Genomic DNA, 72089 nt, shown 5'->3' with positions numbered 1-72089 from the left:
CACAGAAATTGAATCCGAATTTAATACAAAAATCACAATGGCGCCATAAGTACAAGAGGACTGACACTCTCACTCTTTATGATTCAAACCTCACCTGTGAGGTCAGATTTAGATTCTGATGCTTCACTTCAGGTTTACTGTATACCTTGCACCTTGTTATTGACGATGAAACACAGAAATTGCATCCGAATTTAATACAAAAAACACAATGGCGACTTAAGAACAAGAGGACTGACGCTCTCACTGTCTATGATTTGAACATCTCCTGTGAGTCCAGTTTTAGATTCCGACGCTTCACTTCTGGTTTACTGTATCCCTTGATATTTCTTATTGACGATGAAACACAGAAATTGCATCGGAATCAAATTCAAAACGGATCATAAGATATTGCATCGGAATTAAATTTAAAACGCACAATGCCGACATAAGTAAAAGAGGACTGACATTCTCACTTTCTATGATTTGAACCTCTCCTGTGAGTCCAGTTTTAGACTCCGATGCTTCACTTCAGGTTTACTGTATCCCTTGGACCTTCTTATCGACGATGAAACACAGAAATTGCATCGGAATTAAATTCAAAAGGCACAATGCCGACTTAAGTACAAGAGGACTGACACTCTAACTTTCTATGATTTGAACCTCTCCTGTGAGTCCAGTTTTCGATTCCGATGCTTCACTTCAGGTTTACTGTTTCCCTTGGACCTTCGTATTGACGATGAAACACAGAGTTTGCATCCGAATTTAATACAAAAGGCACAATGCCGACATAAGTACAAGAGGACTGACACTTTAACTTTCTATGATTTGAACCTCTCCTGTGAGTCCAGTTTTGGATTCCGATGCTTCACTTCAGGTTTACTGTATCCCTTGGACCTTCGTATTGACGATGAAACACAGAAATTGCATCCGACTTTAATACACAAGGCACAATGGCGACTTAAATACAAGAGGACTGAAACTTTCACTTTCATTGAATTGAACCTCTCCTGTGAGTCCAGTTTTAGATTCCGATGCTTCACCTCAGGTTTACTGTATCCCTTGGACATTCTTATTGACGATGAAACACAGAAATTGCATCCGAATTTAATACAAATGGCACAATGCCGACTTAAGTACAAGAGGACTGACACTCTAACTTTCTATGATTTGAACCTCTCCTGTGAGTCCAGTTTTGGATTCCGATGCTTCACCTAAGGTTTACTGTATCCCTTGGACCTTCTTATTGACGATAAAACACGGAAATCGCATCCGAATTTATTACAAATGGCACAATGCCGACTTAAGTACAAGAGGACTGACACTCGCACTTTCTATGATTTGAACCTCTCCTGTGAGACCGGTTTTAAATTCCGATGCTTCACTTCAGGTTTACTGTATCCCTTGGACCTTCTTATTGACGATGAAACACAGAAATTGAATCCGAATTTAATACAAAAATCACAATGGCTGCTGAAGTACAAGAGGACTGACACTCTCACTTTCTATAATTTGAACATCTCCTGTGAGTCCAGTTCTAGATTCCGATGCTTCACTTCAGGTTTACTGTTTCCCTTGGACGTTCTTATTGACGATGAAACACAGAAATTGCATTGGAATTAAATTCAAAAGGCACAGTACCGACCTAAGTAGAAGAGGACTAATACTCTCACTTTCTGTGATTTGAACCTCTCCTGTGAGTCCAGTTTTAGATTCCGATGCTTCACTTAAGGTTTACTGTATACCTTGCAGCTTCTTATTGACGATGAAACACAGAAATTGCATCGGAATTAAATTCAAAAGGCACAATGCCGACTTAAGTACAAGAGGTCTGACACTCTAACTTTCTATGATTTGAACCTGTCCTGTGAGTCCAGGTTTAGATTCCGATGCTTCACTTCAGTTTTACAGTATCCCTTGGACCTTCTTATTGACGATGAAACACAGAGTTTGCATCCGAATTTAATACAAAAGGCACAATGCCGACTTAAGTACAAGAGGACTGACACTCTAACTTTCTATGATTTGAACCACTCCTGTGAGTCTAGTTTTGGATTCCGATGCTTCACTTCAGGTTTACTGTACCCCTTGGACCTTCTAATTGACGATGATACAAGGAAATTGCATCCGAATTAAATTAAAACGCACAATGCCGACTTAAGCAAAAGAGGACTGACCCTCTCACTTTCTATGATTTGAACCTCTCCTGTGGGTCCAGTTTTAGATTCCGATGCTTCACTTCAGGTTTACTGTATCCCTTGGACCTTCTTATTGAAGATGAAACACAGAATTTGCATCGGAATTAAATTCAAAAGGCATAATACCGACTTAAGTACAAGAGCACTGACGCTCTAACTTTCTATGATTTGAACCTCTCCTGTGAGTCCAGTTTTAGATTCCGATGCTTCACTTCATTTTACTGTATCCCTTGGACCTTCTTAGTGACGATGAAACACAGAGTTTGCATCCGAATTTAATACAAAAGGCACAATACCGACTTAAGTACAAGAGGACTGACACTCTAACTTTCTATGATTTGAACCTCTCCTGTGAGTCCAGTTTTGGATTCCGATGCTTCACTTCAGGTTTACTGTATCCCTTGGACCTTCTAATTGACGATGAAACACAGAAATTGCATCCGAATTTAATACAAAAGGCACAATGGCGACTTATGTACAAGAGGACTGACACTCTCACTTTCTATGATTTGAACCTCTCCTGTGAGTCCAGTTTTAGTTTCCGATGCTTCACTTCAGGTTTACTGTATCCCTTGGACCTTCTTACTGACAATGAAACACAGAAATTGCATCGGAATTAAATTCAAAAGGCACAATGCCGACCTAAATACAAGAGGACTGACACTCTAACTTTCTATGATTTGAACCTCTCCTGTGAGTCCAGTTTTAGATTCCGATGCTTCACTTCAGGTTTACTGTATCCCTAGGACCTTCTTATTGACGATGAAACACAGAAATTGCATCCGAATTTAGTACAAAAGGCACAATGGCGACTTAAGTACAAGAGGACTGACACTCTCGCTTTCCATGATTTGAACCTCTCCTGTGAGTCCAGTTTTAGATTCCGATGCTTCACTTAAGTTTTACTGTATCTCTTGGACCTTCTTATTGACGATGAAACACAGAAATTGCATCTGAAATTAATACAAATGGCACAATGCCGACTTAAGTAAAGGAGGACTGACACTCTAACTTTCTATGATTTGAACCTCTCCTGTGAGACCAGTTTTAGATTCCACTGCTTCACTTCAGGTTTGCTGTATACCTTGCACCTTCTTAATGACGATGAAACACAGAAATTGCATCCGAATTTAATACAAAAGGCACAATGCCGACTTAAGTACAAGAGGACTGACATTCTAACTTTCTATGATTTGAACCTCTCCTGTGAGTCCAGTTTTAGATTCCGATGCTTCACTTCAGGTTTACTGTATCCCTTGGACCGTCTTATTGACAATGAAACACAGAAAAATCATCGAAATTAAATTCAAAAGGCACAATGCCGACTTAAGTACAAGAGGACTGACATTCTAACTTTCTATGCTTTGAACCTCTCCTAAGAGACCAGTTTTAGATTCTGATGCTTCACTTCAGGTTTACTGTATCCCTTGGACCTTCTTATTGACGATGAAACACAGAAATTGCATCCGAACTTAATACAAAAGGCACAATGGCGGCTTAAGTACAAGAGGACTGACACTTTCACATTCTATGATTTGAACCTCTCCTGTGAGTCCAGTTTTAGATTCGGATGCTTCACTTCAGGTTTACTGTATCCCTTGGACCTTCTTATAGACGATGAAACACAGAAATTGCATCCGAATTTAATACAAATGGCACAATGGCGACTTAAGTACAACAGGACTGACACTCTCACTCTCTATGATTCGAACCTCTCATGTGAGGTCAGATTTAGATTCCGATGCTTCACTTCAGGTTTACTGTATACCTTGCACCTTGTTATTGACGATGAAACACAGATATTGCATCGGAATTAAATTCAAAAGGCACAGTGCCGTCTTAAGTACAAGAGGACTGACACCCTCACTTTCTATGATTTGAACCTCTCCAGTGAGTCCTGTTTTAGATTCCGATGCTTCACTTCAGGTTTACTGTATCCCTTGGACCTTCTTATTGACGAAGAAACACAGAAATTGCATCGGAATTAAATTCAAAAAGCATAATGCCGACTTAAGTACAAGAGCACTGACGCTCTAACTTTCTATGATTTGAACCTCTCCTGTGAGTCCAGTTTTAGATTCCAATGCTTCACTTCATTTTACTGTATCCCTTGGACCTTCTTAGTGACGATGAAACACAGAGTTTGCATCCGAATTTAATACAAAAGGCACAATACCGACTTAAGTACAAGAGGACTGACACTCTAACTTTCTATGATTTGAACCTCTCCAGTGAGTCCAGTTTTGGATTCCGATGCTTCACTTCAAGTTTACTGTATCCCTTGGACCTTCTAATTGACGATGAAACACAGAAATTGCATCCGAATTTAATACAAAAGGCACAATGGCGACTTATGTACAAGAGGACTGACACTCTCACTCTCTATGATTCGAACCTCTCCTGTGAGGTCAGATTTAGATTCCGATGCTTCACTTCAGGTTTACTGTATACCTTGCACCTTGTTATTGACGATGAAACACAGAAATTGCATCGGAACCTAATTCAAAAGGCACGATGCCGACTTAAGTACAAGAGGACTGACACTCTAACTTTCTATGATTTGAACCTCTCCTGTGAATCCAGTTTTAGATTCCGATGCTTCACTTCTGGTTTACTGTATCCCTTGGACCTCCCTATTGACGATGAAACACAGAGTTTGCATCCGAATTTTATACAAAAGGCACAATACCGACTTAAGTACAAGAGGACTGACACTCTGAATTTCTATGATTTGAACCTCACCTGTGAGTCCAGTTTTGGATTCCGATGCTTCACTTCAGGTTTACTGTATCCCTAGGACCTTCTTATTGACGATGAAACACAGAAATTGCATCCGAATTTAGTACAAAAGGCACAATGGCGACTTAAGTACAAGAGGACTGACACTCTCGCATTCCATGATATGAACCTCTCCTGTGAGGCCAGTTTTGGATTCCGATGCTTCACTTAAGTTTTACTGTATCCCTTGGACCTTCTTATTGACGATGAAACACAGAAATTGCATCTGAAATTAATACAAATGGCACGATGCCGACTTAAGTAAAAGAGGACTGACACTCTAACATTCTATGATTTGAACCTCTCCTGTGAGACCAGTTTTAGATTCCACTGCTTCACTTCAGGTTTGCTGTATACCTTGCACCTTCTTAATGACGATGAAACACAGAAATTGCATACGAATTTAATACAAAAGGCACAATGCCGACTTAAGTACAAGAGGACTGACATTCTAACTTTCTATGATTTGAACCTCTCCTGTGAGACCAGTTTTAGATTCCGATGCTTCACTTCAGGTTTACTGTATCCTTTGGACCTTCTTATTGACAATGAAATCCAGAAAAAGCATCGAAATTAAATTCAAAAGGCACAATGCCGACTTAAGTACAAGAGGACTGACATTCTAACTTTCTATGCTTAGAACCTCTCCTAAGAGACCAGTTTTAGATTCTGATGCTTCACTTCAGGTTTACTGTATCCCTTGGTCCTTCTTATTGAAGATGAAACACAGAAATTGCATCCGAACGTGATACAAAAGTCACAATGGCGGCTTAAGTACAAGAGGACTGACACTTTCACATTCTATGATTTGAACCTCTCCTGTGAGTCCAGTTTTAGATTCCGACGCTTCACTTCAGGTTTACTGTATCCCTTGGACCTTCTTATTGACGATGAAACACAGAAATTGCATCCGAATTTAATACAAATGGCACAATGGCGACTTAAGTACAACAGGACTGACACTCTCACTCTCTATGATTCGAACCTCTCATGTGAGGTCAGATTTAGATTCCGATGCTTCACTTCAGGTTTACTGTATACCTTGCACCTTATTATTGACGATGAAACACAGATATTGCATCGGAATTAAATTCAAAAGGCACAATGCCGTCTTAAGTACAAGAGGACTGACACCCTCACTTTCTATGATTTGAACCTCTCCAGTGAGTCCTGTTTTAGATTCCGATGCTTCACTTCAGGTTTACTGTATCCCTTGGACCTTCTTATTGACGATGAAACACAGAAATTGCATCGGAAATAAATTCAAAAGACATAATGCCGACTTAAGTACAAGAGCACTGACGCTCTAACTTTCTATGATTTGAACCTCTCCTGTGAGTCCAGTTTTAGATTCCGATGCTTCACTTCATTTTACTGTATCCCTTGGACCTTCTTAGTGACGATGAAACACAGAGTTTGCATCCGAATTTAATACAAAAGGCACAATACCGACTTAAGTACAAGAGGACTGACACTCTAACTTTCTATGATTTGAACCTCTCCTGTGAGTCCAGTTTTGGATTCCGATGCTTCACTTCAGGTTTACTGTATCCCTTGGACCTTCTAATTGACGATGAAACACAGAAATTGCATCCGAATTTAATACAAAAGGCACAATGGCGACTTATGTACAGGAGGACTGACACTCTCACGTTCTCTGATTTGAACCTCTCCTGTGAGTCCAGTTTTACTTTCCGATGCTTCACTTCAGGTTTACTGTATCCCTTGGACCTTCTTACTGACAATGAAACACAGAAATTGCATCGGAATTAATTTCAAAAGGCACAATGCCGACTTAAGTACAAGAGGACTGACACTCTAACTTTCTATGATTTGAACCTCACCTGTGAGTCCAGTTTTAGATTCCGATGCTTCACTTCAGGTTTACTGTATCCCTAGGACCTTCTTATTGACGATGAAACACAGAAATTGCATCCGAATTTAGTACAAAAGGCGCAATGGCGACTTAAGTACAAGAGGACTGACACTCTCGCTTTCCATGATTTGAACCTCTCCTGTGAGTCCAGTTTTAGATTCCGATGCTTCACTTAAGTTTTACTGTATCCCTTGGACCTTCTTATTGACGATGAAACACAGAAATTGCATCTGAAATTAATACAAATGGCAAAATGCCGACTTAAGTAAAAGAGGACTGATACTCTAACTTTCTATGATTTGAACCTCTCCTGTGAGACCAGTTTTAGATTCCACTGCTTCACTTCAGGTTTGCTGTATACCTTGCACCTTCTTAATGACGATGAAACACAGAAATTGCATCCGAATTTAATACAAAAGGCACAATGCCGACTTAAGTACAAGAGGACTGACATTCTTACTTTCTATGATTTGAACCTCTCCTGTGAGTCCAGTTTTAGATTCCGATGCTTCACTTCAGGTTTACTGTATCCCTTGGACCATCTTATTGACAATGAAACACAGAAAAATCATCGTAATTAAATTCAAAAGGCACAATGCCGACTTAAGTACAAGAGGACTGACATTCTAACTTTCTATGCTTTGAACCTCTCCTAAGACACCAGTTTTAGATTCTGATGCTTCACTTCAGGTTTACTGTATCCCTTGGTCCTTCTTATTGACGATGAAACACAGAAATTGCATCCGAAGTTAATACAAAAGGCACAATGGCGGCTTAAGTACAAGAGGACTGACACTTTCACATTCTATAATTTGAACCTCTCCTGTGAGTCCAGTTTTAGATTCCGATGCTTCACTTCAAGTTTACTGTATCCCTTGGACCTTCTAATTGACGATGAAACACAGAAATTGCATCCGAATTTAATACAAAAGGCACAATGGCGACTTAAGTACAACAGGACTGACACTCTCACTCTCTATGATTCGAACCTCTCCTGTGAGGTCAGATTTAGATTCCGATGCTTCACTTCAGGTTTACTGTATACCTTGCACCTTGTTATTGACGATGAAACACAGAAATTGCATCGGAACCTAATTCAAAAGGCACAATGCCGACTTAAGTACAAGTGGACTGACACTCTAACTTTCTATGATTTGAACCTCTCCTGTGAATCCAGTTTTAGATTCCGATGCTTCACTTCTGGTTTACTGTATCCCTTGGACCTTCCTATTGACGATGAAACACAGAGTTTGCATCCGAATTTAATACAAAAGGCACAATACCGACTTAAGTACAAGAGGACTGACACTCTGAATTTCTATGATTTGAACCTCACCTGTGAGTCCAGTTTTGGATTCCGATGCTTCACTTCAGGTTTACTGTATCCCTAGGACCTTCTTATTGACGATGAAACACAGAAATTGCATCCGAATTTAATACAAATGGCACAATGGCGACTTAAGTACAAGAGGACTGACACTCTAACTTTCTATGCTTAGAACCTCTCCTAAGAGACCAGTTTTAGATTCTGATGCTTCACTTCAGGTTTACTGTATCCCTTGGTCCATCTTATTGAAGATGAAACACAGAAATTGCATCCGAACGTGATACAAAAGTCACAATGGCGGCTTAAGTACAAGAGGACTGACACTTTCACATTCTATGATTTGAACCTCTCCTGTGAGTCCAGTTTTAGATTCCGATGCTTCACTTCAGGTTTACTGTATCCCTAGGACCTTCTTATTGACGATGAAACACAGAAATTGCATCCGAATTTAATACAAATGGCACAATGGCGACTTAAGTACAACAGGACTGACACTCTCACTCTCTATGATTCGAACCTCTCATGTGACGTCAGATTTAGATTCCGATGCTTCACTTCAGGTTTACTGTATACCTTGCACCTTCTTATTGACGATGAAACACAGATATTGCATCGGAATTAAATTCAACAGGCACAATGCCGTCTTAAGTACAAGAGGACTGACACCCTCACTTTCTACGATTTGAACCTCTCCAGTGAGTCCTGTTTTAGATTCCGATGCTTCACTTCAGGTTTACTGTATCCCTTGGACCTTCTTATTGACGATGAAACACAGAAATTGCATCGGAAATAAATTCAAAAGGCATAATGCCGACTTAAGTACAAGAGCACTGACGCTCTAACTTTCTATGATTTGAACCTCTCCTGTGAGTCCAGTTTTAGATTCCGATGCTTCACTTCATTTTACTGTATCCCTTGGACCTTCTTAGTGACGATGAAACACAGAGTTTGCATCCGAATTTAATACAAAAGGCACAATACCGACTTAAGTACAAGAGGACTGACACTCTAACTTTCTATGATTTGAACCTCTCCTGTGAGTCCAGTTTTGGATTCCGATGCTTCACTTCAGGTTTACTGTATCCCTTGGACCTTCTAATTGACGATGAAACACAGAAATTGCATCCGAATTTAATACAAAAGGCACAATGGCGACTTATGTACAAGAGGACTGACACTCTCACTTTCTATGATTTGAACCTCTCCTGTGAGTCCAGTTTTAGTTTCCGATGCTTCACTTCAGGTTTACTGTATCCCTTGGACCTTCTTACTGACAATGAAACACAGAAATTGCATCGGAATTAAATTAAAAAGGCACAATGCCGACTTAAGTACAAGAGGACTGACACTCTAACTTTCTATCATTTGAACCTCTCCTGTGAGTCCAGTTTTAGATTCCGATGCTTCACTTCAGGTTTACTGTATCCCTAGGACCTTCTTATTGACGATGAAACACAGAAATTGCATCCGAATTTAGTACAAAAGGCACAATGGCGACTTAAGTACAAGAGGACTGACACTCTCGCTTTCCATGATTTGAACCTCTCCTGTGAGTCCAGTTTTAGATTCCGATGCTTCACTTAAGTTTTACTGTATCCCTTGGACCTTCTTATTGACGATGAAACACAGAAATTGCATCTGAAATTAATACAAATGGCACAATGCCGACTTAAGTAAAAGAGGACTGACACTCTAACTTTCTATGATTTGAACCTCTCCTGTGAGACCAGTTTTAGATTCCACTGCTTCACTTCAGGTTTGCTGTATACCTTGCACCTTTTTAATGACGATGAAACACAGAAATTGCATCCGAATTTAATACAAAAGGCACAATGCCGACTTAAGTACAAGAGGACTGACATTCTTACTTTCTATGATTTGAACCTCTCCTGTGAGTCCAGTTTTAGATTCCGATGCTTCACTTCAGGTTTACTGTATCCCTTGGACCATCTTATTGACAATGAAACACAGAAAAATCATCGAAATTAAATTCAAAAGGCACAATGCCGACTTAAGTACAAGAGGACTGACATTCTAACTTGCTATGCTTAGAACCTCTCCTAAGAGACCAGTTTTAGATTCTGATGCTTCACTTCAGGTTTACTGTATCCCTTGGACCTTCTTATTGACGATGAAACACAGAAATTGCATCCGAACTTAATACAAAAGGCACAATGGCGGCTTAAGTACAAGAGGACTGACACTTTCACATTCTATAATTTGAACCTCTCCTGTGAGTCCAGTTTTAGATTCCGATGCTTCACTTCAGGTTTACTGTATCCCTTGGACCTTCTTATTGACGATGAAACACAGAAATTGCATCCGAATTTAATACAAATGGCACAATGGGGACTTAAGTACAACAGGACTGACACTCTCACTCTCTATGATTCGAACCCCTCATGTGAGGTCAGATTTAGATTCCGATGCTTCACTTCAGGTTTACTGTATACCTTGAACCTTGTTATTGACGATGAAACACAGATATTGCATCGGAATTAAATTCAAAAGGCACAGTGCCGACTTAAGTACAAGAGGACTGACACCCTCACTTTCTATGATTTGAACCTCTCCAGTGAGTCCTGTTTTAGATTCCGATGCTTCACTTCAGGTTTACTGTATCCCTTGGACCTTCTTATTGACGATGAAACACAGAAATTGCATCGGAATTAAATTCAAAAAGCATAATGCCGCCTTAAGTACAAGAGCACTGACGCTCTAACTTTCTATGATTTGAACCTCTCCTGTGAGTCCAGTATTAGATTCCAATGCTTCACTTCATTTTACTGTATCCCTTGGACCTTCTTAGTGACAATGAAACACAGAGTTTGCATCCGAATTTAATACAAAAGGCACAATACCGACTTAAGTACAAGAGGACTGACACTCTAACTTTCTATGATTTGAACCTCTACTGTGAGTCCAGTTTTAGTTTCCGATGCTTCACTTCAGGTTTTCTGTATCCCTTGGACCTTCTTACTGACAATGAAACACAGAAATTGCATCGGAATTAAATTCAAAAGGCACAATGCCGACTTAAGTACAAGAGGACTGACACTCTAACTTTCTATGATTTGAACCTCTCCTGTGAATCCAGTTTTATATCCCGATGCTTCACTTCTGGTTTACTGTATCCCTTGGACCTTCCTATTGACGATGAAACACAGAGTTTGCATCCGAATTTAATACAAAAGGCACAATACCGACTTAAGTACAAGAGGACTGACACTCTGAATTTCTATGATTTGAACCTCACCTGTGAGTCCAGTTTTGGATTCCGATGCTTCACTTCAGGTTTACTGTATCCCTAGGACCTTCTTATTGACGATGAAACACAGAAATTGCATCCGAATTTAGTACAAAAGGCACAATGGCGACTTAAGTACAAGAGGACTGACACTCTCGCATTCCATGATTTGAACCTCTCCTGTGAGGCCAGTTTTGGATTCCGATGCTTCACTTAAGTTTTACTGTATCCCTTGGACCTTCTTATTGCCGATGAAACACAGAAATTGCATCTGAAATTAATACAAATGGCACAATGCCGACTTAAGTAAAAGAGGACTGACACTCTAACTTTCTATGATTTGAACCTCTCCTGTGAGACCAGTTTCAGATTCCACTGCTTCACTTCAGGTTTGCTGTATACCTTGCACCTTCTTAATGACGATGAAACACAGAAATTGCATACGAATTTAATACAAAAGGCACAATGCCGACTTAAGTACAAGAGGACTGACATTCTAACTTTCTATGATTTGAACCTCTCCTGTGAGTCCAGTTTTAGATTCCGATGCTTCACTTCAGGTTTACTGTTTCCCTTGGACCTTCTTATTGACAATGAAACACAGAAAAAGCATCGAAATTAAATTCAAAAGGCACAATGCCGACTTAAGTACAAGAGGACTGACATTCTAACTTTCTATGCTTAGAACCTCTCCTAAGAGACCAGTTTTAGATTCTGATGCTTCACTTCAGGTTTACTGTATACCTTGCACCTTCTTATTGACGATGAAACACAGATATTGCATCGGAATTAAATTCAAAAGGCACAATGCCGTCTTAAGTACAAGAGGACTGACACCCTCACTTTCTATGATTTGAACCTCTCCAGTGAGTCCTGTTTTAGATTCCGAAGCTTCACTTCAGGTTTACTGTATCCCTTGGACCTTCTTATTGACGATGAAACACAGAAATTGCATCGGAATTAAATTCAAAAGGCATAATGCCGACTTAAGTACAAGAGCACTGACGCTCTAACTTTCTATGATTTGAACCTCTCCTGTGAGTCCAGTGTTAGATTCCAATGCTTCACTTCATTTTACTGTATCCCTTGGACCTTCTTAGTGACGATGAAACACAGAGTTTGCATCCGAATTTAATACAAAAGGCACAATACCGACTTAAGTACAAGAGGACTGACACTCTAACTTTCTATGATTTGAACCTCTCCTGTGAGTCCAGTTTTGGATTCCGATGCTTCACTTCAGGTTTACTGTATCCCTTGGACCTTGTAATTGACGATGAAACACAGAAATTGCAACCGAATTTAATACAAAAGGCACAATACCGACTTAAGTACAAGAGGACTGACACTCTGAATTTCTATGATTTGAACCTCACCTGTGAGTCCAGTTTTGGATTCCGATGCTTCACTTCAGGTTTACTGTATCCCTAGGACCTTCTTATTGACGATGAAACACAGAAATGGCATCCGAATTTAGTACAAAAAGCACAATGGCGAATTAAGTACAAGAGGACTGACACTCTCGGTTTCCATGATTTGAACCTCTCCTGTGAGGCCAGTTTTAGATTCCGATGCTTCACTTAAGTTTTACTGTATCCCTTGGACCTTCTTATTGACGATGAAACACAGAAATTGCATTTGAATTTAATACAAATGGCACAATGTCGACTTAAGTAAAAGAGGACTGACACTCTAACTTTCTATGATTTGAACCTCTCCAGTGAGCCCAGTTTTAGATTCCACTGCTTCACTTCAGGTTTGCTGTATACCTTGGACCTTCTTATTGACAATGAAACACAGAAAAAGCATCGAAATTGAATTCAAAAGGCACAATGCCGACTTAAGTACAAGAGGATTGACATTCTAACTTTCTATGCTTTGAACCTCTCCTAAGAGACCAGTTTTAGATTCTGATGCTTCACTTCAGGTTTACTGTATCCCTTGGACCTTCTTATTGACGATGAAACACAGAAATTGCATCCGAACTTAATACAAAAGGCACAATGGCGGCTTAAGTACAAGAGGACTGACACTTTCACATTCTATGATTTGAACCTCTCCTGTGAGTCCAGTTTTAGATTCCGATGCTTCACTTCAGGTTTACTGTATCCCTTGGACCTTCTTATTGACGATGAAACACAGAAATTGCATCCGAATTTAATACAAATGGCACAATGCCGACTTAAGTACAACAGGACTGACACTCTCACACTCTATGATTCGAACCTCTCATGTGAGGTCAGATTTAGATTCCGATGCTTCACTTCAGGTTTACAGTATACCTTGCACCTTGTTATTGACGATGAAACACAGATATTGCATCGGAATTAAATTCAAAAGGCACAATGCCGTCTTAAGTACAGGAGGACTGACACCCTCACTTTCTATGATTTGAACCTCTCCAGTGAGTCCTGTTTTAGATTCCGATGCTTCACTTCAGGTTTACTGTATCCCTCGGACCTTCTAATTGACGATGGAACACAGACTTTGCATCCGAATTTAATACAAAAGGTACAATGCCGACTTATGTACAAGAGGACTGACACTCTAACTTTCTATGATTTGAACCTCTCCTGTGAGTCCAGTTCTCTATTCTGATGCTTCACTTCAGGTTTACTGTATCCCTTGGACCTTCTTATTGACGATGAAACACAGAAATTGCATCCGAATTTAATACAAAAACCACAATGGCGACACAAGTACAAGAGGACTGACGCTCTCACTTTCTATGATTTGAACATTTCCTGTGAGTCCAGTTTTAGATTCCGACGCTTCACTTCTGGTTTACTGTATCCCTTGGAATTTCTTATTGACGATGAAACACAGAAATTGCATCGGAATCAAATTCAAAACGCACAATGCCGACATAAGTAAAAGACTGACACTCTCACTTTCTATGATTTGAACCTCTCCTGTGAGTCCAGTTTTAGATTCCGATGCTTCACTTCAAGTTTACTGTATCCCTTGGACCTTCTTATTGACGATGAAACATAGAAATTGAATCGGAATTAAAATCAAAAGGCACAATGCCGACTTAAGTACAAGAGGACTGACACTTTCACCTTCTATGAATTGAACCTCTCCTGTGAGTCCAGTTCTAGATTCCGATGCTTCACTTCAGGTTTACTGTATCCCTTGGACCTTCTTAGTGACGATGAAACACAGAAATTGCATCGGAATTAAATTCAAAAGGCACAGTGCCGACCTAAGTAGAAGACGACTAACACTCTCACTTTCTATGATTTGAACCTCTTCTGTGGGTCCAGTTTTAGATTCCGATGCTTCACTTCAGGTTTACTGTATACCTTGCACCTTCTTATTGACGATGAAACACATAATTTGCATCGGAATTAAATTCAAAAGGCACAATGTCGACTTAAGTACAAGAGGACTGACACTCTCACTTTCTATGATTTGAACCTCTCCTGTGAGTCCAGTTTTAGATTCCGATGCTTCACTTGAGGTTTACTGTATCCCTTGGACCTTCTTATTGACGATGAAACACAGAAATTGCATCCGAATTTAATACAAAAACCACAATGGCGACACAAGTACAAGAGGACTGACGCTCTCACTTTCTATGATTTGAACATTTCCTGTGAGTCCAGTTTTCGATTCCGATGCTTCACTTCAGGTTTACTGTTTCCCTTGGACCTTCTTATTGACGATGAAACACAGAGTTTGCATCCGAATTTAATACAGAAGGCACAATGCCGACTTAAGTACAAGAGGACTGACACTCTAACTTTCTATGATTTGTACCTCTCCTGTGAGTCCAGTTTTGGATTCCGATGTTTCACTTCAGGTTTACTGTATCCCTTGTACCTTCTTATTGACGATGAAACACAGAAATTGCCTCCGAATTTAATACAAAAGGCACAATGGCGACTTAAGTACAAGAGGACTGACACTTTCACCTTCTATGAATTGAACCTCTCCTGTGAGTCCAGTTCTAGATTCCGATGCTTCACTTCAGGTTTACTGTATCCCTTGGACCTTCTTAGTGACGATGAAACACAGAAATTGCATCGGAATTAAATTCAAAAGGCACAGTGCCGACCTAAGTAGAAGACGACTAACACTCTCACTTTCTATGATTTGAACCTCTTCTGTGGGTCCAGTTTTAGATTCCGATGCTTCACTTCAGGTTTACTGTATACCTTGCACCTTCTTATTGACGATGAAACACATAATTTGCATCGGAATTAAATTCAAAAGGCACAATGTCGACTTAAGTACAAGAGGACTGACACTCTCACTTTCTATGATTTGAACCTCTCCTGTGAGTCCAGTTTTAGATTCCGATGCTTCACTTCAGGTTTACTGTATCCCTTGGACCTTCTTATTGACGATGAAACACAGAAATTGCATCCGAATTTAATACAAAAGGTACAATGCCGACTGAAGTACAGGAGGACTGACACCCTAACTTTCTATGATTTGCACCTCTCCTGTGAGTCCAGTTTTAGATTCCGATGCTTCACTTCAGGTTTACTGTATCCCTTGGACCTTCTTATTGACGATGAAACACAGAAATTGCATCCGAATTTAATACAAAAATCACAATGGCGTCTTAAGTACAAGAGGACTGACACTCTCACTTTCCATGATTTGAACATCTCCGGTGAGTCCAGTTCTAGATTCCGATGCTTCACTTCAGGTTAACTGTATCCCTTGGACCTTCTTATTGGCGATGAAACACAGATAATGCATCGGAATTAAATTTAAAACACACAATGCCGACTTAAGTAAAAGAGGACTGACACTCTCACTATCTACGATTTGCATCTCTCCTGTGAGTCCAGTTTTAGATTTCGATGCTTCACTTCAGGTTCACTGTATGCCTTGGACCTTCTTATTGACGAGGAAACACAGATATTGCATCGGGATCAAATTTAAAACGCACAATACCGACTTAAGTAAAAGAGGACTGACACTCTCACTTTCTATGATTTGAACCTCTCCTGTGAGGTCAGATTTAGATTCCGATGCTTCACTTCAGGTTTACTGTATACCTAGGACCTTCTTATTGACAATGAAACACAGAAATAGCATCGGAATTAAATTCAAAAGGCACAAGGCCGACTTAAGTACAAGAGGACTGACACACTAACTTTCTATGATTTGAACCTCTCCTGAGAGTCCAGTTTTAGATTCCGATGCTTCACTTCAGGTTTACTGTATCCCTTGGACCTTCTTATTGACGATGAAACACAGAGTTTGCATCCGAATTTAATACAAAAGGCACAATGCCGACTTAAGTACAAGAGGACTGACACTCTAACTCTCTATGATTTGAACCTCTCCTGTGTGTCCAGTTTTAGATTCCATGCTTTACTTCAGGTTTACTGTATCCCTTGGACCTTCATATTGACGATGACAAGCAGAAATTGCATCCGAATTTAATACAAAAGGCACAATGGTGACTTAAGAACAAGAGGACTGACACTCTCACTTTCTATGATTTGAACCTCTCCTGTGAGTCTAGTTTTAGATTCCGATGCTTCACTTCAGGATTACTGTATCCCTTGGACCTTCTTATTGACTATGAAACACTGAAATTGCATCCGAAATTAATACAAAAGTCACAATGGTGACTTAAGTACAAGAGGTCTGACACTCTCACTTAATACGATTTGAACCACTCCTCTGAGTCCAGTTTTAGATTCCGATGCTTCACCTCAGGTTTACTGTATCCCTTGGACCTTCTTATTGACGATGAAACACAGAAATTGCATCCGAATTTAATACAAATGGCGCAATGCCGACTTAAGTACAAGAGGACTGACACTCTCACTTTCTATGATTCGAACCTCTCCTGTGAGTCCAGTTTTAGATTCCGATGCTTCACTTCAGGTTTACTGTATCCCTTGGACCTTCTAATTGACGATGAACACAGAGTTTGCATCCGAATTTAATACAAAAGGTACAATGCCGACTTAAGTACAAGAGGACTGACACTCTAACTTTCTATGATTTGCACCTCTCCTGTGCGTCCAGTTTTAGATTCCGATGCTTCACTTCAGGTTTACTGTATCCCTTGGACCTTCTTATTGACGATGAAACACAGAAATTGCATCCGAATTTAATACAAAAATCACAACGCGGCTTAAGTACAAGAGGACTGACGCTCTCACTTTCTATGATTTGAACATCTCCTGTGAGTCCAGTTCTAGATTCCGATGCTTCACTTCAGGTTAACTGTATTCCTTGGACCTTCATATTGACGATGAAACACAGATAATGCATCGGAATTAAATTTAAAACGCACAATGACGACTTAAGTAAAAGAGGACTGACACTCTCACTATCTATGATTTGAATCTCTCCTGTGAGTCCAGTTTTAGATTCCGATGCTTCGCTTCAGGTTCACTGTATCCCTTGGAATTTCTTATTGACGTTGAAATAAGATACTGCATCGGAATTAAATTTAAAACGCACAATGCCGACTTAAGTAAAAGAGGACTGATACTCTCACTTTCTAAGATTTGAACCTCTCCTGTGAGTCCAGTTTTAGATTTCGATGCTTTACTTCAGGTTTACTGTATCCCTTGGACCTTCTTATTGACGATGACACACTGAAATTGCATCCGAATTTATTACAAAAGGCACAATGGCGATTTAAGTACAAGAGGACTGACACTCTCACTTTCTATGATTTGAACCTCTCCTGTGAGTCCAGTTTTAGATTCCGATGCTTCACTTCAGGTTTACTGTATCCCTTGGACCTTCTTATTGACGATGAAACACAGAAATTGCATCCTAAATTAATACAAAAGTCACAATGGTGACTTAAGTACAAGAGGACTGACACTCTCACTTTATATGATTTGAAACTCTCCTCTGAGTCCAGTTTTAGATTCCGATGCTTCACCTCAGGTTTACTGTATCCCTTGGACCTTCTTATTGATGATGAAACACAGAAATTGCATCCGAATTTAATACAAATGGCGCAATGCCGACTGAAGTACAAGAGGACTGACACTCTCACTTTCTATGATTCGAACCTCTCTTGTGAGTCCAGTTTTAGATTCCGATGCTGCACTTCAGGTTTACTGAATCCCTTGGACCTTCTAATTGACGATGAAACACAGAGTTTGCTTCCGAATTTAATACAAAAGGTACAATGCCGACTTAAGTACAAGAGGACTGACACTCTGACTTTCTATGATTTGCACCTCTCCTGTGAGTCCAGTTTTAGATCCCGATGCATCACTTCAGGTTTACTGTATCCCTTGGACCATCTTATTGACGATGAAACACAGAAATTGCATCCGAATTTTATACAAATGGCGCAATGCCGACTTAAGTACAAGAGGACTGACACTCTCACTTTCTATTATTTGAACCCCTCCTGTGGGTCCAGTTTTAGATTCCGATGCTTCACTTCAAGTTTACTGTATCCCTTGGACCTTCTTATTGACGATGAAACATAGAAATTGCATCGGAATTAAAATCAAAAGGCACAATGCCGACTTAAGTACAAGAGGACTGACACTCTAACTTTCTATGATTTGAACCTCTCCTGTGAGTCCAGTTTTCGATTCCAATGCTTCACTTCAGGTTTACTGTTTCCCTTGGACCTTCTTATTGACGATGAAACACAGAGTTTGCATCCGAATTTAATACAAAAGGCACAATGCCGACTTAAGTACAAGAGGACTGACACTCTAACTTTCTATGATTTGAACCTCTCCTGTGAGTCCAGTTTTGGATTCCGATGTTTCACTTCAGGTTTTCTGTATCCCTTGTACCATCTTATTGACGATGAAACACAGAAATTGCCTCCGAATTCAATACAAAAGGCACAATGCCGACTTAAGTACAAGAGGGCTGACACTATCACCTTCTATGATTAGAACCTCTCCTGTGAGGTCAGATTTAGATTCCGAAGCTTCACTTCAGGTTTACTGTATCCCTTGGACCATCTTATTGACGATAAAACACGGAAATCGCATCCGAATTTATTACAAATGGCACAATGCCGACTTAAGTACAAGAGGACTGACACTCGCACTTTCTATGATTTGAACCTCTCCTGTGAGACCGGTTTTAAATTCCGATGCTTCACTTCAGGTTTACTGTATCCTTTGGACCTTCTTATTGACGATGAAACACAGAAATTGAATCCGAATTTAATACAAAAATCACAATGGCGGCTTAAGTAAAAGAGGACTGACACTCTCACTTTCTATGATTTGAACGTCTCCTGTGAGTCCAGTTCTAGATTCCGATGCTTCACTTCAGGTTTACTGTTTCCCTTGGACATTCTTATTGACGATGAAACATAGAAATTGCATCGGAATAAAATTCAAAAGGCACAGTGCCGACCTAAGTAGAAGAGGACTAATACTCTCACTTTCTATGATTTGAACCTCTCCTGTGAGTCCAGTTTTAGATTCCGATGCTTCACTTTAGGTTTACTGTATCCCTTGGACCTTCTTATGACGATGAAACACAGAAATTGCATCCGAATTTAATACAAAAATCACAATGGCGGCTTATATACTAGAGGACAGACACTCTCACTTTCTAAGATTTGAACATCTCCTGTGAGTCCAGTTCTAGATTCCGATGCTTCACTTCAGATTTACTGTATCCTTTGGACCTTCTTATTGACGATGAAACACAGAAATTGAATCCGAATTTAATACAAAAATCACAATGGCGGCTTAAGTAAAAGAGGACTGACACTCTCACTTTCTATGATTTGAACGTCTCCTGTGAGTCCAGTTCTAGATTCCGATGCTTCACTTCAGGTTAATTGTTTCCCTTGGACATTCTTATTGACGATGAAACACAGAAATTGCATCGGAATAAAATTCAAAAGGCACAGTGCCGACCTAAGTAGAAGAGGACTAATACTCTCACTTTCTATGATTTGAACCTCTCCTGTGAGTCCAGTTTTAGATTCCGATGCTTCACTTCAGGTTTACTGTATCCCTTGGACCTTCTTAATGACGATGAAACACAGATAATGCATCGGAATTAAATTTAAAACGCACAATGCCGACTTAAGTAAAAGGGGACTGACACTCTAACTTTCTATGATTTGAACCTCTTATGTGAGTCCAGTTTTAGATTCCGATGCTTCACTTCAGGTTTACTGTATCCCTTGGACCTTCTTATTGACGATGAAACACAGAAATTGCATCCGAAATTAATACAAAAGTCACAATGATGACTTAAGTGCAAGAGGACTGACACTCTCACTTTCTATGATTTGAACTTCTCCTGTGAGTCCAGTTTTAGATTCCACTGCTTCACCTCAGGTTTACTGTATCTCTTGGACCTTCTTATTGACGATGAAACACAGAAATTGCATCCGAATTTAATACAAATGGAACAATGCCGACTTAAGTACAAGAGGACTGACACTCTCACTTTCTATGATTCGAACCTCTCCTGTGAGGTCTGATTTAGATTCCGACGCTTCACTTCAGGTTTACTGTATCCCTTGGAACTTCTTGTTGACGATAAAACACAGAAATCGCATCCGAATTTAATACAAATGGCACAATGCCGTTTTAAGTAAAAGAGGACTGACACTCTAACATTCTATGATTTGAACGTCTCCTGCGAGTCCAGTTTTGGATTCCGATGCTTCACTTAAGGTTTACTGTATCCCTTAGACCTTCTTATTGACGATGAAACACAGAGTTTCATCCGAATTTAATACAAAAGGCACATTACCGACTTAAGTACAAGAGGAGTGACACTCTAACTTTCTATGGTTTGAATCTCTCCTGTGAGTCCAGTTTTAGATTCCGATGCTTCACTTCAGTTTTACTGTATCCCTTGGACGTTCTTAATGACGATGAAACACAGAAATTGCATCGGAATTAAATTCAAAAGGCACAGTGCCGACCTAAGTAGAAGACGACTAACACTCTCACTTTCTATGATTTGAACCTCTTCTGTGAGTCCAGTTTTAGATTCCGATGCTTCACATCAGGTTTACTGTATACCATGCACCTTCTTATTGACGATGAAACACATAATTTGCATCGGAATTAAATTCAAAAGGCACAATGTCGACTTAAGTACAAGAGGACTGACACTCTCACTTTCTATGATTTGAACCTCTCGTGTGAGTCCAGTTTTACATTCCGATGCTTCACTTCAGGTTTACTGTATCCCTCGGACCTTCTAATTGACGATGAAACACAGAGTTTGCATCCGAATTTAATACAAAAGGTACAATGCCGACTTAAGTACAAGAGGACTGACACTCTAACTTTCTATGATTTGCACCTCTCCTGTGAGTCCAGTTTTAGATTCCGATGCTTCACTTCAGGTTTACTGTATCCCTTGGACCTTCTTATTGACGATGAAACACAGAAATTGCATAAGATTTTAATACAAAAATCACAATGGCGACATTAGTACAAGAGGACCGACAATCTCACTTTCTATGATTTGAACATCTCCTGTGAGTCCAGTTTTAGATTCTGATGCTTCACTTCAGGTTCACTGTATCCCTTGGACCTTCGTATTGACAATGAAACACAGAAATAGCATCGGAATTAAATTTAAAACGCACAATGCCGACTTAAGTAAAAGAGGACTGACACTCTCACTTTCTATGATTTGAACCTCTCCTGTGAGGTCAGATTTAGATTCCGATGCTTCACTTCAGGTTTACTGTATCCCTCGGATCTTCGTATTGACAATGAAACACAGAAATAGCATCGGAATTAAATTCAAAAGGCACAATGCCGACTTAAGTACAAGAGGACTGACACTCTAACTTTCTATGATTTGATCCTATCCTGTGAGTCCAGTTTTAGATTCCGATGCTTCTCTTCAGGTTTACTGTATCCCTTAGACCTTCTTATTGACGATGAAACACAGAGTTTGCATCCGAATTTAATACAAAAGGCACAATGGCGACTTAAGTACAAGAGGACTGACACTCTCACTTTCTATGATTTGAACCTCTCCTGTGAGTCCAGTTTTAGATTCCGATGCTTCACTTCAGGATTACTGTATCCCTTGGACCTTCTTATTGACTATGAAACACTGAAATTGCATCCGAAATTAATACATAATTCACAATGGTGACTTAAGTACAAGAGGTCTGACACTCTCACTTTATACGATTTGAACCTCTCCTCTGAGTCCAGTTTTAGATTCCGATGCTTCACCTCAGGTTTACTGTATCCCTTGGACCTTCTTATTGACGATGAAACACAGAAATTGCATCCGAATTTAATACAAATGGCGCAATGCCGACTTAAGTACAAGTGGACTGACACTCTCACTTTCTATGATTCGAACCTCTCCTGTGAGTCCAGTTTTATATTCCGATGCTTCACTTCAGGTTTACTGTGTCCCTTGGACCTTCTAATTGACGATGAAACACAGAGTTTTTTCATCCGAATTTAATACAAAAGGTACAATGCCGACTTAAGTACAAGAGGACTGACACTCTAACTTTCTATGATTTGCACCTCTCCTGTGGGTCCAGTTTTAGATTCCGATGCTTCACTTCAGGTTTACTGTATCCCTTGGACCTTCTTATTGACGATGAAACACAGAAATTGCATCCGAATTTAATACAAAAATCACAACGGCGGCTTAAGTACAAGAGGACTGACACTCTCACTTTCTATGATTTGAACATCTCCTGTGAGTCCAGTTCTAGATTCCGATGCTTCACTTCAGGTTAACTGTATCCCTTGGACCTTCTTATTGACGATGAAACACAGATAATGCATCGGAATTAAATTTAAAACCCACAATGCCGACTTAAGTAAAAGAGGACTGACACTCTCACTATCTATGATTTGAATCTCTCCTGTGAGTCTAGTTTTAGATTCCGATGCTGCACTTCAGGTTTACTGTATCCCTTGGACATTCTAATTGACGATGAAACACAGAGTTTACATCCGAATTTAATACAAAAGGTACAATGCCGACTTAAGTACAAGAGGACTGACACTCTCACTTTCTATGATTTGAACATCTCCTGTGAGTCCAGTTCTAGATTCCGATGCTTCACTTCAGGTTAACTGTATCCCTTGGACCTTCTTATTGACGATGAAACACAGATAATGCATCGGAATTAAATTTAAAACGCACAATGCCGACTTAAGTAAAAGAGGACTGACACTCTCACTATCTACACTCCTGGAAATTGAAATAAGAACACCGTGAATTCACTGTCCCAGGAAGGGGAAACTTTACTGACACATTCCTGGGATCAGATACATCACATGATCACACTGACAGAACCACAGGCACATAGACACAGGCAACAGAGCATGCACAATGTCGGCACTAGTACAGTGTATATCCACCTTTCGCAGCAATGCAGGCTGCTATTCTCCCATGGAGACGATCGTAGAGATGCTGGATGTAGTCCTGTGGAAGGGCGTGCCATGCCATTTCCACCTGGCGCCTCAGTTGGACCAGCGTTCGTGCTGGACGTGCAGACCGCGTGAGACGACGCTTCATCCAGTCCCAAACATGCTCAATGGGGGACAGATCCGGAGATCTTGCTGGCCAGGGTAGTTGACTTACACCTCCTAGAGCACGTTGGGTGGCACGGGATACATGCGGACGTGCATTGTCCTGTTGGAACAGCAAGTTGCCTTGCCGGTCTAGGAATGGTAGAACGATGGGTTCGATGACGGTTTGGATGTACCGTGCACTATTCAGTGTCCCCTCGACGATCACCAGTGGTGTACGGCCAGTGTAGGAGATCGCTCCCCACACCATGATGCCGGGTGTTGGCCCTGTGTGCCTCGGTCGTATGCAGTCCTGATTGTGGCGCTCACCTGCACGGCACCAAACACGCATACGACCATCATTGGCACCAAGGCAGAAGCGACTCTCACCGCTGAAGACGACACGTCTCCATTCGTCCCTCCATTCACGCCTGTCGCGACACCACTGCAGGCGGGCTGCACGATGTTGGGGCGTGAGCGGAAGACGGCCTAACGGTGTGCGGGACCGTAGCCCAGCTTCATGGAGACGGTTGCGAATGGTCCTCGTTCGATACCCCAGGAGCAACAGTGTCCCTAATTTGCTGGGAAGTGGCGGTGCGGTCCCCTACGGCACTGCGTAGGATCCTACGGTCTTGGCGTGCATCCGTGCGTCGCTGCGGTCCGGTCCCAGGTCGACGGGCACGTGCACCTTCCGCCGACCACTGGCGACAACATCGATGTACTGTGGAGACCTCACGCCCCACGTGTTGAGCAATTCGGCGGTACGTCCACCCGGCCTCTCGCATGCCCACTATACGCCCTCGCTCAAAGTCCGTCAGCTGCACATACGGTTCACGTCCACGCTGTCGCGGCATGCTACCAGTGTTAAAGACTGCGATGGAGCTCCGTATGCCACGGCAAACTGGCTGACACTGACGGCGGCGGTGCACAAATGCAGCGCAGCTAGCGCCATTCGACGGCCAACACCGCGGTTCCTGGTGTGTCCGCTGTGCCGTGCGTGTGATCATTGCTTGTACAGCCCTCTCGCAGTGTCCGGAGCAAGTATGGTGGGTCTGACACACCGGTGTCAATGTGTTCTTTTTTCCATTTCCAGGAGTGTATGATTTGAATCTCTCCTGTGAGTCCAGTTTTAGATTTCGATGCTTCACTTCAGGTTCACTGTATCCCTTGGACCTTCTTATTGACGAGGAAACACAGATATTGCATCGGAATTAAATTTAAACGCACAATGCCGACTTAAGTAAAAGAGGACTGACACTCTCACTTTCTATGAATTGAACCTCTCCTGTGAGGTCAGATTTAGATTCCGATGCTTCACTTCAGGTTTTCTGTATCCCTTGGACCTTCTTATTGACGATGAAACACAGAAACTGCATCGGAATTAAATTCAAAACGCACAATGCCGACTTAAGCAAAAGAGGACTGACACTCTCACTTTCTATGATTTGAACCTCTCCTGTGAGTCCAGTTTTAGATTCCGATGCTTCACTTCAGGATTACTGTATCCCTTGGACCTTCTTATTGACTATGAAACACTGAAATTGCATCCGAAATTAATACAAAAGTCACAATGGTGACTTAAGTACAAGAGGTCTGACACTGTCACTTTATACGATTTGAACCTCTCCTCTGAGTCCAGTTTTAGATTCCGATGCTTCACCTCAGGTTTACTGTATCCCTTGGACCTTCTTATTGACGATGAAACACAGAAATTGCATCGGAATTAAATTCAAAAGGCACAATGCCGACTTAAGTACAAGAGGACTGACACTCTCACTTTCTATGATTTGAACCTCTCCTGTGAGGTCAGATTTAGATTCCGATGCTTCACTTCAGGTTTACTGTATCCCTAGGACCTTCTTATTGACAATGAAATACAGAAATAGCATCGGAATTAAATTCAAAAGGCACAATGCCGACTTAAGTACAAGAGGACTGACACTCTCACTTTCTATGATTTGAACCTCTCCTGTGAGTCCAGTTTTAGATTCCGATGCTTCACTTCAGGTTTACTGTATCCCTTGGACCATCTTATTGACGATGAAACACAGAGTTTGCATCCGAACTTAATACAAAAGGCACAATGCCGACTTAAGTACAAGAGGACTGACACTCTCACTTTCTATGATTTGAACCTCTCCTGTGAGGTCAGATTTAGATTCCGATGCTTCACTTCAGGTTTACTGTATCCCTAGGACCTTCTTATTGACAATGAAATACAGAAATAGCATCGGAATTAAATTCAAAAGGCACAATGCCGACTTAAGTACAAGAGGACTGACACTCTCACTTTATATGATTTGAAACTCTCCTCTGAGTCCAGTTTTAGATTCCGATGCTTCACCTCAGGTTTACTGTATCCCTTGGACCTTCTTATTGATGATGAAACACAGAAATTGCATCCGAATTTAATACAAATGGCGCAATGCCGACTGAAGTACAAGAGGACTGACACTCTCACTTTCTATGATTCGAACCTCTCTTGTGAGTCCAGTTTTAGATTCCGATGCTGCACTTCAGGTTTACTGAATCCCTTGGACCTTCTAATTGACGATGAAACACAGAGTTTGCTTCCGAATTTAATACAAAAGGTACAATGCCGACTTAAGTACAAGAGGACTGACACTCTGACTTTCTATGATTTGCACCTCTCCTGTGAGTCCAGTTTTAGATCCCGATGCATCACTTCAGGTTTACTGTATCCCTTGGACCATCTTATTGACGATGAAACACAGAAATTGCATCCGAATTTTATACAAATGGCGCAATGCCGACTTAAGTACAAGAGGACTGACACTCTCACTTTCTATTATTTGAACCCCTCCTGTGAGTCCAGTTTTAGATTCCGATGCTTCACTTCAAGTTTACTGTATCCCTTGGACCTTCTTATTGACGATGAAACAAAGAAATTGCATCGGAATTAAAATCAAAAGGCACAATGCCGACATAAGTACAAGAGGACTGACACTCAAACTTTCTATGATTTGAACCTCTCCTGTGAGTCCAGTTTTCGATTCCAATGCTTCACTTCAGGTTTACTGTTTCCCTTGGACCTTCTTATTGACGATGAAACACAGAGTTTGCATCCGAATTTAATACAAAAGGCACAATGCCGACTTAAGTACAAGAGGACTGACACTCTAACTTTCTATGATTTGAACCTCTCCTGTGAGTCCAGTTTTGGATTCCGATGTTTCACTTCAGGTTTTCTGTATCCCTTGTACCATCTTATTGACGATGAAACACAGAAATTGCCTCCGAAATTAATACAAAAGGCACATTGCGACTTAAGTACAAGAGGACTGACACTTTCACTTTCTATGAATTGAACCTCTCCTGTGAGTCCAGTTTTAGATTCCGAGGCTTCACCTCAGGTTTACTGTATCCCTTGGACATTCTTATTGACGATGAAACACAGAAATTGCATCCGAATTTAATACAAATGGCACAATGCCGACTTAAGTACAAGGGGGCTGACACTATCACCTTCTATGATTAGAACCTCTCCTGTGAGGTCAGATTTAGATTCCGAAGCTTCACTTCAGGTTTACTGTATCCCTTGGACCATCTTATTGACGATAAAACACGGAAATCGCATCCGAATTTAATACAAATGGCACAATGCCGACTTAAGTACAAGAGGACTGACACTCGCACTTTCTATGATTTGAACCTCTAATGTGAGACCGGTTTTAAATTCCGATGCTTCACTTCAGGTTTACTGTATCCTTTGGACCTTCTTATTGACGATGAAACACAGAAATTGAATCCGAATTTAATACAAAAATCACAATGGCGGCTTAAGTAAAAGAGGACTGACACTCTCACTTTCTATGATTTGAACGTCTCCTGTGAGTCCAGTTCTAGATTCCGATGCTTCACTTCAGGTTTACTGTTTCCCTTGGACATTCTTATTGACGATGAAACATAGAAATTGCATCGGAATAAAATTCAAAAGGCACAGTGCCGACCTAAGTAGAAGAGGACTAATACTCTCACTTTCTATGATTTGAACCTCTCCTGTGAGTCCAGTTTTAGATTCCGATGCTTCACTTTAGGTTTACTGTATCCCTTGGACCTTCTTATGACGATGAAACACAGAAATTGCATCCGAATTTAATACAAAAATCACAATGGCGGCTTATATACTAGAGGACAGACACTCTCACTTTCTAAGATTTGAACATCTCCTGTGAGTCCAGTTCTAGATTCCGATGCTTCACTTCAGGTTTACTGTATCCTTTGGACCTTCTTATTGACGATGAAACACAGAAATTGAATCCGAATTTAATACAAAAATCACAATGGCGGCTTAAGTAAAAGAGGACTGACACTCTCACTTTCTATGATTTGAACGTCTCCTGTGAGTCCAGTTCTAGATTCCGATGCTTCACTTCAGGTTAATTGTTTCCCTTGGACATTCTTATTGACGATGAAACACAGAAATTGCATCGGAATAAAATTCAAAAGGCACAGTGCCGACCTAAGTAGAAGAGGACTAATACTCTCACTTTCTATGATTTGAACCTCTCCTGTGAGTCCAGTTTTAGATTCCGATGCTTCACTTCAGGTTTACTGTATCCCTTGGACCTTCGTAATGACGATCAAACACAGATAATGCATCGGAATTAAATTTAAAACGCACAATGCCGACTTAAGTAAAAGGGGACTGACACTCTAACTTTCTATGATTTGAACCTCTCCTGTGAGTCCAGTTTTAGATTCCGATGCTTCACTTCAGGTTTACTGTATCCCTTGGACCTTCTTATTGACGATGAAACACAGAAATTGCATCCGAAATTAATACAAAAGTCACAATGATGACTTAAGTGCAAGAGGACTGACACTCTCACTTTCTATGATTTGAACTTCTCCTGTGAGTCCAGTTTTAGATTCCACTGCTTCACCTCAGGTTTACTGTATCTCTTGGACTTTCTTATTGACGATGAAACACAGAAATTGCATCCGAATTTAATACAAATGGAACAATGCCGACTTAAGTACAAGAGGACTGACACTCTCACTTTCTATGATTCGAACCTCTCCTGTGAGGTCTGATTTAGATTCCGACGCTTCACTTCAGGTTAACTGTATCCCTTGGAACTTCTTGTTGACGATAAAACACAGAAATCGCATCCGAATTTAATACAAATGGCACAATGCCGTTTTAAGTAAAAGAGGACTGACACTCTAACATTCTATGATTTGAACGTCTCCTGCGAGTCCAGTTTTGGATTCCGATGCTTCACTTAAGGTTTACTGTATCCCTTAGACCTTCTTATTGACGATGAAACACAGAGTTTCATCCGAATTTAATACAAAAGGCACATTACCGACTTAAGTACAAGAGGAGTGACACTCTAACTTTCTATGGTTTGAATCTCTCCTGTGAGTCCAGTTTTAGATTCCGATGCTTCACTTCAGTTTTACTGTATCCCTTGGACGTTCTTATTGACGATGAAACACAGAAATTGCATCGGAATTAAATTCAAAAGGCACAGTGCCGACCTAAGTAGAAGACGACTAACACTCTCACTTTCTATGATTTGAACCTCTTCTGTGAGTCCAGTTTTAGATTCCGATGCTTCACATCAGGTTTACTGTATACCTTGCACCTTCTTATTGACGATGAAACACATAATTTGCATCGGAATTAAATTCAAAAGGCACAATGTCGACTTAAGTACAAGAGGACTGACACTCTCACTTTCTATGATTTGAACCTCTCGTGTGAGTCCAGTTTTACTTTCCGATGCTTCACTTCAGGTTTACTGTATCCCTCGGACCTTCTAATTGACGATGAAACACAGAGTTTGCATCCGAATTTAATACAAAAGGTACAATGCCGACTTAAGTACAAGAGGACTGACACTCTAACTTTCTATGATTTGCACCTCTCCTGTGAGTCCAGTTTTAGATTCCGATGCTTCACTTCAGGTTTACTGTATCCCTTGGACCTTCTTATTGACGATGAAACACAGAAATTGCATAAGATTTTAATACAAAAATCACAATGGCGACATTAGTACAAGAGGACCGACAATCTCACTTTCTATGATTTGAACATCTCCTGTGAGTCCAGTTTTAGATTCTGATGCTTCACTTCAGGTTCACTGTATCCCTTGGACCTTCGTATTGACAATGAAACACAGAAATAGCATCGGAATTAAATTTAAAACGCACAATGCCGACTTAAGTAAAAGAGGACTGACACTCTCACTTTCTATGATTTGAACCTCTCCTGTGAGGTCAGATTTAGATTCCGATGCTTCACTTCAGGTTTACTGTATCCCTCGGATCTTCGTATTGACAATGAAACACAGAAATAGCATCGGAATTAAATTCAAAAGGCACAATGCCGACTTAAGTACAAGAGGACTGACACTCTAACTTTCTATGATTTGATCCTATCCTGTGAGTCCAGTTTTAGATTCCGATGCTTCTCTTCAGGTTTACTGTATCCCTTAGACCTTCTTATTGACGATGAAACACAGAGTTTGCATCCGAATTTAATACAAAAGGCACAATGCCGACTTAAGTACAAGAGGACTGACACTCTAAGTTTCTATGATTTGAACCTCTCCTGTGAGTCCAGTTTAGTTTCCGATGCTTTACTTCAGGTTTACTGTATCCCTTGGACCTTCTTATTGACGATGACACACAGAAATTGCATCCGAATTAAATACAAACGGCACAATGGCGACTTAAGTACAAGAGGACTGACACTCTCACTTTCTATGATTTGAACCTCTCCTGTGAGTCCAGTTTTAGATTCCGATGCTTCACTTCAGGATTACTGTATCCCTTGGACCTTCTTATTGACTATGAAACACTGAAATTGCATCCGAAATTAATACATAATTCACAATGGTGACTTAAGTACAAGAGGTCTGACACTCTCACTTTATACGATTTGAACCTCTCCTCTGAGTCCAGTTTTAGATTCCGATGCTTCACCTCAGGTTTACTGTATCCCTTGGACCTTCTTATTGACGATGAAACACAGAAATTGCATCCGAATTTAATACAAATGGCGCAATGCCGACTTAAGTACAAGAGGACTGACACTCTCACTTTCTATGATTCGAACCTCTCCTGTGAGTCCAGTTTTATATTCCGATGCTTCACTTCAGGTTTACTGTGTCCCTTGGACCTTCTAATTGACGATGAAACACAGAGTTTTTTCATCCGAATTTAATACAAAAGGTACAATGCCGACTTAAGTACAAGAGGACTGACACTCTAACTTTCTATGATTTGCACCTCTCCTGTGGGTCCAGTTTTAGATTCCGATGCTTCACTTCAGGTTTACTGTATCCCTTGGACCTTCTTATTGACGATGAAACACAGAAATTGCATCCGAATTTAATACAAAAATCACAACGGCGGCTTAAGTACAAGAGGACTGACACTCTCACTTTCTATGATTTGAACATCTCCTGTGAGTCCAGTTCTAGATTCCGATGCTTCACTTCAGGTTAACTGTATCCCTTGGACCTTCTTATTGACGATGAAACACAGATAATGCATCGGAATTAAATTTAAAACCCACAATGCCGACTTAAGTAAAAGAGGACTGACACTCTCACTATCTATGATTTGAATCTCTCCTGTGAGTCTAGTTTTAGATTCCGATGCTGCACTTCAGGTTTACTGTATCCCTTGGACATTCTAATTGACGATGAAACACAGAGTTTACATCCGAATTTAATACAAAAGGTACAATGCCGACTTAAGTACAAGAGGACTGACACTCTCACTTTCTATGATTTGAACATCTCCTGTGAGTCCAGTTCTAGATTCCGATGCTTCACTTCAGGTTAACTGTATCCCTTGGACCTTCTTATTGACGATGAAACACAGATAATGCATCGGAATTAAATTTAAAACGCACAATGCCGACTTAAGTAAAAGAGGACTGACACTCTCACTATCTACACTCCTGGAAATTGAAATAAGAACACCGTGAATTCACTGTCCCAGGAAGGGGAAACTTTACTGACACATTCCTGGGATCAGATACATCACATGATCACACTGACAGAACCACAGGCACATAGACACAGGCAACAGAGCATGCACAATGTCGGCACTAGTACAGTGTATATCCACCTTTCGCAGCAATGCAGGCTGCTATTCTCCCATGGAGACGATCGTAGAGATGCTGGATGTAGTCCTGTGGAAGGGCGTGCCATGCCATTTCCACCTGGCGCCTCAGTTGGACCAGCGTTCGTGCTGGACGTGCAGACCGCGTGAGACGACGCTTCATCCAGTCCCAAACATGCTCAATGGGGGACAGATCCGGAGATCTTGCTGGCCAGGGTAGTTGACTTACACCTTCTAGAGCACGTTGGGTGGCACGGGATACATGCGGACGTGCATTGTCCTGTTGGAACAGCAAGTTGCCTTGCCGGTCTAGGAATGGTAGAACGATGGGTTCGATGACGGTTTGGATGTACCGTGCACTATTCAGTGTCCCCTCGACGATCACCAGTGGTGTACGGCCAGTGTAGGAGATCGCTCCCCACACCATGATGCCGGGTGTTGGCCCTGTGTGCCTCGGTCGTATGCAGTCCTGATTGTGGCGCTCACCTGCACGGCACCAAACACGCATACGACCATCATTGGCACCAAGGCAGAAGCGACTCTCACCGCTGAAGACGACACGTCTCCATTCGTCCCTCCATTCACGCCTGTCGCGACACCACTGCAGGCGGGCTGCACGATGTTGGGGCGTGAGCGGAAGACGGCCTAACGGTGTGCGGGACCGTAGCCCAGCTTCATGGAGACGGTTGCGAATGGTCCTCGTTCGATACCCCAGGAGCAACAGTGTCCCTAATTTGCTGGGAAGTGGCGGTGCGGTCCCCTACGGCACTGCGTAGGATCCTACGGTCTTGGCGTGCATCCGTGCGTCGCTGCGGTCCGGTCCCAGGTCGACGGGCACGTGCACCTTCCGCCGACCACTGGCGACAACATCGATGTACTGTGGAGACCTCACGCCCCACGTGTTGAGCAATTCGGCGGTACGTCCACCCGGCCTCTCGCATGCCCACTATACGCCCTCGCTCAAAGTCCGTCAGCTGCACATACGGTTCACGTCCACGCTGTCGCGGCATGCTACCAGTGTTAAAGACTGCGATGGAGCTCCGTATGCCACGGCAAACTGGCTGACACTGACGGCGGCGGTGCACAAATGCAGCGCAGCTAGCGCCATTCGACGGCCAACACCGCGGTTCCTGGTGTGTCCGCTGTGCCGTGCGTGTGATCATTGCTTGTACAGCCCTCTCGCAGTGTCCGGAGCAAGTATGGTGGGTCTGACACACCGGTGTCAATGTGTTCTTTTTTCCATTTCCAGGAGTGTATGATTTGAATCTCTCCTGTGAGTCCAGTTTTAGATTTCGATGCTTCACTTCAGGTTCACTGTATCCCTTGGACCTTCTTATTGACGAGGAAACACAGATATTGCATCGGAATTAAATTTAAACGCACAATGCCGACTTAAGTAAAAGAGGACTGACACTCTCACTTTCTATGAATTGAACCTCTCCTGTGAGGTCAGATTTAGATTCCGATGCTTCACTTCAGGTTTTCTGTATCCCTTGGACCTTCTTATTGACGATGAAACACAGAAACTGCATCGGAATTAAATTCAAAACGCACAATGCCGACTTAAGCAAAAGAGGACTGACACTCTCACTTTCTATGATTTGAACCTCTCCTGTGAGTCCAGTTTTAGATTCCGATGCTTCACTTCAGGATTACTGTATCCCTTGGACCTTCTTATTGACTATGAAACACTGAAATTGCATCCGAAATTAATACAAAAGTCACAATGGTGACTTAAGTACAAGAGGTCTGACACTGTCACTTTATACGATTTGAACCTCTCCTCTGAGTCCAGTTTTAGATTCCGATGCTTCACCTCAGGTTTACTGTATCCCTTGGACCTTCTTATTGACGATGAAACACAGAAATTGCATCGGAATTAAATTCAAAAGGCACAATGCCGACTTAAGTACAAGAGGACTGACACTCTCACTTTCTATGATTTGAACCTCTCCTGTGAGGTCAGATTTAGATTCCGATGCTTCACTTCAGGTTTACTGTATCCCTAGGACCTTCTTATTGACAATGAAATACAGAAATAGCATCGGAATTAAATTCAAAAGGCACAATGCCGACTTAAGTACAAGAGGACTGACACTCTCACTTTCTATGATTTGAACCTCTCCTGTGAGTCCAGTTTTAGATTCCGATGCTTCACTTCAGGTTTACTGTATCCCTTGGACCATCTTATTGACGATGAAACACAGAGTTTGCATCCGAACTTAATACAAAAGGCACAATGCCGACTTAAGTACAAGAGGACTGACACTCTCACTTTCTATGATTTGAACCTCTCCTGTGAGGTCAGATTTAGATTCCGATGCTTCACTTCAGGTTTACTGTATCCCTAGGACCTTCTTATTGACAATGAAATACAGAAATAGCATCGGAATTAAATTCAAAAGGCACAATGCCGACTTAAGTACAAGAGGACTGACACTCTCACTTTCTATGATTTGAACCTCTCCTGTGAGTCCAGTTTTAGATTCCGATGCTTCACTTCAGGTTTACTGTATCCCTTGGACCATCTTATTGACGATGAAACACAGAGTTTGCATCCGAACTTAATACAAAAGGCACAATGCCGACTTAAGTACAAGAGGACTGACACTCTAACTCTCTATGATTTGAACCTCTCCTGTGAGTCCAGTTTTAGATTCCGATGCTTTACTTCAGGTTTACAGTATCCCTTGGACCTTCATATTGACGATGACACACAGAAATTGCATCCGAATTTAATACAAAAGGCACTATGGCGACTTAAGTACAAAAGGACCGACACTCTCACTTTCTATGATCTGAACCTCTCCTGTGAGTCCAGTTTTAGATTCCGATGCTTCAGTTCAGGATTACTGTATCCCTTGGACGTTCTTATTGACGATGAAACACAGAAATTGCATCGGAACGAAATTCAAAAGGCACAGTGCCGACCTAAGTAGAAGAGGACTAACACTCTCCCTTTCTATGATTTGAACCTCTCCTCTGTGTCCAGTTTTAGATTCCGAAGCTTCACTTCAGGTTTACTGTATACCTTGCAGCTTCTTATTGACGATGAAACACAGAAATTGCATCGGAATTAAATTCAAAAGGCACAACGCCGACTTAAGTACAAGAGGACTGACACTCTCACTTACTATGATTTGAACGTCTCCTGTGAGTCCAGTTTTACATTCCGATGCTTCACTTCAGGTTTACTGTATCCCTTGGACCTTCTTATTGACGATGAAACACAGATATAGCATCGGAATTAAATTTAAAACGCACAATGCCGACTTAAGTAAAAGAGGACTGACACTCTCACTTTCTACGATTTGAATCTCTCCTGTGAGTCCAGTTTTAGATTCCGATGCTTCACTTCAGGTTTACTGTATCCCTTGGACCCTCTTATTGACGATGAAACACAGAAATTGCATCCTAAATTAATACAAAATCCACAATGGTGACTTAAGTACAAGAGGACTGACACTCTCACTTTATATGATTTGAACCTCTCCTCTGAGTCCAGTTTTAGATTCCGATGCTTCTCCTCAGGTTTACTGTATCCCTTGGACCTTCTTATTGACGATGAAACACAGAAATTGCATACGAATTTAATACAAATGCCGCAATGCCGACTAAAGTACAAGAGGACTGACACTCTCACTTTCTATGATTCGAACCTCTCTTGGGAGTCCAGTTTTAGATTCCGATGCTGCACTTCAGGTTTACTGTATCCCTTGGACCTTCTAATTGACGATTAAACACAGAGTTTGCATCCGAATTTAATACAAAAGGTACAATGCCGACTTAAGTACAAGAGGACTGACGCTCTAACTTACTATGATTTGCACCTCTCCTGTGAGTCCAGTTTTAGATTACGATGCTTCAATACAGGTTTACTGTATCCCTTGGACCTTCTTATTGACGATGAAACACAGAAATTGCATCCGTATTTAATACAAAAATCACAATGGCGGCTTAAGTACAAGAGGACTGACACTCTCACTCTCTATGATTTGAACATCTCCTGTGAGTCCAGTTCTAGATTCCGATGCTTCACTTCAATTTAACTGTATCCCTTGGACCTTCTTATTGACGATGAAACACAGATAATGCATCGGAATTAAATTTAAAACGCACAATGCCGACTTAAGTAAAAGAGGACTGACACTCTCACTATCTATGATTTGAATCTCTCCTGTGAGTCCAGTTTTAGATTCCGATGCTTCACTTCAGATTCACTGTATCCCTTCGACCTTCTTATTGACGATGAAACACAGATATTGCATCGGAATAAAATTTAAAACGCACAATGCCGACTTAAGTAAAAGAGGACTGACACTCTCACTTTCTATGATTTGAACCTCTCCTGTGAGGTCAGATTTAGATTCCGATGCTTCACTTCAGGTTTACTGTATCCCTTGGACCTTCAAATTGCCAATGAAACACAGAAATAGCATCGGAATTATATTCAAAAGGCACAATGCCGACTTAAGTACAAGAGGACTGACACTCTAACTTTCTATGATTTGACCCTCTCCTGTGAGTCCAGTTTTAGATTCCGATGCTTCACTTCAGGTTTACTGTATCCCTTGGACCTTCTTATTGACGATGAAACACAGAGTTTGCATCCGAATTTAATACAAAAGGCACGATGCCGACTTAAGTACAAGAGGTTTGACACTCTAACTTTCTATGATTTGAACCTCTCCTGTGAGTCCAGTTTTAGATTCCGATGCTTTACTTCAGGTTTACAGTATCCCTTGGACCTTCATATTGAAGATGACACACAGAAATTGCATCCGAATTTAATACAAAAGGCACAATGGCGACTTAAGTACAAGAGGACCGACACTCTCACTTTCTATGATTTGAACCTCTCCTGTGAGTCCAGTTTTAGATTCCGATGCTTCACTTCAGGATTACTATATCCCTTGGACGTTTTTATGGACGATGAAACACAGAAATTGCATCGGAATTATATTCAAAAGGCACAGTGCCGAACTAAGTGGAAGAGGACTAACACTCTCACTTTCTATGATTTGAACCTCTCCTGTGCGTCCAGTTTTAGATTCCGAAGCTTCACTTCAGGTTTACTGTATACCTTGCAGCTTCTTATTGACGATGAAACACAGAAATTGCATCAGAATTAAATTCAAAAGGCACAATGCCGACTTAAGTACAAGAGGACTGACACTCTCACTTTCTATGATTTGAACCTCCCCTGTGAGTCCACTTTTAGATTCCGATGCTTCACTTCAGGTTTATTGTATCCCTTGGACCTTCTTATTGACGACGAAACACAGAAATTGCATCCAAATTTAAATCAAATGCCACAATGCCGACATAAGTACAAGAGGACTGAATCTCTCCCTTTCTATGATTTGAACCTTTCCTGTGAGTCCAGTTTTAGTTTCCGATGCTTCACTTAAGGGTTTACTGTATACCTTGCACCTTCTTATTGACGATGAAACACAGAAATTGCATCCGAATTTAATACAAAAAAGGCACAATGCCGACTTAATTACAAGAGGACTGACATTCTAACTTTCTATGATTTGAACCTCTCCTGTGAGTCCTGTTTTAGATTCCGATGCTTCACTTCAGAGTTACTGTATCCCTTGGACCTTCTTATTGACAATGAAACACAGAAATAGCATCGGAATTAAATTCAAAAGGCACAATGCCCACTTAAGTAAAAGAGGACTGACACTCTAACTTTCTATGATTTGAACCTCTCCTGTGAGTCCAGTTTTAGATTCCGATGCTTCACTTCAGGTTTACTGTATCCCTTGGACCTTCTTATTGACGATGAAACACAGAAATTGCATCCGAATTTAATACAAAAGGCACAATACCGAATTAGGTACAAGAGGAGAGACACTCTAACTTTCTATGATTTGAATCTCTCCTGTGAGTCCAGTTTTAGGTTCCGATGCTTCACTTCAGTTTTACTGTATCGTTTGGACCTTCTTATTGACGATGAAACACAGAAATTGCATCCGAATTAAATCCAAAAGGCACAATGCCGACCTAAGTAGAAGAGAACTGACACTCTCACTTTCTATGATTTGAACCTCTCCTGTGAGTCCAGTTTTAGATTCCGATGCTTCACTTCAGGTTTACTGTATCCCTTGGACCTTCTTATTGACGACGAAACACACAAATTGCATCCGAATTTAATTCAAATGGCACAATGCCGACTTACGTACAAGAGGACTGACACTATCACTTTCTATGATTCGAACCCCTCCTGTGACGTCAGATCTAGATTCCCATGCTTCACTTCAGGTTTACTGTATACCTTGCACCTTCTTATTGACGATGAAACACAGAAAATGCATCGGAATTAAATTCAAAAGGCACAATGCCGTGTTAAGTACAAGAGAACTGACACTCTCACTTTCTATGATTTGAACCTCTCCTGTGAGTCCAGTTTTAGATTCCGATGCTTCACTTCAGGTTTACTGTATCCCTTGGACCTTCTTATTGACGATAAAACACAGAAATTGCATCGGAATTAAATTCAAAACGCACAATGCCGACTTAAGCAAAAGAGGACTGACACACTCACTTTCTATGATTTGAACCTCTCCTGTGAGTCCAGTTTCAGATTCCGATGCTTCACTTCAGGTTTACTGTACCCCTTGGACCTTCTTATTCACGATGAAAGACAGAAATTGCATCCGAATTTAATACAAAAGGCACAATACCGACTTAAGTACAAGAGGACTGACACTCTAACTTTCTATGATTTGAACCTCTCCTTTGAGTCCAGTTTTAGATTCCGATGCTTCACTTCAGGTTTACTGTATCCCTTGGACCTTCTTATTGACGATGAAACACAGAAATTGCATCCGAATTTTGTACGAAAGGCACAATGGCGACTTAAGTACAAGAGGACTGACACTCTCACTTTCTATGATTTGAACCTCTCCTTTGAGTCCAGTTTTAGATTCCGATGCTTCACTTCAGGTTTACTGTATCCCTTGACCTTCTTATTGACGATGAAACACAAAATTGCATCCGAATTTAATACAAATGGCACAATGTAGACTTAAGTACAAGAGGACTGACACTCTCACTTTCTATGATTTGAACCTCTCCTGTGAGTCCAGTTTTAGATTCCGATGCTTCACTTCAGGTTGGCTGTATACTTTGCACCTTCTTATTGACAATGAAACACAGAAATAGAATCCGAATTTAATACAAAAGTCACAATGCCGAGTTAAGTACAAGAGGACTGACATTCTACCTTTCTATGATTTGAACCTCTCCTGTGAGTCCAGTTTTAAATTTCGATGCTTCACTTCAGGTTTACTGTATCCCTTGGACCTTCTTATTGACAATGAAACACAGAAAAAGCATCGGAATTAAATTCAAAAGGCACAATGCCGACTTAAGTACAAGAGGACTGACATTCTAACTTTCTATGATTTGAACCTCTCCTAAGAGACCTGTTTTAGATTCTGATACTTCACTTAAGGTTTACTGTATCCCTAGGACCTTCTTATTGACGATGAAACACAGAGCTTGCATTCGAATTTAATACAAAGGGCACAATGCCGACTTAAGTACAAGAGGACTGACACTCTCACTTTCTATGATTTGAACCTCTCCTGTGAGTCCAGTTTTAGATTCCGATGCTCCACTTCAGGTTTACTGTATCCCTTGGACCTTATTATTGACGATGAAACACAGAAAATGCATCCGAGTTTGATACAAATGCCACAATGCCGACATAAGTACAAGAGGACTGAAACTCTCCCTTTCTATGATTTGAACCTTTCCTGTGAGTCCAGTTTTAGTTTCCGATGCTTCACTTAAGGGTTTACTGTATACCTTGCACCTTCTTATTGACGATGAAACACAGAAATTGCATCCGAATTTAATACAAAAGGCACAATGCCGACTTAAGTACAAGAGAACTGACATTCTAACTTTCTATGATTAGAACCTCTCCTGAGAGTACTGTTTTCGATTCCGATGCTTCACTTCAGGGTTACTGTATCCCTTGGACCTTCTTATTGACAATGAAACACAGAAATAGCATCGGAATTAAATTCAAAACGCACAATGCCGACTTAAGTGAAAGAGGACTGACACTCTAACTTTCTATGATTTGAACCTCTCCTGTGAGTCCAGTTTTAGATTCCGATGCTTCACTTCAGGTTTACTGTACCCCTTGGACCTTCTTATTGACGATGAAACACAGAAATCGCTTCCGAATTTAATACAAATGGCCCAATGTCGACTTAAGTACAAGAGGACTGACACTTTCACTTTCTATGATTTGAACCTGTCCTGTGAGACCAGTTTTAGATTCCGATGATTTATTAAGGTTTACTGTATCCCTTGGACCTTCTTACTGACGATGAAACACAGAAATTGCATCCGAATTTAATACAAAAGGCACAATACCGAATTAGGTACAAGAGGAGAGACACTCTAAGTTTTTATGATTTGAATCTCTCCTGTGAGTCCAGTTTTAGATTCCGATGCTTCACTTCAGTTTTACTGTATCGTTTGGACCTTCTTATTGACGATGAAACACAGAAATTGCATCCGAATTAAATCCAAAAGGCACAATGACGACCTAAGTAGAAGAGAACTGACACTCTCACTTTCTATGATTTGAACCTCTCCTGTGAGTCCAGTTTTAGATTCCGATGCTTCACTTCAGGTATACTGTATCCCTTGGACCTACTTATTGACGATGAAACACAGAAAATGCTTCCGAATTTGATACAAATGCCACAATGCCGACATAAGTACAAGAGGACTGAAACTCTCCCTTTCTATGATTTGAACCTTTCCTGTGAGTCCAGTTTTAGATTCCGATGCTTCACTTCAGGTTTACTGTATCCCTTGGACCTTCTTATTGACGAAGAAACACAGAAATTGCGTCCGAATTTAATACAAAAGGCACAATGCCGACTTAAGTACAAGAGGTCTGACATTCTAACTTTCTATGATTTGAACCCCTCCTGTGAGTCCTGTTTTAGATTCCGATGCTTCACTTCTGGTTTACTGTATCCCTTGGAATTATTTATTAACGATGAAACACAGAAATTGCATCGGAATCAAATTCAAAACTCACAATGCCGACATAAGTAAAAGAGGACTGACACTCTCACTTTCTATGATTTGAACCTCTCCTGTGAGTCCAGTTTTAGATTCCGATGCTTCACTTCAGGTTTACTGTATCCCTTGGACCTTCTTATTGACGATGACACACAGAAATTGCACCCGAATTTAATTCAAAACGCACAATGCCGACTTAAGTAAAAGAGGACTGACACTCTCACTTTCTATGATTTGAACCTCTCCTGTGAGTCCAGTTTTAGATTCCGATGCTTCACTCCAGGTTAACTGTATCCCTTGGACCTTCTTATTGACGATGAAACACAGAAATTGCATCGGAATTAAATTCAAAAATCACAATGCCGACATAAGTAAAAGAGGACTGACACTCTCACTTTCTATGATTTGAACCTCTCCTGTGAGTCCAGTTTTAGATTCCGATGCTTCACTTCAGGTTTACTGTATCCCTTGGACCTTATTATTGACGATGAAACATAGAAAATGCATCCGAATTTGATACAAATGCCACAATGCCGACATAAGTACAAGCGGACTGAAACTCTCCCTTTCTATGATTTGAACCTTTCCTGTGAGTCCAGTTTTAGTTTCCGATGCTTCACTTAAGGGTTTACTGTATACCTTGCACCTTCTTATTGACGATGAAACACAGAAATTGCATCCGAATTTAATACAAAAGGCACAATGCCGACTTAAGTACAAGAGGTTTGACTTTCTAACTTTCTTTGATTACAACCTCTCCTGTGAGTACTGTTTTAGATTCCGATGCTTCACTTCAGGTTTACTGTATCCCTTGGACCTTCTTATTGACAATGGAACACAGAAATAGCATCGGAATTAAATTCAAAAGGCACAATGCCCACTTAAGTAAAAGAGGACTGACACTCTAACTTTCTATGATTTGAACATCTCCTGTGAGTCCAGTTTTAGATTCCGATGCTTCACTTCAGGTTTACTGTATCCCTTGGACCTTCTTATTGACGATGAAACACAGAAATTGCATCCGAATTTAATACAAATGGCTCAATGTCGACTTAAGTACAAGAGGACTGACACTCTCACTTTCTATGATTTGAACCTCTCCTGTGAGTCCAGTTTTAGATTCCGATGATTTACTTAAGGTTTACTGTATCCCTTGGACCTTCTTATTGACGATGAAACACAGAAATTGCATCCGAATTTAATACAAAAGGCACAATACCGAATTAGGTACAAGAGGAGAGACACTCTAACTTTCTATGATTTGAATCTCTCCTGTGAGTCCAGTTTTAGATTCCGATGCTTCATTTCAGTTTTACTGTATCGTTTGGACCTTCTTATTGACGACGAAACACAGAAATTGCATCCGAATTTAATTCAAATGGCACAATGCCGACTTACGTACAAGAGGACTGACACTCTCACTTTCTATGATTCGAACCTCTCCTGTGACGTCAGATCTAGATTCCGATGCTTCACTTCAGGTTTACTGTATACCTTGCACCTTCTTATTGACGATGAAACACAGAAAATGCATCGGAATTAAATTCAAAAGGCACAATGCCGACTTAAGTACAAGAGCGCTGACACTCTAACTTTCTATGATTTGAACATCTTCTGTGATTCCAGTTTTAGATTCCGATGCTTCACTTCAGGTTTACTGTATCCCTTGGACCTTCTATTTGACGAAGAAACACAGAGTTTGCATCCGAATTTAATACAAAAGGTACAATGCCGACTTAAGTACAAGAGCGCTGACACTCTAACTTTCTATGATTTGAACATCTCCTGTGAGTCCAGTTTTAGATTCCGATGCTTCACTTCAGGTTTACTGTATCCCTTGGACCTTCTTATTGACGATAAAACACAGAAATTGCATCGGAATTAAATTCAAAACGCACAATGCCGACTTAAGCAAAAGAGGACTGACACACTCACTTTCTATGATTTGAACCTCTCCCGTGAGTCCAGTTTCAGATTCCGATGCTTCACTTCAGGTTTACTGTACCCCTTGGACCTTCTTATTCACGATGAAAGACAGAAATTGCATCCGAATTTAATACAAAAGGCACAATACCGACTTAAGTACAAGAGGACTGACACTCTAACTTTCTATGATTTGAACATCACCTGTGAGTCCAGTTTTGGATTCCGATACTTCACTTCAGGTTTACTGTATCCCTTGGACCTTCTTATTGACGATGAAACACAGAAATTGCATCCGAATTTTGTACGAAAGGCACAATGGCGACTTAAGTACGAGAGGACTGACACTCTCACTTTCTATGATTTGAACCTCTCCTTTGAGTCCAGCTTTAGATTCCGATGCTTCACATCAGGTTTACTGTATCCCTTGACCTTCTTATTGACGATGAAACACAAAATTGCATCCGAATTTAATACAAATGGCACAATGTCGACTTAAGTACAAGAGGACTGACACTCTCACTTTCTATGATTTGAACCTCTCCTGTGAGTCCAGTTTTAGATTCCGATGCTTCACTTCAGGTTGGCTGTATACTTTGCACCTTCTTATTGACAATGAAACACAGAAATAGAATCCGAATTTAATACAAAAGTCACAATGCCGAGTTAAGTACAAGAGGACTGACATTCTACCTTTCTATGATTTGAACCTCTCCTGTGAGTCCAGTTTTAAATTTCGATGCTTCACTTCAGGTTTACTGTATCCCTTGGACCTTCTCAATGACAACGAAACACAGAAAAAGCATCGGAATTAAATTCAAAAGGCACAATGCCGACTTAAGTACAAGAGGACTGACATTCTAACTTTCTATGATTTGAACCTCTCCTAAGAGACCTGTTTTAGATTCTGATGCTTCACTTAAGGTTTACTGTATCCCTAGGACCTTCTTATTGACGATGAAACACAGAGCTTGCATTCGAATTTAATACAAAGGGCACAATGCCGACTTAAGTACAAGAGGACTGACACTCTAACTTTCTATGATTTGAACGTCTCCTGTGAGTCCAGTTTTAGATTCCGCTGCTTCACTTCAGGTTTACTGTATCCCTTGGACCTTCTTATTGACGATGAAACACAGAAATTGCATCCGAATTTAATACAAATGGCACAATGCCGACTTAAGTACAAGAGGACCTACACTCTCACTCTCTATGATTCGAACCTCTCCTGTGAGGTCAGATTTAGATTCCGATGCTTCACTTCAGGTTTACTGTATACCTTGCACCTTGTTATTGACGATGAAACACAGAAATTGCATCGGAACTAAATTCAAAAGGCACAATGCCGTCTTAAGTACAAGAGGACTGACACCCTCACTTTCTATGATTTGAACCTCTCCTCTGAGTATAGTTTTAGATTCCGATGCTTCACTTCAGGTTTACTGTATCCCTTGGACCTTCTTATTGACGATGAAACACAGAAAGTGCATCCGAATTTAATGCAAAAATCACAATGGTGACTTAAGTACAAGACGACTGACACTCTCACTTTCTATGATTTGAACATCTCCTGTGAGTCCAGTTTTAGATTCCGACGCTTCACTTCTGGTTTACTGTATCCCTTGGAATTATTTATTAACGATGAAACACAGAAATTGCATCGGAATCAAATTCAAAACTCACAATGCCGACATAAGTAACAGAGGACTGACACTCTCACTTTCTATGATTTGAACCTCTCCTGTGAGTCCAGTTTTAGATTCCGATGCTTCACTTCAGGTTTACTGTATCCCTTGGACCATCTTATTGACAATGACACACAGAAATTGCACCCGAATTTGATTCAAAACGCACAATGCCGACTTAAGTGAAAGAGGACTGACACTCTCACTTTTTATGATTTGAACCTCTCCTGTGAGTCCAGTTTTAGATTCCGATGCTTCACTCCAGGTTAACTGTATCACTTGGACCTTCTTATTGACGATGAAACACAGAAATTGCATCGGAATTAAATTCAAAAATCACAATGCCGACACATGTAAAAGAGGACTGACACTCTCACTTTCTATGATTTGAACCTCTCCTGTGAGTCCAGTTTTAGATTCCGATGCTCCACTTCAGGTTTACTGTATCCCTTGGACCTTATTATTGACGATGAAACACAGAAAATGCATCCGAGTTTGATACAAATGCCACAATGCCGACATAAGTACAAGAGGACTGAAACTCTCCCTTTCTATGATTTGAACCTTTCCAGTGAGTCCAGTTTTAGTTTCCGATGCTTCACTTAAGGGTTTACTGTATACCTTGCACCTTCTTATTGACGATGAAACACAGAAATTGCATCCGAATTTAATACAAAAGGCACAATGCCGACTTAAGTACAAGAGAACTGACATTCTAACTTTCTATGATTAGAACCTCTCCTGTGAGTACTGTTTTCGATTCCGATGCTTCACTTCAGGGTTACTGTATCCCTTGGACCTTCTTATTGACAATGAAACACAGAAATAGCATCGGAATTAAATTCAAAACGCACAATGCCGACTTAAGTAAAAGAGGACTGACACACTAACTTTCTATGATTTGAACCTCTCCTGTGAGTCCAGTTTTAGATTCCGATGCTTCACTTCAGGTTTACTGTATCCCTTGGACCTTCTTATTGACGATGAAACACAGAAATTGCATCCGAATTTAATACAAATGGCACAATGTCGACTTAAGTACAAGAGGACTGACACTTTCACTTTCTATGATTTGAACCTGTCCTGTGAGTCCAGTTTTAGATTCCGATGATTTACTTAAGGTTTACTATATCCCTTGGACCTTCTTATTGATGATGAAACACAGAAATTGCATCCGAATTTAATACAAAAAGCACAATACCGAATTAGGTACAAGAGGAGAGACATTCTAACTTTTTATGATTTGAATCTCTCCTGTGAGTCCAGTTTTAGATTCCGATGCTTCACTTCAGTTTTACTGTATCGTTTGGACCTTCTTATTGACGATGAAACACAGAAATTGCATCCGAATTAAATCCAAAAGGCACAATGACGACCTAAGTAGAAGAGAACTGACACTATCACTTTCTATGATTTGAACCTCTCCTGTGAGTCCAGTTTTAGATTCCGATGCTTCACTTCAGGTTTGCTGTATCCTTTGGACCTTCTTATTGACGATGAAACACAGAAAATGCTTCCGAATTTGATACAAATGCCACAATGCCGACATAAGTACAAGAGGACTGAAACTCTCCCTTTCTATGATTTGAACCTTTCCTGTGAGTCCAGTTTTAGATTCCGATGCTTCACTTCAGATTTACTGTATCCCTTGGACCATCTTATTGACGATGAAACACAGAAATTGCATGCGAATTTAATACAAAAGGCACAATGCCGACTTAAGTACAAGAGGTCTGACAATCTAACTTTCTATGATTTCAACCCCTCCTGTGAGTCCTGTTTTAGATTCCCATGCTTCACTTCTGGTTTACTGTATCCCTTGGAATTATTTATTAACGATGAAACACAGAAATTGCATCGGAATCAAATTCAAAAGTCACAATGCCGACATAAGTAAAAGAGGACTGACACTCTCACTTTCTATGATTTGAACCTCTCCTGTGAGTCCAGTTTTAGATTCCGATGCTTCGCTTCAGGTTTACTGTAACCCTTGGACCGTCTTATTGACGATGACACACAGAAATTGCACCCGAATTTAATTCAAAACGCACAATGCCGACTTAAGTAAAAGAGGACTGACACTCTCACTTTCTATGATTTGAACCTCTCCTGTGAGTCCAGTTTTAGATTCCGATGCTTCACTCCAGGTTAACTGTATCCCTTGGACCTTCTTATTGACGATGAAACACAGAAATTGCATCGGAATTAAATTCAAAAATCACAATGTCGACATAAGTAAAAGAGGACTGACACTCTAACTTTCTATGATTTGAACCTCTCCTGTGAGTCCAGTTTTAGATTCCGATGCTTCACTTCAGGTTTACTGTATCCCTTGGACCTTCTTATTGACGATGAAACACAGAAATTGCATCCGAATTTAATACAAATGGCACAATGTCGACTTAAGTACAAGAGGACTGACACTTTCACTTTCTATGATTTGAACCTGTCCTGTGAGTCCAGTTTTAGATTCCGATGATTTACTTAAGGTTTACTATATCCCTTGGACCTTCTTATTGACGATGAAACACAGAAATTGCATCCGAATTTAATACAAAAAGCACAATACCGAATTAGGTACAAGAGGAGAGACACTCTAACTTTTTATGATTTGAATCTCTCCTGTGAGTCCAGTTTTAGATTCCGATGCTTCACTTCAGTTTTACTGTATCGTTTGGACCTTCTTATTGACGATGAAACACAGAAATTGCATCCGAATTAAATCCAAAAGGCACAATGACGACCTAAGTAGAAGAGAACTGACACTCTCACTTTCTATGATTTGAACCTCTCCTGTGAGTCCAGTTTTAGATTCCGATGCTTCACTTCAGGTTTGCTGTATCCTTTGGACCTTCTTATTGACGATGAAACACAGAAAATGCTTCCGAATTTGATACAAATGCCACAATGCCGACATAAGTACAAGAGGACTGAAACTCTCCCTTTCTATGATTTGAACCTTTCCTGTGAGTCCAGTTTTAGATTCCGATGCTTCACTTCAGATTTACTGTATCCCTTGGACCATCTTATTGACGATGAAACACAGAAATTGCATCCGAATTTAATACAAAAGGCACAATGCCGACTTAAGTACAAGAGGTCTGACATTCTAACTTTCTATGATTTCAACCCCTCCTGTGAGTCCTGTTTTAGATTCCCATGCTTCACTTCTGGTTTACTGTATCCCTTGGAATTATTTATTAACGATGAAACACAGAAATTTCATCGGAATCAAATTCAAAAGTCACAATGCCGACATAAGTAAAAGAGGACTGACACTCTCACTTTCTATGATTTGAACCTCTCCTGTGAGTCCAGTTTTAGATTCCGAAGCTTCGCTTCAGGTTTACTGTAACCCTTGGACCGTCTTATTGACGATGACACACAGAAATTGCACCCGAATTTAATTCAAAACGCACAATGCCGACTTAAGTAGAAGAGGACTGACACTCTCACTTTCTATGATTTGAACCTCTCCTGTGAGTCCAGTTTTAGATTCCGATGCTTCACTCCAGGTTAACTGTATCCGTTGGACCTTCTTATTGACGATGAAACACAGAAATTGCATCGGAATTAATTTCAAAAATCACAATGCCGACATAAGTAAAAGAGGACTGACACTCTCACTTTCTATGATTTGAACCTCTCCTGTGAGTCCAGTTTTAGTTTCCGATGCTTCACTAAAGGGTTTACTGTATACCTTGCACCTTCTTATTGACGATGAAACACAGAAATTGCAACCGATTTTAATACAAAAGGCACAATGCCGACTTAAGTACAAGAGGACTGACTTTCTAACTTTCTTTGATTAGAACCTCTCCTGTGAGTACTGTTTTAGATTCCGATGCTTCACTTCAGGTTTACTGTATCCCTTGGACCTTCTTATTGACAATGAAACACAGAAATAGCATCGGAATTAAATTCAAAACGCACAATGCCGACTTAAGTAAAAGAGGACTGACACTCTAACTTTCTATGATTTGAACCTCTCCAGTGAGTCCAGTTTTAGATTCCGATGCTTCACTTCAGGTTTACTGTATCCCTTGGACCTTCTTATTGACGATGAAACACAGAAATTGCATCCGAATTTAATACAAATGGCACAATGTCGAATTAAGTACAAGAGGACTGAGACTCTCACTTTCTATGATTTGAACCTCTCCTGTGAGTCCAGTTTTAGATTCCGATGATTTACTTAAGGTTTACTGTATCCCTTGGACCTTCTTATTGACGATGAAACACAGAAATTGCATCGGAATTTAATACAAAAGGCACAATGCCGACTTAAGTACAAGAGGTCTGACATTCTAACTTTCTATGATTTGAACCCCTCCTGTGAGTCCTGTTTTAGATTCCGATGCTTCACTTCTGGTTTACTGTATCCCTTGGAATTATTTATTAACGATGAAACACAGAAATTGCATCGGAATCAAATTCAAAACTCACAATGCCGACATAAGTAAAAGAGGACTGACACTCTCACTTTCTATGATTTGAACCTCTCCTGTGAGTCCAGTTTTAGATTCCGATGCTTCACTTCAGGTTTACTGTATCCCTTGGACCTTCTTATTGACGATGACACACAGAAATTGCACCCGAATTTAATTCAAAACGCACAATGCCGACTTAAGTAAAAGAGGACTGACACTCTCACTTTCTATGATTTGAACCTCTCCTGTGAGTCCAGTTTTAGATTCCGATGCTTAACTTCAGGGTTACTGTATCCCTTGGACCTTATTATTGACGATGAAACATACAAAATGCATCCGAATTTGATACAAATGCCACAATGCCGACATAAGTACAAGCGGACTGAAACTCTCCCTTTCTATGATTTGAACCTTTCCTGTGAGTCCAGTTTTAGTTTCCGATGCTTCACTTAAGGGTTTACTGTATACCTTGCACCTTCTTATTGACGATGAAACACAGAAATTGCATCCGAATTTAATACAAAAGGCACAATGCCGACTTAAGTACAAGAGGACTGACTTTCTAAGTTTCTATGATTAGAACCTCTCCTGTGAGTACTGTTTTAGATTCCGATGCTTCACTTCAGGTTTACCGTATCCCTTGGACCTTCTTATTGACAATTAAACACAGAAATAGCAACGGAATTAAATTCAAAACGCACAATGCCGACTTAAGTAAAAGAGGACTGACACTCTAACTTTCTATGATTTGAACCTCTCCAGTGAGTCCAGTTTTAGATTCTGATGCTTCACTTCAGGTTTACTGTATCCCTTGGACCTTCTTATTGACGAATGAAACACAGAAATTGCATCCGAATTTAATACAAATGGCACAATGTCGAATTAAGTACAAGAGGACTGACACTCTCACTTTCTATGATATGAACCTCTCCTGTGAGTCCAGTTTTAGATTCCGATGATTTACTTAAGGTTTACTGTATCCCTTGGACCTTCTTATTGACGATGAAACACAGAAATTGCATCCGAATTTAATACAAAAGGCACAATACCGAATTAGGTACAAGAGGAGAGACACTCTAACTTTCTATGATTTGAATCTCTCCTGTGAGTCCAGTTTTAGATTCCGATGTTTCACTTCAGTTTTACTGTATCCCTTGGACCTTCTTATTGACGATGAAACACAGAAAATGCATCCGAATTTGATACAAATGCCACAATGCCGACATAAGTACAAGAGGACCGACACACTCCCTTTCTATGATTTGAACCTTTCCTGTGAGTCCAGTTTTAGATTCCGATGCTTCACTTCAAGTTTACTGTATACCTTGCACCTTCTTATTGACGATGAAACACAGAAATTGCATCCGAATTTAATACAAAAGGCACAATGCCGACTTAAGTACAAGAGAACTGTCATTCAAACTTTCTATGATTAGAACCTCTCCTGTGAGTCCTGTTTTAGATTCCGATGCTTCACTTCAGGTTTACTGTATCCCTTGGACCTTCTTATTGACAATGAAACACAGAAATAGCATCGGAATTAAATTCAAAAGGAACAATGCCGACTTAAGTAAAAGAGGACTGACACTCTAACTGTCTATGATTTGAACTTCTAATGTGAGTCCAGTTTTTAGATTCCGATGCTTCACTTCAGGTTTACTGTATCCCTTGGACCTTCTTATTGACGATGAAACACAGAAATTGCATCCGAATTTAATAGAAATGGCACAATGTCGACTTAAGTACAAGAGGACTGACACTCTCACTTTCTATGATTTGAACGTCTCCTGTGAGTCCAGTTTTAGATTCCGATACTTCACTTCAGATTTTCTGTATACCTTGCACTTTATTATTGACGATGAAACACAGAGTTTGCATCCGAATTTAATACGAACGGAACAATGCCGACTTAAATACAAGAGGAATGACACTCTAACTTTCTATGATTTGAACCTCTAATGTGAGTCCAGATTTGGATTCCGATGCTTCACATCAGGTTTACTGTATCCCTTGGACCTTCTTATTGACGATGACACACAGAAATTTCACCCGAATTTAATACAAAAGGCACAATACCGACTCAGGTACAAGAGGAGTTACACTCTAACTTTCTATGATTTGATCCTCTCCTGTGAGTCCCGTTTTAGATTCCGATGCTTCACTTCAGGTTTATTGTATCCCTTGGACCTTCTTATTGACGATGAAACACAGAAATTGCATCCAAATTTAATACAAATGCCACAATGCCGACTTAAGTACAAGAGGACTGACCCTCGCACTTTCTATGATATGAACCTTTCCTGTGAGTCAAGTTTTTGATTCCGATGCTTCACTTAACGTTTACTGTACCCCTTGGACCTTCTTATTGACGATGAAACCCAGAAATTGCACCCGAATTTAATATAAATGGCACAATGCCGACTTAAGTACAAGAGGACTGACACTCTCACTTTCTATGATTTGAACCTCTTCTGTGAGGCCAGTTTTATATGCCGATGCTTCACTTCAGGTTTACTGTATCCCTTGGACCTTCTTATTGACGATGAAACACAGAAATTGCATCGGAATTAAATTCAAAACGCACAATGCCGACTTAAGTAAAAGAGGACTGACACTCTCACTTTCTATGATTTGAACCTCTCCTGTGAGTCCAGTCTTAGATTCCGATTCTTCACTCCAGGTTTACTGTATCCCTTGGACCTTCTTATTGACGATGAAACACAGAAATTGCATCGGAATTAAATTCAAAAGGCACAATGCCGACCTAAGTAGAAGAGAACTGACACTCTCACTTTCTATGATTTGAACCTCACCTGTGAGTCCAGTTTTAGATTCCGATGCTTCACTTCAGGTTTAATGTATCCCTTGGACCTTCTTATTGATGATGAAACACAGAAAATGCATCCGAATTTGATACAAATGGCACAATGTCGACTTAAGTACAAGAGGACTGACACTCTCACTTTCTATGATTTGAACCTCTCCTGTGAGTCCAGTTTTAGATTCCGATGCTTCACTTCAGCTTTACTGTATACCTTGCACCTTCTTATTGACGATGAAACACAGAAATTGCATCCGAAGTTAATACAAAAGGCACAATGCCGCCATAAGTACAAGAGGACTGACACTCTCACTTTCTATGATTTGAACCTCTCCTGTGAGTCCAGTCTTAGATTCCGATGCTTCACTTCAGTTTTCCTGTATCGTTTGGACCTTCTTATTGACGATGAAACACAGAAATTCCATCCGAATTCAATACAAAAGGCACAATGCCGGCTTAAGTACAAGAGGACTGACATTCTAACTTTCTATGATTTGAACCTCTCCTGCGAGTCCAGTTTTAGAGTCCGATGCTTCACTTCAGGTTTACTGTATCCCTTGGACGTTCTTATTGACAATGAAACACAGAAATAGCATCGGAATTAAATTCAAAAGGCACAATGCCGACTTAAGTAAAAGAGGACTGACACTCTAACTTTCTATGATTTGAAACTCTCCTGTGAGTCCAGTTTTAGATTCCGATGCTTCACTTCAGGTTTACTGTATCCCTTGGACCTTCTTATTGACGATGACACACAGAAATTGCACCCGAATTTAATACAAAAGGCACAATATTGACTCAAGTACAAGAGGAGTGACACTCTTACTTTCTATGATTTGAACCTCTCCTGTGAGCCCAGTTTTAGATTCCGATGTTTCACTTCAGTTTTACTGTATCCCTTGGACCTTCTTATTGACGATGAAACACAGAAAATGCATCCGAATTTGATACAAATGCCACAATGCCGACATAAGTACAAGAGGACTGACACACTCCCTTTCTATGATTTGAACCTTTCCTGTGAGTCCAGTTTTAGATTGCGATGCTTCACTTCAGGTTTACTGTATACCTTGCACCTTCTTATTGACGATGAAATACAGAAATTGCATCCGAATTTAATACAAAAGGCACAATACCGAATTAGGTACAAGAGGAGAGACACTCTAACTTTCTATGATTTGAATCTCTCCTGTGAGTCCAGTTTTAGATTCCGATGTTTCACTTCAGTTTTACTGTATCCCTTGGACCTTCTTATTGACGATGAAACACAGAAAATGCATCCGAATTTGATACAAATGCCACAATGCCGACATAAGTACAAGAGGACTGACACACTCCATTTCTATGATTTGATTCTTTCCTGTGAGTCCAGTTTTAGATTCCGATGCTTCACTTCAAGTTTACTGTATACCTTGCACCTTCTTATTGACGATGAAACACAGAAATTGCATTCGAATTTAATACAAAAGGCACAATGCCGACTTACGTACAAGAGGACTGTCATTCTAACTTTCTATGATTAGAACCTCTCCTGTGAGTCCTGTTTTAGATTCCGATGCTTCACTTCAGGTTTACTGTATCCCTTGGACCTTCTTATTGACAATGAAACACAGAAATAGCATCGGAATTAAATTCAAAAGGAACAATGCCGACTTAAGTAAAAGAGGACTGACACTCTAACTGTCTATGATTTGAACTTCTAATGTGAGTCAAGTTTTTAGATTCCGATGCTTCACTTCAGGTTTACTGTATCCCTTGGACCTTCTTATTGACGATGAAACACAGAAATTGCATCCGAATTTAATAGAAATGGCACAATGTCGACTTAAGTACAAGAGGACTGACACTCTCACTTTCTATGATTTGAACCTCTCCTGTGAGTCCAGTTTTAGATTCCGATGCTTCACTTCAGGTTTACTGTATACCTTGCACTTTCTTATTGACGATGAAACACAGAGTTTGCATCCGAATTTAATACGAACGGAACAATGCCGACTTAAATACAAGAGGAATGACACTCTAACTTTCTATGATTTGAACCTCTAATGTGAGTCCAGATTTGGATTCCGATGCTTCACATCAATTTTACTGTATCCCTTGGACCTTCTTATTGACGATGACACACAGAAATTGCAACCGAATTTAATACAAAAGGCACAATACCTACTCAGGTACAAGAGGAGTTACACTCTAACTTTCTATGATTTGATCCTCTCCTGTGAGTCCCGTTTTAGATTCCGATGCTTCACTTCAGGTTTATTGTATCCCTTGGACCTTCTTATTGACGATGAAACACAGAAATTGCATCCAAATTTAATACAAATGCCACAATGCCGACTTAAGTACAAGAGGACTGACCATCTCACTTTCTATGATATGATCCTTTCCTGTGAGTCAAGTTTTTGATTCCGATGCTTCACTTCACGTTTACTGTACCCCTTGGACCTTCTTATTGACGATGAAACCCAGAATTTGCACCCGAATTTAATATAAATGGCACAATGCCGACTTAAGTACAAGAGGACTGACACTCTCACTTTCTATGATTTGAACCTCTTCTGTGAGGCCAGTTTTATAAGCCGATGCTTCACTTCAGGTTTACTGTATCCCTTGGACCTTCTTATTGACGATGAAACACAGAAATTGCATCGGAATTTAATTCAAAACGCACAATGCCGACTTAAGTAAAAGAGGACTGACACTCTCACTTTCTATGGTTTGAACCTCTCCTGTGAGTCAAGTCTTAGATTCCGATGCTTCACTCCAGGTTTACTGTATCCCTTGGACCTTCGTATTGACGATGAAACACAGAAATTGCATCGGAATTAAATTCAAAAGGCACAATGCCGACCTAAGTAGAAGAGAACTGACACTCTCACTTTCTATGATTTGAACCTCACCTGTGAGTCCAGTTTTAGATTCCGATGCTTCACTTCAGGTTTAATGTATCCCTTGGACCTTCTTATTGATGATGAAACACAGAAAATGCATCCGAATTTGATACAAATGCCACAATGCCGACATAAGTACAAGAGGACTGACACTCTCCATTTCTATGATTTGAACCTCTCCTGTGAGTCCAGTTTTAGATTCCGATGCTTCACTTCAGGTTTACTGTATACCTTGCACCTTCTTATTGACGATGAAACACAGAAATTGCATCCGAAGTTAATACAAAAGGCACAATGCCGCCATAAGTACAAGAGGACTGACATTCTATCTTTCTATGATTAGAACCTCTCCTGTGAGTCCTGTTTTAGATTCCGATGCTTTACTTCAGGTTTACTGTATCCCTTGGACGTTCTTATTGACAATGAAACACAGAAATAGCATCGGAATTAAATTCAAAAGGCACAATGCCGACTTAAGTAAAAGAGGACTTACACTCTAACTTTCTATGATTTGAACCTCTCCTGTGAGTCCAGTTTTAGATTCCGATGCTTCACTTCAGGTTTACTGTATCCCTTGTATCTTCTTATTGACGATGAAACACAGAAATTGCATCCGAATTTAATACAAATGGCACAATGTCGACATAAGTACAAGAGGACTGACACTCTCACTTTCTATGATTTGAACCTCTCCTGTGAGTCCAGTTTTAGATTCCGATGATTTACTTAAGGTTTACTGTATCCCTTGGACCTTCTTATTGACGATGAAACACAGAAATTGCATCCGAATTTAATACAAAAGGCACAATACCGAATTAGGTACAAGAGGAGAGACACTCTAACTTTCTATGATTTGAATCTCTCCTGTGAGTCCAGTTTTAGATTCCGATGCTTCACTTCAGTTTTACTGTATCGTTTGGACCTTCTTATTGACGATGAAACACAGAAATTGCATCCGAATTCAATACAAATGGCACAATGCCGACTTAAGTACAAGAGGACTGACATTCTAACTTTCTATGATTTGAACCTCTCCTGTGAGTCCAGTGTTAGAGTCCGATGCTTCACTTCAGGTTTACTGTATCCCTTGGACGTTCTTATTGACAATGAAACACAGAAATAGCATCGGAATTAAATTCAAAAGGCACAATGCCGACTTAAGTAAAAGAGGACTGACACTCTAACTTTCTATGATTTGAACCTCTCCTGTGAGTCCAGTTTTAGATTCCGATGCCTCACTTCAGGTTTAGTGTATCCCTTGGACCTTCTTATTGACGATGACACACAGAAATTGCACCCGAATTTAATACATAAGGCACAATACTGACTCCAGTACAAGAGGAGTGACACTCTTACTTTCTATGATTTGAACCTCTCCTGTGAGCCCAGTTTTAGATTCCGATGTTTCACTGCAGTTTTACTGTATTCCTTGGACCTTCTTATTGACGATGAAACACAGAAAATGCTTCCGAATTTGATACAAATGCCACAATGCCGACATAAGTACAAGAGGACTGACACACTCCCTTTCTATGATTTGAACCTTTCCTGTGAGTCCAGTTTTAGATTCCGATGCTTCACTTCAAGTTTACTGTATACCTTGCACCTTCTTATTGACGATGAAACACAGAAATTGCATCCGAAGTTAATACAAAAGGCACAATGCCGCCATAAGTACAAGAGGACTGACATTCTATCTTTCTATGATTAGAACCTCTCCTGTGAGTCCTGTTTTAGATTCCGATGCTTTACTTCAGGTTTACTGTATCCCTTGGACGTTCTTATTGACAATGAAACACAGAAATAGCATCGGAATTAAATTCAAAAGGCACAATGCCGACTTAAGTAAAAGAGGACTTACACTCTAACTTTCTATGATTTGAACCTCTCCTGTGAGTCCAGTTTTAGATTCCGATGCTTCACTTCAGGTTTACTGTATCCCTTGGATCTTCTTATTGACGATGAAACACAGAAATTGCATCCGAATTTAATACAAATGGCACAATGTCGACTTAAGTACAAGAGGACTGACACTCTCACTTTCTATGATTTGAACCTCTCCTGTGAGTCCAGTTTTAGATTCCGATGATTTACTTAAGGTTTACTGTATCCCTTGGACCTTCTTATTGACGATGAAACACAGAAATTGCATCCGAATTTAATACAAAAGGCACAATACCGAATTAGGTACAAGAGGAGAGACACTCTAACTTTCTATGATTTGAATCTCTCCTGTGAGTCCAGTTTTAGATTCCGATGCTTCACTTCAGTTTTACTGTATCGTTTGGACCTTCTTATTGACGATGAAACACAGAAATTGCATCCGAATTCAATACAAATGGCACAATGCCGACTTAAGTACAAGAGGACTGACATTCTAACTTTCTATGATTTGAACCTCTCCTGCGAGTCCAGTGTTAGAGTCCGATGCTTCACTTCAGGTTTACTGTATCCCTTGGACGTTCTTATTGACAATGAAACACAGAAATAGCATCGGAATTAAATTCAAAAGGCACAATGCCGACTTAAGTAAAAGAGGACTGACACTCTAACTTTCTATGATTTGAACCTCTCCTGTGAGTCCAGTTTTAGATTCCGATGCCTCACTTCAGGTTTAGTGTATCCCTTGGACCTTCTTATTGACGATGACACACAGAAATTGCACCCGAATTTAATACAAAAGGCACAATACTGACTCCAGTACAAGAGGAGTGACACTCTTACTTTCTATGATTTGAACCTCTCCTGTGAGCCCAGTTTTAGATTCCGATGTTTCACTGCAGTTTTACTGTATTCCTTGGACCTTCTTATTGACGATGAAACACAGAAAATGCTTCCGAATTTGATACAAATGCCACAATGCCGACATAAGTACAAGAGGACTGACACACTCCCTTTCTATGATTTGAACCTTTCCTGTGAGTCCAGTTTTAGATTCCGATGCTTCACTTCAAGTTTACTGTATACCTTGCACCTTCTTATTGACGATGAAACACAGAAATTGCATCCGAATTTAATACAAAAGGCACAATGCCGACTTAAGTACAAGAGGACTGTCATTCTAACTTTCTATGATTAGAACCTCTCCTGTGAGTCCTGTTTTAGATTCCGATGCTTCACTTTAGGTTTACTGTATCCCTTGGACCTTCTTATTGACAATGAAACACAGAAATAGCATCGGAATTAAATTCAAAAGGAACAATGCCGACTTAAGTAAAAGAGGACTGACACTCTAACTGTCTATGATTTGAACTTCTAATGTGAGTCCAGTTTTTAGATTCCGATGCTTCACTTCAGGTTTACTGTATCCCTTGGACCTTCTTATTGACGATGAAACACAGAAATTGCATCCGAATTTAATAGAAATGGCACAATGTCGACTTAAGTACAAGAGGACTGACACTCTCACTTTCTATGATTTGAACCTCTCCTGTGAGTCCAGTTTTAGATTCCGATGCTTCACTTCAGGTTTACTGTATACCTTGCACTTTCTTATTGACGATGAAACACAGAGTTTGCATCCGAATTTAATACGAATGGAACAATGCCGACTTAAATACAAGAGGAATGACACTCTAACTTTCTATGATTTGAACCTCTAATGTGAGTCCAGATTTGGATTCCGATGCTTCACATCAGGTTTACTGTATCCCCTGGACCTTCTTATTGACGATGACACACAGAAATTGCACCCGAATTTAATACAAAAGGCACAATACCGACTCAGGTACAAGAGGAGTTACACTCTAACTTTCTATGATTTGATCCTCTCCTGTGAGTCCCGTTTTAGATTCCGATGCTTCACTTCAGGTTTATTGTATCCCTTGGACCTTCTTATTGACGATGAAACACAGAAATTGCATCCAAATTTAATACAAATGCCACAATGCCGACTTAAGTACAAGAGGACTGACCCTCTCACTTTCTATGATATGAACCTTCCTGTGAGTCAAGTTTTTGATTCCGATGCTTCACTTCACGTTTACTGTACCCCTTGGACCTTCTTATTGACGATGAAACCCAGAAATTGCACCCGAATTTAATATAAATGGCACAATGCCGACTTAAGTACAAGAGGACTGACACTCTCACTTTCTATGATTTGAACCTCTTCTGTGAGGCCAGTTTTATATGCCGATGCTTCACTTCAGGTTTACTGTATCCCTTGGACCTTCTTATTGACGATGAAACACAGAAATTGCATCGGAATTAAATTCAAAACGCACAATGCCGACTTAAGTAAAAGAGGACTGACACTCTCACTTTCTATGGTTTGAACCTCTCCTGTGAGTCAAGTCTTAGATTCCGATGCTTCACTCCAGGTTTACTGTATCCCTTGCACCTTCTTATTGACGATGAAACACAGAAATTGCATCGGAATTAAATTCAAAAGGCACAATGCCGACCTAAGTAGAAGAGAACTGACACTCTAACTTTCTATGATTTGAACCTCACCTGTGAGTCCAGTTTTAGATTCCGATGCTTCACTTCAGGTTTAATGTATCCCTTGGACCTTCTTATTGATGATGAAACACAGAAAATGCATCCGAATTTGATACAAATGCCACAATGCCGACATAAGTACAAGAGGACTGACACTCTCCATTTCTATGATTTGAACCTCTCCTGTGAGTCCAGTTTTAGATTCCGATGCTTCACTTCAGGTTTACTGTATACCTTGCACCTTCTTATTGACAATGAAACACAGAAATTGCAGCCGAAGTTAATACAAAAGGCACAATGCCGCCATAAGTACAAGAGGACTGACATTCTAACTTTCTATGATTAGAACCTCTCCTGTGAGTCCTGTTTTAGATTCCGATGCTTCACTTCAGGTTTACTGTATCCCTTGGACGTTCTTATTGACAATGAAACACAGATATAGCATCGGAATTAAATTCAAAAGGCACAATGCCGACTTAAGTAAAAGAGGACTTACACTCTAACTTTCTATGATTTGAACCTCTCCTGTGAGTCCAGTTTTAGATTCCGATGCTTCACTTCAGGTTTACTGTATCCCTTGGATCTTCTTATTGACGATGAAACACAGAAATTGCATCCGAATTTAATACAAATGGCACAATGTCGACTTAAGTACAAGAGGACTGACACTCTCACTTTCTATGATTTGAACCTCTCCTGTGAGTCCAGTTTTAGATTCCGATGATTTACTTAAGGTTTACTGTATCCCTTGGACCTTCTTATTGACGATGAAACACAGAAATTGCATCCGAATTTAATACAAAAGGCACAATACCGAATTAGGTACAAGAGGAGAGACACTCTAACTTTCTATGATTTGAATCTCTCCTGTGAGTCCAGTTTTAGATTCCGATGCTTCACTTCAGTTTTACTGTATCGTTTGGACCTTCTTATTGACAATGAAACACAGAAATTGCATCCGAATTCAATACAAAAGGCACAATGCCGACTTAAGTACAAGAGGACTGACATTCTAACTTTCTATGATTTGAACCTCTCCTGCGAGTCCAGTTTTAGAGTCCGATGCTTCACTTCAGGTTTACTGTATCCCTTGGACGTTCGTATTGACAATGAAACACAGAAATAGCTACGGAATTAAATTCAAAAGGCACAATGCCGACTTAAGTAAAAGAGGACTGACACTCTAACTTTCTATGATTTGAACCTCTCCTGTGAGTCCAGTTTTAGATTCCGATGCTTCACTTCAGGTTTACTGTATCCCTTGGACCTTCTTATTGACGATGACACACAGAAATTGCACCCGAATTTAATACAAAAGGCACAATACTGACTCAAGTACAAGAGGAGTGACACTCTTACTTTCTATGATTTGAACCTCTCCTGTGAGCCCAGTTTTAGATTCCGATGTTTCACTTCAGTTTTACTGTATCCCTTGGACCTTCTTATTGACGATGAAACACAGAAAATGCATCCGAATTTGATACAAATGCCACAATGCCGACATAAGTACAAGAGGACTGACACACTCCCTTTCTATGATTTGAACCTTTCCTGTGAGTCCAGTTTTAGATTGCGATGCTTCACTTCAGGTTTACTGTATACCTTGCACCTTCTTATTGACGATGAAACACAGAAATTGCATCCGAATTTAATACAAAAGGCACAATGCCGACTTAAGTACAAGAGGACTGTCATTCTAACTTTCTATGATTAGAACCTCTCCTGTGAGTCCTGTTTTAGATTCCGATGCTTCACTTCAGGTTTACTGTATCCCTTGGACCTTCTTATTGACAATGAAACACAGAAATAGCATCGGAATTAAATTCAAAAGGCACAATGCCGACTTAAGTAAAAGAGGACTGACACTCTAACTGTCTATGATTTGAACCTCTCCTGTGAGTCCAGTTTTTAGATTCCGATGCTTCACTTCAGGTTTACTGTATCCCTTGGACCTTCTTATTGACGATGAAACACAGATATTGCATCCGAATTAAATTCAAAACGCACAATGCCGACTTAAGCAAATGAGGACTGACATTCTCACTTTCTATGATTTGAACCTCTCCTGTGAGTCCAGTTTTAGATTCTGATGCTTCACTTCAGGTTTACTGTATACCTTGCACTTTCTTATTTACGATGAAACACAGAGTTTGCATCCGAATTTAATACAAACGGAACAATGCCGACTTAAATACAAGAGGATGACACTCTAACTTTCTATGATTTGAACCTCTAATGTGAGTGCAGATTTGGATTCCGATGCTTCACCTCAGGTTTACTGTATCCCTTGGACCTTCTTATTGACGATGAAACACAGAAATTGCATCTGAATTTAATACAAATGCCACAATGCCGACTTAAGTACAAGAGGACTTACACTCTCACTTTCTATGATTTGAAGCTCTCCAGTGAGTCCAGTTTTAGATTCCGATGCTTCTCTTCAGGTTTACTGTATACCTTGCACCTTCTTATTGACGATGAAACACAGAAATTGCACCCGAATTCAATACAAAAGGCACAATGCCGACCTAAGTACAAGAGGCCTGACAATCTAACTTTCTATGATTTGAACCTCCCCTGTGAGTCCAGTTTTAGAGTCCGATGCTTCACTTCAGGTTTACTGTATCCCTTGGACCTTCTTATTGACGATGACACACAGAAATTGCACCCGAATTTAATACAAAAGGGACAATACCGACTCAGGTACAAGAGGAGTTACACTCTAACTTTCTATGATTTGATCCTCTCCTGTGAGTCCCGTTTTAGATTCCGATCACTTCAGGTTTATTGTATCCCTTGGACCTTCTTATTGACGATGAAACACAGAAATTGCATCCAAATTTAATACAAATGCCACAATGCCGACTTAAGTACAAGAGGACTGACACTCTCACTTTCTATGATTTGAACATTTCCTGTAAGTCAAGTTTTTGATTCCGATGCTTCACTTCACGTTTACTGTACCCCTTGGACCTTCTTATTGACGGTGAAACCCAGAAATTGCACCCGAATTTAATACAAATGGCACAATGCCGACTTAAGTACAAGAGGACTGACACTCTCACTTTCTCTGATTTGAACCTCTTCTGTGAGTCCAGTTTTATATGCCGATGCTTCACTTCAGGTTTACTGTATCCCTTGGACCTTCTTATTGACGATGAAACACAGAAATTGCATCGGAATTAAATTCAAAACGCACAATGCCGACATAAGTAAAAGAGGACTGACACTCTCACTTTCTATGATTTGAACCTCTCCTGTGAGTCCAGTCTTAGATTCCGATGCTTCACTCCAGGTTTACTGTATCCTTTGGACCTACTTATTGACGATGAAACACAGAAATTGCATCGGAATTAAATTCAAAAATCGCAATGCCGACTTAACAACAAGAGGACTGACACTCTAACTTTCTATGATTTGAACTTCTTCTGTGAGTCCAGTTTTAGATTCCGATGCTTCACTTCAGGTTTTCTGTATCCCTTGGACCTTCTTATTGACGATGAAACACAGAGTTTGCATCCGAAATTAATACAAAAGGCACAATGCAGACTTAAGTACAAGAGAACTGACACTCTAACTTTCTATGATTTGAACCTCTCCTGTGAGTCCAGTTTTAGATTCCGATGATTTACTTAAGGTTTACTGTATCCCTTGGACCTTCTTATTGACGATAAAACACAGAAATTACATCCGAATTTAATACAAAAGGCACAATACCGAATTAGATACCAGAGGAGAGACACTCTAACTTTCTATGATTGAATCTCTCCTGTGAGTACAGTTTTAGATTCCGATGCTTCACTTCAGTTTTACTGTATCCTTTGGACCTTCTTATTGACGTTGAAACACAGAAATTGCATCGGAATTAAAGTCAAAAGGCACAATGCCGACCTAAGTAGAAGAGAACTGACACTCTCACTTTCTATGATTTGAACCTCACCTGTGAGTCCAGTTTTAGATTCCGATGCTTCACTTCAGGTTTAATGTATCCCTTGGACCTTCTTATTGATGATGAAACACAGAAAATGCATCCGAATTTGATACAAATGCCACAATGCCGACATAAGTACAAGAGGACTGACACTCTCCATTTCTATGATTTGAACCTCTCCTGTGAGTCCAGTTTTAGATTCCGATGCTTCACTTCAGGTTTACTGTATACCTTGCACCTTCTTATTGACAATGAAACACAGAAATTGCAGCCGAAGTTAATACAAAAGGCACAATGCCGCCATAAGTACAAGAGGACTGACATTCTAACTTTCTATGATTAGAACCTCTCCTGTGAGTCCTGTTTTAGATTCCGATGCTTCACTTCAGGTTTACTGTATCCCTTGGACGTTCTTATTGACAATGAAACACAGAAATAGCATCGGAATTAAATTCAAAAGGCACAATGCCGACTTAAGTAAAAGAGGACTTACACTCTAACTTTCTATGGTTTGAACCTCTCCTGTGAGTCAAGTCTTAGATTCCGATGCTTCACTCCAGGTTTACTGTATCCCTTGCACCTTCTTATTGACGATGAAACACAGAAATTGCATCGGAATTAAATTCAAAAGGCACAATGCCGACCTAAGTAGAAGAGAACTGACACTCTAACTTTCTATGATTTGAACCTCACCTGTGAGTCCAGTTTTAGATTCCGATGCTTCACTTCAGGTTTAATGTATCCCTTGGACCTTCTTATTGATGATGAAACACAGAAAATGCATCCGAATTTGATACAAATGCCACAATGCCGACATAAGTACAAGAGGACTGACACTCTCCATTTCTATGATTTGAACCTCTCCTGTGAGTCCAGTTTTAGATTCCGATGCTTCACTTCAGGTTTACTGTATACCTTGCACCTTCTTATTGACAATGAAACACAGAAATTGCAGCCGAAGTTAATACAAAAGGCACAATGCCGCCATAAGTACAAGAGGACTGACATTCTAACTTTCTATGATTAGAACCTCTCCTGTGAGTGCTGTTTTAGATTCCGATGCTTCACTTCAGGTTTACTGTATCCCTTGGACGTTCTTATTGACAATGAAACACAGAAATAGCATCGGAATTAAATTCAAAAGGCACAATGCCGACTTAAGTAAAAGAGGACTTACACTCTAACTTTCTATGATTTGAACCTCTCCTGTGAGTCCAGTTTTAGATTCCGATGCTTCACTTCAGGTTTACTGTATCCCTTGGATCTTCTTATTGACGATGAAACACAGAAATTGCATCCGAATTTAATACAAATGGCACAATGTCGACTTAAGTACAAGAGGACTGACACTCTCACTTTCTATGATTTGAACCTCTCCTGTGAGTCCAGTTTTAGATTCCGATGATTTACTTAAGGTTTACTGTATCCCTTGGACCTTCTTATTGACGATGAAACACAGAAATTGCATCCGAATTTAATACAAAAGGCACAATACCGAATTAGGTACAAGAGGAGAGACACTCTAACTTTCTATGATTTGAATCTCTCCTGTGAGTCCAGTTTTAGATTCCGATGCTTCACTTCAGTTTTACTGTATCGTTTGGACCTTCTTATTGACAATGAAACACAGAAATTGCATCCGAATTCAATACAAAAGGCACAATGCCGACTTAAGTACAAGAGGACTGACATTCTAACTTTCTATGATTTGAACCTCTCCTGCGAGTCCAGTTTTAGAGTCCGATGCTTCACTTCAGGTTTACTGTATCCCTTGGACGTTCTTATTGACAATGAAACACAGAAATAGCTACGGAATTAAATTCAAAAGGCACAATGCCGACTTAAGTAAAAGAGGACTGACACTCTAACTTTCTATGATTTGAACCTCTCCTGTGAGTCCAGTTTTAGATTCCGATGCTTCACTTCAGGTTTACTGTATCCCTTGGACCTTCTTATTGACGATGACACACAGAAATTGCACCCGAATTTAATACAAAAGGCACAATACTGACTCAAGTACAAGAGGAGTGACACTCTTACTTTCTATGATTTGAACCTCTCCTGTGAGCCCAGTTTTAGATTCCGATGTTTCACTTCAGTTTTACTGTATCCCTTGGACCTTCTTATTGACGATGAAACGCAGAAAATGCATCCGAATTTGATACAAATGCCACAATGCCGACATAAGTACAAGAGGACTGACACACTCCCTTTCTATGATTTGAACCTTTCCTGTGAGTCCAGTTTTAGATTGCGATGCTTCACTTCAGGTTTACTGTATACCTTGCACCTTCTTATTGACGATGAAACACAGAAATTGCATCCGAATTTAATACAAAAGGCACAATGCCGACTTAAGTACAAGAGGACTGTCATTCTAACTTTCTATGATTAGAACCTCTCCTGTGAGTCCTGTTTTAGATTCCGATGCTTCACTTCAGGTTTACTGTATCCCTTGGACCTTCTTATTGACAATGAAACACAGAAATAGCATCGGAATTAAATTCAAAAGGCACAATGCCGACTTAAGTAAAAGAGGACTGACACTCTAACTGTCTATGATTTGAACCTCTCCTGTGAGTCCAGTTTTTAGATTCCGATGCTTCACTTCAGGTTTACTGTATCCCTTGGACCTTCTTATTGACGATGAAACACAGATATTGCATCCGAATTAAATTCAAAACGCACAATGCCGACTTAAGCAAATGAGGACTGACATTCTCACTTTCTATGATTTGAACCTCTCCTGTGAGTCCAGTTTTAGATTCTGATGCTTCACTTCAGGTTTACTGTATACCTTGCACTTTCTTATTTACGATGAAACACAGAGTTTGCATCCGAATTTAATACAAACGGAACAATGCCGACTTAAATACAAGAGGAATGACACTCTAACTTTCTATGATTTGAACCTCTAATGTGAGTGCAGATTTGGATTCCGATGCTTCACCTCAGGTTTACTGTATCCCTTGGACCTTCTTATTGGCGATGAAACACAGAAATTGCATCTGAATTTAATACAAATGCCACAATGCCGACTTAAGTACAAGAGGACTTACACTCTCACTTTCTATGATTTTAAGCTCTCCAGTGAGTCCAGTTTTAGATTCCGATGCTTCTCTTCAGGTTTACTGTATACCTTGCACCTTCTTATTGACGATGAAACACAGAAATTGCACCCGAATTCAATACAAAAGGCACAATGCCGACCTAAGTACAAGAGGCCTGACAATCTAACTTTCTATGATTTGAACCTCCCCTGTGAGTCCAGTTTTAGAGTCCGATGCTTCACTTCAGGTTTACTGTATCCCTTGGACCTTCTTATTGACGATGACACACAGAAATTGCACCCGAATTTAATACAAAAGGGACAATACCGACTCAGGTACAAGAGGAGTTACACTCTAACTTTCTATGATTTGATCCTCTCCTGTGAGTCCCGTTTTAGATTCCGATCACTTCAGGTTTATTGTATCCCTTGGACCTTCTTATTGACGATGAAACACAGAAATTGCATCCAAATTTAATACAAATGCCACAATGCCGACTTAAGTACAAGAGGACTGACACTCTCACTTTCTATGATTTGAACATTTCCTGTAAGTCAAGTTTTTGATTCCGATGCTTCACTTCACGTTTACTGTACCCCTTGGACCTTCTTATTGACGGTGAAACCCAGAAATTGCACCCGAATTTAATATAAATGGCACAATGCCGACTTAAGTACAAGAGGACTGACACTCTCACTTTCTCTGATTTGAACCTCTTCTGTGAGTCCAGTTTTATATGCCGATGCTTCACTTCAGGTTTACTGTATCCCTTGGACCTTCTTATTGACGATGAAACACAGAAATTGCATCGGAATTAAATTCAAAACGCACAATGCCGACATAAGTAAAAGAGGACTGACACTCTCACTTTCTATGATTTGAACCTCTCCTGTGAGTCCAGTCTTAGATTCCGATGCTTCACTCCAGGTTTACTGTATCCTTTGGACCTACTTATTGACGATGAAACACAGAAATTGCATCGGAATTAAATTCAAAAATCGCAATGCCGACTTAACAACAAGAGGACTGACACTCTAACTTTCTATGATTTGAACTTCTTCTGTGAGTCCAGTTTTAGATTCCGATGCTTCACTTCAGGTTTTCTGTATCCCTTGGACCTTCTTATTGACGATGAAACACAGAGTTTGCATCCGAAATTAATACAAAAGGCACAATGCAGACTTAAGTACAAGAGAACTGACACTCTAACTTTCTATGATTTGAACCTCTCCTGTGAGTCCAGTTTTAGATTCCGATGATTTACTTAAGGTTTACTGTATCCCTTGGACCTTCTTATTGACGATAAGACACAGAAATTACATCCGAATTTAATACAAAAGGCACAATACCGAATTAGATACCAGAGGAGAGACACTCTAACTTTCTATGATTTGAATCTCTCCTGTGAGTACAGTTTTAGATTCCGATGCTTCACTTCAGTTTTACTGTATCCTTTGGACCTTCTTATTGACGTTGAAACACAGAAATTGCATCGGAATTAAAGTCAAAAGGCACAATGCCGACCTAAGTAGAAGAGAACTGACACTCTCACTTTCTATGATTTGAACTTCACCTGTGAGTCCAGTTTTAGATTCCGATGCTTCACTTCAGGTTTAATGTATCCCTTGGACCTTCTTATTGATGATGAAACACAGAAAATGCATCCGAATTTGATACAAATGCCACAATGCCGACATAAGTACAAGAGGGCTGACATTCTCGATTTCTATGATTTGAACCTTTCCTGTGAGTCCAGTTTTAGATTCCGATCCTTCACTTCAGGTTTACTGTATACCTTGCACCTTCTTATTGACGATGAAACACAGAAATTGCATCCGAAGTTAATACAAAAGGCACAATGCCGCCATAAGTACAAGAGGACTGACATTCTAACTTTCTATGATTAGAACCTCTCCTGTGAGTCCTGTTTTAGATTCCGATGCTTCACTTCAGGTTTACTGTATCCCTTGGACGTTCTTATTGACAATGAAACACAGAAATAGCATCGGAATTAAATTCAAAAGGCACAATGCCGACTTAAGTAAAAGAGGACTGTCACTCTCACTTTCTATGATTTGAACCTCTCCTGTGAGTCCAGTTCTAGATTCCGATGATTTACTTAAGGTTTACTGTATCCCTTGGACCTTCTTATTGACGATGAAACACAGAAATTGCATCCGAATTTAATACAAAAGGCACAATACCGAATTAGGTACCAGAGGAGAGACACTCTAACTTTCTATGATTTGAATCTCTCCTGTGATTCCAGTTTTAGATTCCGATGCTTCACTTCAGTTTTACTGTATCGTTTGGACCTTCTTATTGACGATGAAACACAGAAATTGCATCCGAATTCAATACAAAAGGCACAATGCCGGCTTAAGTACAAGAGGACTGACATTCTAACTTTCTATGATTTGAACCTCTCCTGCGAGTCCAGTTTTAGAGTCCGATGCTTCACTTCAGGTTTACTGTATCCCTTGGACTTTCTTATTGACGATGACACACAGAAATTGCACCCGAATTTAATACAAAAGGCACAATACTGACTCAAGTGCAAGAGGAGTGACACTCTAACTTTCTATGATTTGAACCTCTCCTGTGAGTCCAGTTTTAGATTCCGATGCTTCACTTCAGGTTTACTGTATCCCTTGGACCTTCTTATTGACGATGAAACACAGAAATTGTATCCAAAATTAATACAAATGCCACAATGCCGACTTAAGTACAACAGGACTGACACTCTCACTTTCTATGATTTGAACCTCTCCTGTGAGTCCAGTTTTAGATTCCGATGCTTCACTTCAGGTTTACTGTACCCCTTGGACCTTCCCATTGACGATGAAACCCAGAAATTGCACCCGAATTTAATATAAATGGCACAATGCCGACTTAAGTACAAGAGGACTGACACTCTAACTTTCTATGATTTGAATCTCTCCTGTGAGTCCATTTTCGATTCCGATGCTTCACTTCAGATTTACTGTATCCCTTGGACCTTCTTATTGACGATGAAACACAGAAATTGCATCCGAATTTAATACAAAAGGCACAATACCGAATTAGGTACAAGAGGTGAGACACTCTAACTTTCTATGATTTGAATCTCTCCTGTGAGTCCAGTTTTAGATTCTGATGTTTCACTTCAGTTTTACTGTATCCCTTGGACCTTCTTATTGACGATGAAACACAGAAAATGCATCCGAATTTGATACAAATGCCACAATGCCGACATAAGTACAAGGGCACTGACACACTCCCTTTCTATGATTTGAACCTTTCTTGTGAGTCCAGTTTTAGATTCCGATGCTTCACTTCAGGTTTACTGTATACCTTGCACCTTCTTATTGACGATGAAACACAGAAATTGCATCCGAATTTAATACAAAAGGCACAATGCCGACTTAAGTACAAGAGGACTGTCATTCTAACTTTCTATGATTAGAACCTCTCCTGTGAGTCCTGTTTTAGATTCCGATGCTTCACTTCAGGTTTACTGTATCCCTTGGACCTTCTTATTGACAATGAAACACAGAAATAGCATCGGAATTAAATTCAAAAGGCACAATGCCGACTTAAGTAAAAGAGGACTGACACTCTAACTTTCTATGATTTGAACCTCTCCTGTGAGTCCAGTTTTTAGATTCCGATGCTTCACTTCAGGTTTACTGTATCGCTTCTACCTTCTTATTGACGATGAAACACAGAAATTGCATCCGAATTTAATACAAATGGCACAATGTCGACTTAAGTACAAGAGGACTGACACTCTCACTTTCTATGATTTGAACCTCACCTGTGAGTCCAGTTTTAGATTCCGATGCTTCACTTCAGGTTTACTGTATACCTTGCACTTTCTTATTGACGATGAAACACAGAGTTTGCATCCGAATTTAATACAAACGGAACAATGCCGACTTAAATACAAGAGGAATGACACTCTAACTTTCTATGATTTGAACCTCTAATGTGAGTCCAGATTTGGATTCCGATGCTTCACTTCAGGTTTATTGTATCCCTTGGACCTTCTTATTGACGATGAAACACAGAAATTGCATCTGAATTTAATACAAATGCCACAATGCCGACTTAAGTACAAGAGGACTAACACTCTCACTTTCTATGATTTGAAGCTCTCCAGTGAGTCCAGTTTTAGATTCCGATGCTTCTCTTCAGGTTTACTGTATACCTTGCACCTTCTTATTGACGATGAAACACAGAAATTGCACCCGAATTCAATACAAAAGGCACAATGCCGACCTAAGTACAAGAGGACTGACAATCTAACTTTCTATGATTTGAACCTCTCCTGTGAGTCCAGTTTTAGAGTCCGATGCTTCACTTCAGGTTTACTGTATCCCTTGGACCTTCTTATTGACGATGACACATAGAAATTGCACCCGAATTTAATACAAAAGGCACAATACCGACTCAGGTACAAGAGGGGTTACACTCTAACTTTCTATGATTTGATCCTCTCCTGTGAGTCCCGTTTTAGATTCCGATGCTTCACTTCAGGTTTATTGTATCCCTTGGACCTTCTTATTGACGATGAAACACAGAAATTGCATCCAAATTTAATAGAAATGCCACAATGCCGACTTAAGTACAAGAGGACTGACACTCTCACTTTCTATGATTTGAACCTTTCCTGTGAGTCAAGTTTTTGATTCCGGTGCTTCACTTCACGTTTACTGTACCCCTTGGACCTTCTTATTGACGATGAAACCCAGAAATTGCACCCGAATTTAATATAAATGGCACAATGCCGACTTAAGTACGAGAGGACTGACACTCTCACTTTCTATGATTTGAACCTCTTCTGTGAGTCCAGTTTTATATGCCGATGCTTCACTTCAGGTTTACTGTATCCCTTGGACCTTCTTATTGACGATGAAACACAGAAATTGCATCGGAATTAAATTCAAAACGCACAATGCCGACTTAAGTAAAAGAGGACTGACACTCTCACTTTCTATGATTTGAACCTCTCCTGTGAGTCCAGTCTTAGATTCCGATGCTTCACTCCAGGTTTACTGTATCCCTTGGACCTTCTTATTGACGATGAGACACAGAAATTGCATCGGAATAAAATTCAAAAATCACAATGCCGACTTAACAACAAGAGGACTGACATTCTAACTTTCTATGATTTGAACTTCTTCTGTGAGTCCAGTTTTAGATTCCGATGCTTCACTTCAGGTTTTCTGTATCCCATGGACCTTCTTATTGACGATGAAACACAGAGTTTGCATCCGAAATTAATACAAAAGGCACAATGCCGACTTAAGTAAAAGAGGACTGACACTCTAACGTTCTATGATTTGAACCTCTCCTGTGAGTTCAGTTTTAGATTCCGATGATTTACTTAAGGTTTACTGTATCCCTTGGACCTTCTTATCGACGATAAAACACAGAAATTACATCCGAATTTAATACAAAAGGCACAATACCGAATTAGGTACAAGAGGAGAGACACTCTAACTTTCTATGATTTGAATCTCTCCTGTAAGTACAGTTTTAGATTCCGATGCTTCACTTCAGTTTTACTGTATCCTTTGGACCTTCTTATTGACGATGAAACACAGAAATTGCATCGGAATTAAATTCAAAAGGCACAATGCCGACCTAAGTAGAAGAGAACTGACACTCTCACTTTCTATGATTTGAACCTCACCTGTGAGTCCAGTTTTAGATTCCGATGAATTACTTAAGGTTTACTGTATCCCTTGGACCTTCTTATCGACGATAAAACACAGAAATTACATCCGAATTTAATACAAAAGGCACAATGCCGACTTAAGTAAAAGAGGACTGACACTCTAACTTTCTATGATTTGAACCTCTCCTGTGAGTCCAATTTTAGATTCCGATGCTTCACTTCAGGTTTAC

Source organism: Schistocerca americana, chromosome 10 (genome assembly GCF_021461395.2).
Source record: "Schistocerca americana isolate TAMUIC-IGC-003095 chromosome 10, iqSchAmer2.1, whole genome shotgun sequence".
Classification (NCBI taxonomy): domain Eukaryota; kingdom Metazoa; phylum Arthropoda; class Insecta; order Orthoptera; family Acrididae; genus Schistocerca; species Schistocerca americana.
This window is presented reverse-complemented; position numbering follows the sequence as displayed.